This window comes from Dermacentor andersoni, chromosome 4 (genome assembly GCF_023375885.2).
Source record: "Dermacentor andersoni chromosome 4, qqDerAnde1_hic_scaffold, whole genome shotgun sequence".
NCBI classification, from domain to species: Eukaryota; Metazoa; Arthropoda; class Arachnida; order Ixodida; family Ixodidae; genus Dermacentor; species Dermacentor andersoni.
The window spans coordinates 92,298,046-92,370,134 of record NC_092817.1 but is presented as its reverse complement, the minus strand read 5'-3'; the positions used below and the strand labels follow the sequence as shown (position 1 = coordinate 92,370,134).

Below are 72,089 nucleotides of genomic sequence, written 5' to 3'. Positions count from 1 at the left end.
TTTAGAGTGTAGGTCAAATAATAATTAATGCCCGGGAACCACCGAAGCCTAATGGTGATGTGTCTCATCAGAAAATGTAACAAATCAAATTTAATGGCCGGACAGCTGAACCCTGCGAAATTGCAAAAAATATAATAACAATATTCCTGTTAATGGCTATGAGGCTTTTCAACACAGAATGCGGGAAAATTTGTGTCGACATGCTTGACATCGCCTTTCATCGTTTTTGCTAGGATGTACCATAAATGCAGAAGGAGATAGCTCTCGCATACCGGGTCATACGTACATTTGTCTAAGTATAACTACGGGTGCTTCTAGAAAACAAAAATGGGATGTATTTCAGCGCAGGCAGCATCCGTAGGTCTCCACAATTTTTCAACTACCGCGTAGGCACTGCACAATAATAACGGAGGGTGACTGACTGCAAATTAATATTAATAATCATACAGTTCAAATATTCCCGCCACACGTTCCTTTAAGTGATACTGCTTGGCGCAGCTCGTGGGATGCATTGTTCGCACCAACATTGAAAGTCGCATTAAACAAGCGCAAGTACTTCTCTGAGGAGCTGTTGTCTTAAAACTGGGGCAAGTCGTATCTCTCCATTTATCCTCTAACACAATCATCAAACCTATTTTGGAGTATTCTGCGCTGTGGACGTAGAAATATGTTCTAGTAGGTATACGTATAAACTGTCGAATTTTCTTCGTGACTCTTTATGGAATGAGGCAGACATAAGGCGATTGCGTGTTACAGGCACTCTTACAATATGTGTTACGCGGAACGGCTTTGTAATCAGCTTACTGCGACTTCCAAAACATCTCTAACAGACTCATGCCATCACTTGCACTTTTATGAATTAGTAACAACCCATACGAAGTGTTTAGGCGTCGTCAGATTTTGGTTGCCTGCCTTTACTGTTGCCTTTACTGTTGTCTGCGTTCGAATATCACGGAAGTTGCTGCTAACAGCTGGCCGTTTATCCTCGACTGCATAAATCATGTTCATTCCCGTATCAAGTATACCACTGGTTAATTTCATGCTTCGCCTGTTTCTTTATTAATAGTGAAAATTGCTGAAGTTATATTTAGCCTCCGGCGTTTTCGGCTCCTACCGGGAGAAATAAAAGCGACCGAACTAAGCCAATTTATCTCCAAAATTCGGCTTTACCCGACAATTGTCAGGGAATGCCCATTTACCACGTAATTAAGACAGATCTGTGCGCAGTGGCGACCTTGCATGCGCTCCGCAGCAAGAAGCCCGGCGAAGTCAAAGTCATGCGTGAGCGTGCCGCCTAAGCAACCTTGAATTTGTATTACAATCGCATGTCTGGAGACCCTCTAATCCTCCAAGGTCGAGGCACATTCTCTGCACGTGAGTGGCTCCAGCTTGGAAGGTTAGAGGGTCTCCAGACACACGGATAGCGTTTGGCTGTAAAAACGTTGAAGCAAAAGGGACGTACAGTCAACGGTTTGCTCAGTCGACTCGGTGGCAGAGTCAGGGGCCTAATAACGTAAAACTATTCCATTCTGACATTGTTTCAATCTTCTGCATCAAATTTACGTATCCGACTACGCAAGCATCAGGCGGTGATGCGCTGCCGTTGTCTGAACAGCCCCATCAAATGCTGTTCTCGTTTATAGGAGGCAATGGCTCTTTCGTTGCTTTGAAAGCGAATAGCATCGCTGCTTATGCTGACAGATTTTGTTATCTAATGGCTTCTTCGGCTAACCGTTTTGAAGCGCTCTATAATCCGTTTCAGACATCAGGTGCAACGCTGTGGAGGCTAGAGAGACTTCTTGCAGTGGCTTCGGCTGCCCTTAGAAATAGCTTGGTGTTCTTGATCGCAGTCGTGCGAAACTCTTCTTTATACAAGCTCAGTATTGAATAAAGAAATTTTTAAATTTTAGAAACGAGGAAACTGTCGTATACGGCTATCTAATGCGTTGTTTTAGATCAATTTGTTTGTCATTGCGTTTTTTTCTTCGTGTTTTTTTATTGGCAGCCCGTCGCACCAGGCTCACGTGCACGCTCGCGCGAGCGAACGCCATTGGCGCGCAGCGAAGCGTGGTTGGTACTCGCGGAGTGATACGTTTTCGCCGCCGAACTTTTTGCGTAGCTTCCACGGCGTTAAATGTCTGAACGGAGTACAGACCGGTCTCACGAGCGGCGTTGTCTTCGGCTGGTGGAAAGAGGGTGCGCGGCTTGCTTTCGGCTGGTTCTTTTCGATCGCCGAACGTAAGGCGCGCACCCACATTTTTTCGACCTATTCTATTAATGCAGCTTTAATGCGTTCCGTAAAGGCTACTCAACAATAGACCATATTCACACTATCAATCAGGTGATAGAGAAATGTGCGGAATATAACCAACCCTTATATATAGCTTTCATTGATTACGATAAAGCGTTTGATTCTGTCGAAACCTCAGCAGTCATGGAGGCATTACGGAATCAGGGTGTAGACGAGCGGTATGTAAAAACGTTGAAAGATATCTATAGCGGCTTCACAGCCACCGTAGTCCTCCATAAAGAAAGCAACAAAATCCCCATAAAGAAAGGCGTCAGACAGGGAGATACGATCTCTCCAATGCTATTCACAGCATGTTTACAGGAGTTATTCAGAGACCTGGATTGCGAAGAATGGGGGATAAAAGTTAATGGAGAATACCTTAGTAACTTGCGATTTGCTGATGATATTGCCTTGCTTAGTAACTAAGGGGACCAATTGCAATGCATGCTCACTGACCTGGAGAGGCAAAGCAGAAGAGTGGGTCTAAAAATTAATCTGCAGAATACTAAAGTAATGTTTAACAGTCTCGGAAGAGAACAGCAGTTTACGATAGGTAGTGAGGCACTGGAAGTGTTAAGAGAATACATCTACTTAGGGCAGGTAGTGACCGCGGATGCGAATCATGAGACTGAAATAATCAGAAGAATAAGAATTGGCTGGGGTGCGTTTGGCAGGCATTCTCACATCATGAACGGCAGGTTGCCATTATCCCTCAAGAGAAAAGTGTATAGCAGCTGTGTCTTACCAGTAATCACCTACGGGGCAGAAACCTGTAGGCTTACGAATAGGTTTCTACTTCAAATGAGGACGATGCAACGATCTAGGGAAAGAAGAATGATGGGTGTAACGTTAAGGGATAAGAAAAGAGCAGATTGGGTGAGGGAAAAAACGCGAGTTAATGACATCTTAGTTGAATTCAAGAAAAAGAAATGGGCATGGGCAGGACATGTAATGAGGAGGGAAGATAACCGATGGTGATCAAGGGTTACGGACTGGATTCCGAGCGAAGGGAAGCGTAGCAGGGGGCGGCAGAAAGTTAGGTGGGCAGATGAGATTAAGAAGTTTGCAGGGACGACATGGCCACAATTAGTACATGACCGGGGTAGTTAGAGAAGTATGGGAGAGGCCTTTGCCCTACAGTGGGCGTAACCAGCCTGATGATGATGATGAATGCGTACACATCACTTTGACGTGCCGAGTTTTTGCGGTTGCATGATGTTACGTCCCAGCTAGACAGATGAAGTGGGCGCCGCTCGAACTTATCTGCCCAATGCGGAGGGTTAATCGGGAAAGAGCCATAGGATCGGAAATAATTATGTTGTGATTTTTTGTTTGGTCTAATAATGCACAATCATTGCGTACACATCATACCAGATGGGGAGTTTTCGCGGTTCTTGTGACGTCGCGTGACGTCGCGTGACCGAGAGACGTGATGGACGTGACCCAAAATTTTCTTGCCTATCGCGGAGGGCTGATGGCGGAAATGGAATAGAAACGCTTTGGAGTAGCTTTAAGTTACGGCTTTGCGAGGGCGGCGGCCTGACTTCCACTGCTGGCATGAGCTTTGTGCACATGCACACTAGCATTCCTGCTGAGCTACTGTGCGTATAAATGCGTTGGCCTGAGCGGAAAGGTAGTAAAGGTCAAGCTAACATTATACTATAGTATTTAACTGGGCGCTGACCAAGGCCTGGTTCACACAGTGGCTATACGCACTGTCCCGTCACCGTCGTGGCAGCGGCGTCCGTCAGGAGAGTCCATATCCACGGCAGTTTCTGGTCAAAAAAAAATTACAGTGACGTTTCCCTTCGCCAACGCGGATGACGCGCAAGCGTGTGGGCGCTCTAGCGCGCACGACGCTATCGGCCCTCGGCGCGCCTAGACGTCTACGCTGTCCGCATTGCAGATGGTATTAAAGGCAGGGCTCGCGCTGCCGCGCTATACGCAACAGCCGCCGGAGTAGAAGGTCGCGTTCTAAGCATTCGCTTGCTATCTAAAATTACCTAGCATGGTGTCAGCGCGTGCAGGCAAACATGAAGACTTCACACTCAATGACCACGGACACTCGCTGTCGAAACGCTGGCGTAAGGAATCGCGGCAGCAGCAGCGAGCGAAGTGACCTTCGTGCTGTCTATCGCTTCATCGCATACTGATCGGCGAGAACACAGCGCACGCAAAGCTACGAGCAGTCGGCCCACCTAGCCTGTGCCCCCAAAGCAGATCGCTTTCATGGTAAAGCCCACGCGACCACTCGCAACTGCGCCGTGTGACAGTATACATGGTGGTATCGCTGGCAGGGTAGTACCATTCATTAACGCGTGTTAGCACGGTGGTAAGGGGAGCGTTCTCGCATTGTTCCCTCGTTACAGCTAGCGCTTTGAGATGCTGTTGTTGAGACGCTGTGCTTCTGGTCGCAGCGTCTGCGATCAGAAGCTGTGGCAGGCGCTACAGGGGTTCCAAACGCGTTGCTTGATGAAATGGGGCTCGAAGTACCGTTTGTTGGCTTCCCTGTAAGGGTCAGGCACGGTGGTAAAAGGGAGCTAGCTCCCTTCACAGGAATGCAATACACTGCCGCAAATAACCACATCCCAATGCATGCTCAACATATTCTTGAATAGTAAGCGGGGTTGGTTCTTCATATACTTTTTTTCGTTACCCATTTGTAGTAAAAATTTCAGGAGCGCAATTTCAAACATATGCGTGTCAGCCATTGTGTTCAAAGTGTTAGCTTAAAGGATATGAAGGACGCTTAAGAATGTTTATCCTCTAATTTCTGCATTGTCGTTTCGTGCAGTGCTAATTAAATGTGCAGACGAAATTTGCTGACAAACCGGAGCCAGCACGGATGCCCCAGGCGCCTTCCTTGTTCGCTTGCTTCGCGGCTTCACACAAACACCATATTTTTTTATTTCTCTATGCAAACACCACCGATTTCACAAGCTGGCCAGTTGGCGGATACTTTTAACCTTTCTTGAGGAGAAACTGGTGAGGAAAGGCTCTCTTAAGGTCTACGCCGGTGCCGTGGCGATGGCGATGCGGGGCGTTTGATGACTGTAATAATCATGCCACCTCGCGCACCATCGCTGTGCGACGCCGTTCATCACGCCAGCGTTGCGGGATACCTGGTAGCAGCTACACTGCTAGTTCAAGGGCAATGCTCAAGCTTGCTATTATTGGAAGCGCATCGTCCTTCAGGCACAGCTGCAAAAATATCACGTTCTTCTTGTGGAACGCAGAAAGTTTTTAAAACAACCGGCTGCACAACCTAGACTCTTCCCTACGCCTTTGCTTTCCAGCTGGACTCTGCCGTCGCAAAGCTACCCTGCTTTGTGAAATATGGCTAGGGGTGGCGTTCACCAAGTCTTTTGCTTTCCGAATCGGATGGGCCGACGATGCTTCGTGTGATGACTGTTGTAACGAGGAGACTCTTCAAAATTTTCTCTGTGACTGCCCTCGCTACAATTTACAGAGACGATCGCTCGTAATCGTGATAGCACGCTTTGACCGAAGACCTCTAATAGAGGAACTTGTTTTAAAATGCCGCCATCACAAGCCATCGCAGCGGAGGGGGACGAGAGAGAACTGTTGCAGTTCTTCAAGGCAACAGAATTGGACAAACGGCTGTATCCTGAACAGATGTATATAATGCTGCAAGTGCTAGTGTGCTGTGCGGTGACAGTATGCGGCGACAGTGACCGACTGTGATTGCATGTCTGTGCTCCCTTCTTTCTTTATCTCTACATTGTTATCACTTTATCTCCCCTCCCCTCTCTCCCCGGCGTAGGGTAGCAAACCGGATCTTCCCCTCTGGTTAACCTCCCTGCCTTTCCCCTTTCCTCTCTCTCTCTCTCTCTCTCTCTCTCTCTTTGTTTTATTTAAATTTTATTAAGTACGTCATTTTGCCTGACACTGCGAGAGAACACGAGAAGGGCGGGAGTGGGAAGAGAGGCTTGCTACTGAATTGCATGGGAAGTCCATCCACAGTACTGATGCATGCAGTCAGGCTAACGCTGGGTCTTACGCAGCTGGGTCGGATCTGGGTCGTAACGCTGGGTCGTAATTTCTTTTCTGTATTATTCGTCCAAGCATTGTACCCGCATAATGTTCCAAATATGTGTTCAAAGACCAAATGCACTCACTCGTAATTCTTACACACTCTCAATGTTATTTGCCATTGTGACTTTGGTAGACTTCTTTAAAACTTTTTTATTCTGTGCATTGGATGCAACCAATGTTGGAGAGCCGATTCTGCAGCGTCCATGTTTACGGGCATGCTTCATCGTGGTCACCGAATAAGAAGAAAAAACGGTGAGCTCGTGATTAAAGTTTTTCAGTAAAAATGCTTTGAATGTTCATCTTGACAAAGGTATTCACTTTAAAAAAGAAGAAACGTCCTTTCCAGTAGAAAGAAACAGCGAAAAATTGAAACCTGATATCGGAAAAATAAAAATCGAAATTGCTGAACCCTATGTTTATTTCAAATCCGACTTCTCTTCTACATATTAATCAATTCCAATGGTCGCTTCAAGTCAATTTGATGTATGGATTCACCTCTTAATATTTTTTTTTAATTTCTTGGTTAGGTTTCTTGAGAATGGCGTTTAGTGCGTCACCCCCGACTTCGATTCTGACCTCTGAAATTATTTGAGCCACGTTCGCATTCGTTTCGTACACGCTTTCCTCTACCTGTGCGGTTACTTTGGGCATGCATGTGTAACTCCCGCATGTTTCTGAAGAGAAGGAATACTGAGGTAAAAGCACAGGTACGTTAGCCGATAAAAAAAATATTCGGTTTGCTACCCTGCTCTACAGGCTGCGATTGGGTCGAGAAAGGTGGAAAGGAGAAAAGGAGAACACGCGCACTAAGGAGAATGCGGAAGTGTTACCCCAGAATTTTCACATAAAGTTCGACTCGAAGTAAGGCTTGTAGCGCGTGAAAAAGACAAGGACGAAAGGAAGACGTGACACACACAGGCGCTAACTTGTCCTTCTCTTTTCCACGCGATATAAGCCTTACGATGTCTTGCCAACCATGCCCAAATCACGGCATTACATCGACTCGAAGCTTTCCCGGCACTCCACCGAGTTGCGCGCACAGTGCCGCTCCTCGAATGAAGATGACGTTGCACTTCTCAAGGATTCCCGAGAATCATTATGAAGAGCAGGAATCACTTCTGTCGAGTGGGGGCACCAATGTCTACTTTCTAGTAGAGTTACTGTGTGTGCTACTTTCAGGGAGATAGGGATCATGTGCAGTAACTACACATTCTAGCATTAACTGGTCTGCCGTATAATTAAGCAAGATACGTTTCGAGTATTGGTGCAACAAAAGCAACAAATAGATTGATAAGACCGGATCCGTTGCAGGCATAGGTAACGGTACAAGGTATATTGAGGTTTTAGGAGAAGCATAATATATTAACGAGATGCAGGCAAAACGCTTGACTCTTAAGCATGCATGGCATGCCTGATTAGCTCAAGCAGGCTAGGTGGCTCTGTGGCATCGCCCCGTTTCATAGGGAATGCCTATAAATTATCACCATCGTCGTCTTAATTGGGTCAATGTGTACTGCTGAGTTTAGGAACGTTCGAGAACACGGAGGTTAGTGTGTTTAAATTGAGTCACTTGATCGGACGAATCTCAGTAGTTCCTTCATCACCTTCCGGCGTGAGAGTTTAGAGGTGGCAGACTCGACTCTTCCGCTCCGAAAGCGGCCGAATATATAAACGTGCTCTCACGGCCGTGAACAACCACCTCTGTGGGCTGCATTGAGGAGAATGACCAATAACATATTCAATGGTTTCCTCGTCGAAGCAGTTGTCACAGGCAGATCGGCCGGCCAACCTTATGCGGAAAGCACAGTACTTCCGAAGAGCCACGACAAGCTAGAGTCGGCAAAGAACAGTTGTCTCGGATAGTGATAGTTTATATGGAAGGTGTCAGAGACAAGGTTCTTCGCAATGCAGACGGTTGTAATCTAAACATGGCAGGTACCACATTGACCGTGGGCAATCATTCACGAGCTTTTGAAATTTTTATGTTTCATCGGTTCTTGACAGCGATGTGCGCTCCTGCCATTTCCATGACCAGAGCGAGAAGCTTCATCAGCATGTTCGTTTCTTATGGTGTCACAGTGTCTTGAAAGTCACTCTACTGCTACAACCTCGTTTGGCGAGGTGGTGACGGAGCTTTCGAATTTTAAGCACCACTTGGTCTTGTGCGCCATGCCGAAGGAAATGTTGCAATGTTAACTTGAAATCGCTGTATACATCCCAGATTTCTTTTTTTTTTTAAGAGAGTTGGGAGGAACGTAGTGGTGATTTATTGTGAGTCACACAAAGTGAGCTATGAAGCTCAGCTATCACAGCAGTTGTGGACGTTTTCTGGTGAGAGGTGCCTTAAGGTCTACGTAGATGGCTGTTGAAGAAAATATTACCCATCCTGCCGATCCACCAACTCCAAACCTCCAGTGTAAATGTGAAAGTTGTCCTTGTCCCGTAGAGCAAGAGTATACAGGGAATTGCTTGAGCACTGACAATTAGAATTCTGCTTTCGTTCTAATACGCCCGTATTGAAGTTTGAACCAATTACCAAGGACGAATGCCGAGTCCTTTCAGACATCCGTAGTAGGGAGGCAAGAACGATAAGCCAATATCAACTGACATAAACAGCTACATGAAAGTCTCCTAGTAGCTAGGCTAGGTGGTGATAATAGAAACAGAAACCTTCCGAATGACCCCTAGTTGAACTGTTGCTGGCTTAGCAGCCTTGATGCTGCGTCTGGAACCATTGTGCTGATTTACGCTGGCCACTGGCAGTTTCCACAGCGTAAGACGTGGCTTGCGCGGTGGAGTAGTCCCGCTCTCCCAGGTTTATGGAAGGGAAGATTGGGATATTTGAGCGAGTTAGAAAGTGTCAAGAAGAGCGTGCTCTAAGGAATTCCCAATAAATTCGGAATGCGTTGGGGTATTTGCTACATATTCTGCACACCGGTTTGCCTTATCTGTTCTCAATGTAGTGTTGGATGGAATCGTTGGGTAATGTAAGCGTTTGTGCCAGGAGAAATAGCACAGCGTGCTCTCTAGTCCGTGTTAGGGTTGGGCAGACAAGATACCTGAGCACTTACAAGCAATGTGAAATATGATCGGGTGGTCGTAATCAATCACTATAACGTGGAGTAGCAGGCTATAGCCACATCATTCAGGCTGAACTCTCAACCTTTCTCTCAAAAATGTTCCTCTCTCTCTCTCTCTCTGCTTTTCTTTGGACACTGTTGCAATCACAGACAAACCATAAGCGTCTGGCCTTCATCACTTTCCAGTGTACTTCTGCTAGTTGGTCTCGCATTTGAAACAATAGTAAGTTAGCCTAGAGTGGAGAACTTGTGCAAAGTTATCACAGTTAATGTCTTAAAAATGTAATGCTGTTGGCTAATTGTGTTCATTCAAACCGAAGTATTATTAAAGGTTTCTCAAAAAAAGGGACAGGTCACTGTTATGTGTCTCGGATTTTCTTGTTCTTTTTTAAGAAAGCTCTGGCGTTTGCGTTTCGTCCGAGAGAACAAACTCCGCTAATAATAAACAAACCTTTGCAGCAGCCCAGCCTGTAAATCACGAATGCATCTTCCTCTTCACTGATCTCGCACGATCCTTTCTCTTAGCGTCATGCAATCGACTTGCCCGGCCGACAAGGTTCTCGAATTGTATTCGAAGACGCTCCTAAACGCAGGCAGACCGATTCGTATGCAGATCTTCGAGTGGTGGATTAGAGACAAGATATTCAAATTTAGCGCAGTGGGATGTGGTTGGCTCACGCCACAGATTCCGTCGGGGATGGCGAACAAAGCACCTCGGTTGCGAAGAGATTACAAGTTTTGTGGTGAGCGCGTTCTAAAGAGTTTTAGAAAAAGGATGAAGGCGCCGTGAGAAGTTTTTCGTATTCAAACCCAGTCCTCCTCTATAATGCCTGGCACTTGAGGATTTGCTTTATTTGAATGGCGTCCTATGTTTTGTATGTCCAACTTTCACTCAGCTGTATTGATTGCACATTGAGAACGAGTGGCCAGAAAACATCCCAACTGGAAGCAATAGCAGGGTTGATGGAAACGTGATAGCAGCAAGATACCACAGTTTATGAAAACGGTTACATTGCCTCACAAATTCTTTTTCTTCTTGAAAAAGTTAATATTTAGACAGCCATACTAATCCTATCAGAATGCATTTCGTGACAATGATCATAATGTTGAAAAGCAAGTCGTAAAACTTACTAAAGCAAAGCGCGCGCAATTTGGTTTATTTCCTCCGAGTGTGTAAGTTCTGCGCTACATGACATATGCATAGGCAGCAGGCAGGCAACGGGAGTATTTCACTCTGAACTTCATTGCTGCGACAAAATTACTAATTTTCGTTACCATGCTGTTGTCAGTATCGCCTCAAGCAGATCACAATGGCCTTGAAAGGCTGCAGCATGTTCCATATGGACCGATTTTTGTTGAAGTGTTTCGTTACTACTGGACACCAGCTGAACATGTTGAAACACCATGAAACAAACGAGAGACGTGAGACGCCATGAAACACACGAGATACGTGTGACGCCTTATAGTAATGAGATACAGATTAATTTTGATCAGTTGAAGACAAAATCACGGTGTAGCAGCGCTTTTCGAATCTGCTGCCATAACAATCCGGCTGATGCAATGCGGTACGTGATGGTTCGATTCCTTACAATTTTAAAGTTGTCAAAGAGCACTCAAAAACTGATGCTATAGCGAAGCTGTTAGAGTGACAGGAGACTCTCGAAAAAGTTATATTCGCGTTTGCAATGTCCTGGGAGAACTCTACAATTGACAGAGTTATTTAGAAGAAATGTCGGGCGTTCTTGCGTTGAAGGGAACGAACATTTTACTATGCGTGGATAATTTTGGAGCTAAATGAAAATTGCTAAACGACCGTTTTTGGTCTATTTAAATGGGTTATATGACACGATTACAATGTTTCCCAGCTTCCCTGAAAGAACTCGAAGTGTCGTCAAATTTATGCTCAGAGAAACTGGAGGCCAGTTTTTGTGTGACCAGCACATACAGTTCGAACGCGTAGGTTAATTAGAATATCTTTTTTCAGAAAATTACTTACATAAGTCTTTCGGATTTTTTTACAATCGTACTTTACGGACGGCACAGGACGTTTTCCCGATGTCCTGAAAGAATTCAACGTACCTCACAAACATAATTTTTGACAAATAGGGGACATTATATGCGGGATGTGTGTTGAAAGCTTCAGAAGTGTCAGTTACTTACAGCGCTATAAAACAAAATGATAAGCAAGTGCTCGAAAGCGTTATGCAGCCATTGTCAACGTTGTTTCCCAGTGTCCGGAGAGAACTTTATTGCACACCGAGTTTAAATTTGGTCAACATGGGGTGCAATTTAAATTCAATGCATGGCCAAAATTCAACGTTTCTGGCTTTGTAAATTTGTTAACTATTCAAGCTTTGTGAATAACTGGCTAGCCCTCGTTTTCTGCGTATTTTCGTGCCCACGACGAGGCGCACAATTCGTTTTCGCAATGTCCTTGGTGAACTACACAAGCAACTCAATTTAGATTTGGAGAAATAAAAGAAGAGGGATGTATTTGGTAACGTTTAGCCAAAGTTCGAAGTTTGTCAATTCCAGCTTTCGCTGTAAATTACGTATTTGAGCGCTGCATAAGCCTTACCCACCACGTTGGCTCAGCGGCTATGGTGTTGCGTTGCTAAGAACGAGGTAGCGGGATCAAATCAGGGCCGCGGCGACCGCATTTCGATGGTGGCAAAATCCAAAAACTTCTGCGCCCCGTGCATTGACGGCACGTTAAACAAGCCCAGGTGGTCCAAATTAATCCGGAGTCCTCCACTACGGCGTGCCTCATAATCAGATCGGGGTTTTGACACACAAAACCTCAGAATTCAATTCAACTCCAAAGCCTTCTAAGTGTGTTTTTCGAACGGCTTCGAATTTAGGCCACCGTACTGGGAGCCATGTAACCGCCACAAAAATGTCATTTGCTGCACACACACAAGAGGCGTTCCAGTTAAAGACGTTCGCGAAGGCCGGTAGATCGCAGAAAGCGCAATAGCGCTTGCACGGCCTTCTTCTGTGACGTTAGGTTCCTTCGGTGGTGTAGAATTCTTTTTTCCGATAGCGGTAGGTCATCCAGTTGGCCAAGTTCGTGGCGAAGGCATTCCCTCTGTGGACTGTACTGCGGGCAAGCGCACAAAATATGTTCAATTGATTCTTCATGGGCGCGTGTTTTCTTTTCTGTTTTTTTTTGCGTTTTCCTCTCTGTCATTTTTCTAACCCCTATCTCCGATCCCCAGTGTAGGGTAGCAAACCGGAGACTGATATCTCGTCAACCTCCCTGCCTTACCTCTTCATTTCTCTCTCTCTCTCTCTCTCTCTCTCTCTCTCTCTCATTTGCTGCGATTGACGGAAACAGCCAACGTGCACGTGATAGTAAATGTGCATGAATTTCAGTCTTTGTAAAATATTCCTCCAGAAAATGCTAGAAACGAGTGTCTTCCTTTATGAAGGCACTTGAGTTGAATTTCACTGGCAAATAGGACATAATAGCGTCGGTCAAATTGATTTATGGTCACTTCATTCGGTCGTTTCGCTGTGGCTGTAGTGAGATTGTGTTCTCTCCTTGGGAGGTTATTTCTTCTCTCTATGGCTTATTACCTGGGGCAAATTTCCAACTACGACTGAGAAAGAGCCAGTTACCCCAAGATTCCTTGCTAGAAACAAAAACATACAGAAAATGAAATTCAACAAAATTTTCCAAAGTGACCTAAACATAAAAAAACGTAACAGAAAACTTTCCAACAGAGCACTGTGTTTAAGACAAAACATAAAGGCGCGAATACATACATAATATAGGCGACGCAGAACAGACGCCTGACCCGCTGGGAACCAAAGTAGCTTGCAGTCATGGATTAACTTTCACCGACTCGAAACCACTCGAATACGCACTCGAAGCCCATGCCACAAGAAAGCAATTAAAATTATGGGGTTTCACTGCGCCAAACCTGCGGCCTCATCTCTCGCGGGACTACGGATTAATTCTGATCACTTGTGCTTCTTGCGTACCATGCGCGGTACACGTGCATTTTTGCATTTCAGCCCATTGAAAAACGGCCGCCGCGGCCGGGATTTAATTCTGCGCCCCCGGGCTTAGCAGCGCAACGCCAAAACTGTTACGACACCACGGCGTGTAGAATGTAATCGCGGTATTTAAATTTTAAAGCTACTATGCTAACAGTATAGGTTTATCTACGGAAAACTGATCATGTCACTGTCTATCAGAACATACCACAGGGCTTATACGGCCTCATCTCTCGTTATACGGAGCGTCATAGAGTGCAAGCAGACACCGAGTGAAGCACATAAGGGACGAAGAAGCAAGTAATCAACGATCACGTGGCTCGAAGAGGATACGAAATTATCTCTTTTGCACAGTGAACCTTTTGTTAGGCGTCTCATCAAACCTCAAGATTAAGATGGCGCTAGATATTATTGCATAGTGTGCTTCCCGGTGTAGCCTAGCGCGCCAATTTTTACATTGTATACCGATAAGCTGTCTTCTGAATGAGTCCATTGTAAGAACCGAGACGCTTCTACACAGCACATCCTCATCGGATGCCCGCAGTTCAATCGACAGGAAGGCACACTTCGAGTCGTTTCAACATTTGAAAAAGATGCCTCTTGCATATAAAGAAAGTGCGATTTAATATCCTTTGAAAGAACGTTCGCGTTAGATTTACCTTTATACAGTAGAGGAAGAGAGAGAGAGACAACGAATATCTTGGGATGCTGTCACACTGGATTTGCTAGAAAACGCTATAAGATTGTTCGCACGATGAATTCACGTTTCAAGTTGCAGCCCTCTTTTCTCTGCAATTTTTCTACTGTTTTCCCCTATGTTCTCTACTACATCTACTAGTGTCCTTACACTACTCTGCGATGATTTCCCCGAAAGCTACGTGGCGCAGAGTATTATTGTATGCAAGAAGTCTTCTCCGCCGCCTACCGACGGCCGTGCGCAACAAGATCCACGCGCCGACATAGGCATTAACCTAAGCTTAGGTTGTCTCTGAAAACGCGGCTTTAAAAGCACTCGCGGCCACCAGTGCGCTTTTCGCAGTGGGGAGATTTAACTTCGGAGGTTGCGGAACCGCTTGGGGACCGCTGCTTGGGACTTAGATTCGCTCGTGTCAGCGGCCACATTCCAAGTGTTCTGTTCGGGAAGACGCTGCGAACGCTCTTGTATATTTACACATTGTGCAACCAAGGTTCAAGCTTGTGGGTAATTCTTTTTTTTTCTCTCTTTCTCTTATTTTTGCAAATCTCTCGTTTCCATCTTATTTCGGTCCCACTTACGCGCGGTGGAACTGTAATATCTCTCCCATTCGCTACCGCCCACCTTTCGTTAAGCACCTACTTGCCGAAGAACAGTTTTGCATCGGCGCTTTGCTACTGTTGTCGCGCGACTCGATGCCGTTTTTTTTCTTTCGTCTTTTTTCGGGGGAGGGGGGAGGGGGCGGTATTCTATCAAAGCAGGTAACCTTCGTCGACAAAATATTTTATTTCAGATCGCTCAACGGCGACCATTTCTATAGAAACTTAAACATGGCCTCACTGCAGTTCTTCTTTGCGGAACTCAGCAGGAATAGTGTGCAACTGCTCGATTTTGCTACAAACGTTTTCGGGCTTTCGTTTCGCTTCCGCAAACACCACATGGCTGACAAAGCTCAGACCTCTCTATCTTTCTCCAGAAGCACAGCGTTAGCTAGTGAAAATAAGTCTCCGAAGAAAATAAAAGCTGAGAGGTGGGGAGGGAGAGGGGGAGGGGCGTGCACAATGAACATCTGCAACGCAGTATGAATTTGTAGACAGAGTTTTCATACGGGACGAATGGTGGCAACATCTTCGATTTTCTAGAAATTGTAGAATTGTAGCGTCCCACATTGTAGCGTCCCACATTTGAGCAACGACTGCGCCAAACTAATATAACGCCAAAGTGGTATGTCGTTGGTATTATAAGGATATATAAAAAAGATTTCGGGGTTAATCATACTAAACAGTTCATTAAACAAATAGCAAATGATTAGACAGCTATACGATGCAAGGTAAGTAATTTTATCGGTTGTGAGTATTGCACCAATGGTTCGCTTACTAAGTAAATTGACAAGCATGGCGTCACGCGGCCACAGGCAAAAGGCAAACGCGAGCAGATGGCACTCAATTGCTGCAGACACTCGCTGTCAGAACGCTGGCGTGATGAAAAGCGGAAGCAGCGACAAGCGATTGCTTCGCTTTGCCTTTAGCTTCAACGCGTCTTCGAAACATGAGATTACGCGACCTCAACCACTAGGAACGTGTGAACATAGCGCACATGAAGCCACAGGTCATCTCAGCTCTTGTAGGCTTTGTACCCACCGCAGATAACCTCCAAGATAGGGTGTGCATGGCCGTGTTCAGCCGCGCCACGAGCAGCAATGGCCGGGCTAGTGCGATCTCGTAGCTGCCTTTCTCCTCCTTAGCGCGCATTCCTTCCGCGCAACAGCCTCCGGCGACTGTTCGGGCCACACACAGTGAGCCAGCAGTGACGTCACCCCCCCCCCCCCTCCGGTGGCTGGCGCTGCTCCGCAGTGCGAGAAGCAACGACCATCGACCTCCGGGCTGGTGGCCTCAAGGGCCTCATCTCTTGAGAAGAGGCCTTCTGGACAAACAAACCGCTCACAAGAGAGGGTGTCCAGCGCTTCGCAGGAGGCGGTGGACACAACACCTAGTCAAACAGCGCCACCAGTGCTTAAGGATCGGCGACAATCTCTCGACCACTCCAGAAACGAGAACTATCGGATTACGAGATGATCAAAGGGCCCTGCAACCTAACTTTTCTTGCTAGACACACAGCACTAAACTCGTTCTCAATATGAATAGCCAAACATTACAATGGAACACGAGAGGACTTCTCCACAATCTTGATGATGGTAACGAACTTCTCCGCAAATTCACTCCAAAGGTGCTGTGTGTCAAAGAAACACACCTAGCATTAACACATACCAACCATTCAAAGATCCCTGACTGCTTGTCACGCTTCCCGGCAACTGCAGCGTAGCTCACCGTAATGTTTACCGCGAAACGCTCGCGGCGAACGCCATGAACGAAGGCAGGCTTTCTGGTCGAAACGCTGCCTCTTGCATGGGCCGCGATGGATGGATAGATGGATGTTATGAGCGTCCCCTTTGGAACGGTGCAGTCGGTTGCGCCACCAAGCTCTTTCTATTATACTACCTAATGTCCTATCTAGGTTAAACAATAACAAATGTAAAACAACACTATGAACTCCCACAACCAAATTTTCTGATCCCCTATTGCGAACTGTGCTATTGTACGTCTCCGTTTTTTGACGTTTCTCTACTTTTCTTCCACCAATCCTCCAATCACCTCTTACTATTCCCCTATTGCGGACACGTTCACTTTCCCTCTGCTCTCGCTGAACCAGAGGGTTTCAAGGAGGCCAGTGATCCCTAAATCGACCGCTGGCCAGATATCTTCACATTCTAATAAAACATACTTCATCGTTTCCATAGCTTTGCCGCAGAAAGCACATGCTTCGTCTTCCTTGTTGTATCTCGCTATATTAGTGCGGGTTCTAAGACACCCTGATCTCGCTTTGAAAGGTGAAGAGTTTCCCTTTGTGTTATCATAAATTGTTTCTTTCCCGATTTCGTTTTTTCCTCTTAGGCAGTTACTCATGGCAGGTTTCTTTTCCATTGCCGCCACCCATGAGATTATTTCAGCCTCTCTGACTTTTCGCTTGACGTTCTTTGTTGCTGCGTTGCCCACCCTACAGGCCGCATAGTTGATGGTAAGCTTCCTAGTTCTTTTCCTCCAATGTGAATCGGGATGCGGCGGAGGCGAGCGCCATCTGGAAGTATTTCAATGAAGCGGCCGCGCCGCTCCAGGGACCCTCAGATATTTACGCGCCGGCGTGCGCAAATGGCGAACGCCGTCTCCGGTCTGCGCATTGTAGAAATGCTGGAAAAGGGGGTTGTTTGAGCTTACAATTTTTTTCTCGTATTTTACCTTAAGAAATTCAATTACTTCAGTGAAGTCCTTGTGTCACATGAACGGCCTTGGTACGTGCGGTGCGAAAATCGTTTTGTTGATGCGACGTCCGACTCTGGACGCTGTACTTCCTGCTACAGGAGCTCCTTAACGCTCTAGCGTTAATATGCCACTTTCCGCAAAGATTGCGATTATGCACTCGCCTCCTTTGGGAATGTAGCCGTAATATTCAATGAGCAAATAAAACTCCGAACTTCCCTCATGGCAGTTGCACTACGAGCTGTGCTGTTTGGTAAGCTAATCACAATTAGTTCGATCTACGTCCCCTATTGCTTTCTAAACTTTCTAAAACAGGCTTTCAAAGCTTCATCGAAGAACTTCTTCCGCCATACACAGTCGTTGGTGATCTAAACGTTCATAGCCCCTCTGGGGCGGCTCGCGTTGCAATGCGCGTGGACACCTGATAGAAAATTTTCTGTTTTCTTCAGGTGCATGTTTATTGAACAAAAAAAAAAACGAGCGTATTGCAGTGTTACACATAACACGTACTCGTCCATAGACTTGAGCATAGTTTCCACCCCACTTTTTCCGTACCTGGAGTGGGCTGTTCTCAAGAACCCTTATGGGAGCGACCACTTCCCAACTATGTTAAACCTAACAAAACAAGATGCATGCTCGCCCCATTTCCCTCGATGGAACCTCGAATCAGCGAACTGGGCACTGTTTCAAAAACTCACATATTTAGGCGAGGGCGACATTTCTGATTTTAATGTAGACGATGCTGTGGCGTACTCAAAAAGTTTTATTATTAACTCTGCAACAAAATGTAGTGAACAAACTACCGGACTAGCAAAGAATCGTTGCATCCCATGGGGAAATTACAAATGTTGGAAAGCCTGCAAAAATCAAAACAAAGCTTCAGGATTGCTTCGCAATTCTCCGACACTTGAAAACCTTATTAATTTCATCAGACAGGTCAAATGACAAGGCATGCAGGAGAACACGTCGACGTGCAAAGAGAGAGAGCTGAGAGTGGTACATATCTGGAAAAAATTCTTACACAGAAGAGGCAAAGGTGTGGAATAGGGTAAATAAATTAAAAGGCCGGGAGACGAACCCCCTGCCCTTAGCAAGTACCCAAGGAGGTGGCTTGAAAGACCAGGCAGATCAGGTAAGGACCCGTCCTTACCTTGTAGCTACAAGCCTGTCGCTTTGATAAGCTGTCTGTGCAAGCTCTTTGAAAAGATGATAAGCCGGTGCCTTGCCTATCTCCTTGAGAGCAACTGAATACTAGATCCTTACCACTGTGTTTTCAGAGAAGGTAGGTCGACTGCAAACCACCTTGTCGACATTGAGGCAAATATATGGAATGCCTTCATACACAAACAGTCATTTTCTCTCCGTATTTCTTGATTCGGAGAAAGCATATGATACTACTAGGCACTCCGGTATTATCCGAGACCTTTCCGCTAGGGGTGTCCGCGGTAGTATGTTGAGTATCATCGAAAGTTACCTTTCTAACCGTAACTTTCGTGTAAGGGTGGGTCATGCCTTGTCGAGGTCTTTCACTCAGGAAACTGGTGTTCCACAAGGTGATGTGTAAGGCTGCACAATGTTTATTGTGAAAACGAATTATTTGCGCATGGCAATCCCACGAACAATGTTCTACTCTGTATATGTAGATGACATGCAGATTGGATTTATATCATGCAACTTTGCTATCTGCGAACGACATGTCCAGCATGTCTTAAATAAAGTGGGAAAATGGACTGAAGAAAACGGCTTTAGGTTGAGCCCACAGAAAAGTGCATGCGTTCTTTTCACGAATAAGAGAGGAATAGTATACCCTGCTATTGAGCTCTCTGGTAGCAGATTATCTGTAAGTGCCGAGCACAAGTTTCTCGGCATCATATTGGACTTGAAACTCACATTCATCCCGCATATTAAATACTTGAAGGCTAAGTGCCTCAAAACATTCCACTTATTGAAGCTTCTACCAAGTACAAAATGGGGCAGTGACAGGAAATGTCTTTTGAACGTGTATAGGTGTCTTGTCGACTCACGTCTTGACTACGGCGCGATAGTATATCAGTCCGCTACACCAAGTGCTTTAAAGACGTTCGATCCTGTCTATCACTTAGGAATCCTCCTCGCGACCGGAGCCTTCAGGACAAGCCCCGTACAAAGCCTTTATGCAGAAGCAAATGTATGGTCACTCCATCTTCAGAGATCATATAGCAGTTTTACATATGTTCTGAAAATCAATTCAAACCCTGAACATCCGTGTCATTCATGCATAAACGATATAACCGCTGCCACAATCTCCTATAACCAACCTGCAGCGAGAAGGTCGTTCTCTTTGCTTGCGAGGAACATTAGTGGGGAAATGGGTGTTCCTGTGCTTGAGCATTGTCCTATGGCTCCAGCGAACCTGGTCGTCATGGCAGTGGCAGCTGATAGAGTTTGACACATCCTTTGTAGAGGTCACTAAACATGCGCCAGAGGCACATATTAAAATGAAGTACCTAGAACTCCAGTACAAGTACTCGTGCACAGAGTTTTACACAGAAAATTAATTAAATTATGGGGTTTTACGAGCCAAAACGACTTTCTGATTATGAGGCACGCCGTAGTGGAGGACTCCGGAAATTTCGACTACCTGGGGTTCTTTAACGTGCGCCTAAATCTAAGCACACGGCTGTTTTCGCATTTCACCCCCACCGAAATGCGGCCGCCGTGGCCGGGATTCGATCCCGCGACCTTGTGCTCAGCAGCCCAGCACCATGGCCACTGAGCAACCACGGCGGGTAGTTTTACACAGACGCTTCTGAGTCGCATGCCGGGTTTTCTTATGAAGCTCTTGGTCCATCCTTCTCGGAATCCGGTGTTATGATCGACCTGTCGAGTGTGAGAGACATTCAGGTGTAGGTTCCCATGACAAGATGATCTGCCTCGTCCCAGAAAAGGCCGCTACGCTAAGCCCGACATTGACCTGTCAAGTGTGAGGAGCCTTCAAGCGGGCGTTCCCATGCCGACATAATTTCCCTCTTCTCCGAAACAGCGCCATCCATTTTATTCCGCGAGCTGACACAAAGGGATGGAGGAAGGGAAGAAAATCCGAAGGTCAAGAGCTCGTCGATGGCTGAACCTGACGAAAGCACTAATACTTCCACGGGCTCCCCGAGAAGTCGTTGACGACCACAAGACCGCAAGGGGTAATTAAGGCCGTCTTAGCCCTCATGTTAATCAGAACCGCTCGAGACTCAGATGAGAGTCACAACCATGTACCAATGAAGGGAATACATCCTTTTCAACGTTTTCTTTTTCGTCATCACAATGCCTAGCTTCGTCGTCGTTTCCTGATTCTTGTGGTGAAGACCGACCTGACGCGTTGGAGATCGTATCACCGGTGTACTGCACCGGGAAACAAGTATATTTACGGCTGAGGCCCATGCACTATTGTCGGCTGTGAAGCATATAAGAAAATCATAACTTTAAAAACAATTATATCTACAGACTCCCTCAGCGTCATAAAAGCTTTGAAGTCACTCTGTAAACACAAAAACCCGGTACCTACTGAGCTCTATTCCGTTATCTATAGAGCGTATATACCTAACCAGCATGTCATTCTATGCTAGGTACCTGGCCATGGAGTCATCGAAGGTAATGTAGTAGCTTACGAAATGGCCACATCACTCACATTGCAAGCTATTATTCCTACGGGTGCTATCCTCGTCACAGATATGAAGCCTTTCTTATGAAAGAAACAGCGAATCCACTGGCAATGCTTGTGGGACGTGGAAAAAGAGAATAAGTTTCACTTGATTAAGCCACAGTTAGGTTTCTGGCCCCCGAAAATGAAAACACGTCGAATTGATATCCTATTCTGTCGACTCATGATAGGACACACCTATGGCACCCATATTGCTTTTTTTTTTTTTTGCTTACTGGAAGTGAGTCTCCAACCTGTGGTAGATGTGGTGAGAGGCTGACCATCCTCCACGTCCTCCTGGCGTGTCGGGAAGCCTAAGCTGAGAGAAAGAAACATTCTCATCTTCTATACCTCCAGCACACACCTCTCTATCCTGAAATGTTTCTTGGTGCAGAACCGTTCTTTGACACCAAGGCAGTTCTAGGATTTTTGAATGATGTCGACTTGCATGTTTTTTAGCCCCATGAATTCATAGCAATTCCTTTGAAGAGGGTTTGCTATGAATCCAACCGGAACTGCCTCTGGTTAACCTCCCTGCCTTTCTTTGCATCCTTTTCTCTCTCTCTCTCTGTCTTCACAGAGGATGCCGCTGTGATAGTAGTTTTGTAAAGCAAAATCCTCCAGGCCCTTGAAACTCAATGGCTCTGTTAAGGCAGTATTGCTTCCTGCAAATTTTTATCTATTACACATTTTACTCTGTCATCATTACTTCACAATCTATCTTTCGTGCCCATTGTGCAGCTCATTAACCATTGGCATAATTTTATCTCATATATGCTTTATGCACTTTACAGCGACTGCTTTTTAGGCCCCTTTACAGCCACGTAATATCTATATGTCTCGTTATTCATAGCTCCACTGCGAACTCATCAACACCGGCCTGGTGCTCTTTGGCCATATTTGGCCCTTGCGCCACAAAACACCACATTCATCACAACGACGGTGACGTCAGAACTTTGGCTGGAGTGCCCTTATAATTGCTGTCGTAATAAATAAAACATGGCTCGGGCACTATGACCGGCGTCACATGCACCGCGGTATTGGACCTGGCTGTGACCCTTGGCAGCGATAAAACTAAAGGAATAGAAATGGGGAGAATCTAAGAGAGGGGAAGAAGCTAAAAACTGGTTCGCGCATCAATCGATTGACGCTGCACTGAGTTTCTGCATTTCCCGCCCATACTGAGTTAAACATTCCCTCGTCACTACACTCAAGGAATGTAAGCTTGAAGCTTCTGACAGTGGGAAGCGCATTCTGCGGCACTGAAAACGCGGGAGCGAATGTGCTTCATGGCATACGCGCTCAACGCCTTGCATAACCCCCGTAAGTCAACGTTTCGACGCCTATGGCACAGAACAGTGTCTGGATGCGTTTCTTGTCTGTACAGAGAACGCAACGTGCAATTTTCATGCCACGTGAATATTATTATACTTGCGGACAATATTATGTGGCAACGAAATAAAAGCTATGGGAGGGCAGAGCTTCTGCACACGGGTTACCGCGCCAAGTTTAGTCAGGGAGTGTTTGACAGCGCTGAGCAGGTATACTGAATCAGCGTAGCTTCTATGTGCGTCGTTTTCGCGTTTTCCGAGAAGTGGGACAGAAAAGCAGGAAATTAAGTTCAATTTTGCACTCGGTGGTGTATTATTGCCTTGTTTCATTGTTGTAAATAAGTTTCTCTTATGTCATAGTACCATACTGGCGCCAATAAACAAAAAGAAAGGTGTTCAAGTATTTATTTTCTTTCCTAGACTAAGCTAACGCAGACGAAAATGTGGCCCTTTTTTTCAGGAACACTGTTACTTGTGCACGCTATGCCTACGTCGCTTTCGCTTCATTGTAAAAAAAGTTGTCAGGGCACATAGAATGCGTCGCATTAAGAGGATAACGTTCCCAGATCGCCTGAATGACTGCGTAAACCTGTGTATGTATATATGCCATCTTCACGAACGCCTTCTATGAGTGATCAAGGTGCTAGGACGGTGGTTTTGCCCTGATAAGCAGATGCATGCTATGCCGGCGGTGCAGCTCGTGACTTCTTAAGGGACAGAGATATCGCGGACGTCCTCAGAGTTCCAGTGCCGTGTCATTTCACGTGTATTTAACCGCTCTGCTCTCCACTTACGTGCTAATGTGCAAGTTTCAATGTGGGATTCTCCAAGCGTGGTGTCATAAGTTCACCAAATAACTACATCGTGCTTCCGGTGATGATGACACTTTACATGCTTGTGACTTGTGTTAAAGTGTGTAGTAATTGGTTGCTTATTTTTTAAGTAAAGAAAGCGGCAGTATTACCCGAAAGGTGAAGCATCGATTGCGACAGCAAATTATTAGACAGCTACAAGAAGTAACGTTAGTAGTTTTATTAGCTGCATAAACTGATTTAAATATTAGCTAACTAAATTAATAAGCAAGGTGTCACGCGCACACAAGCAAGGATGAACACATCTCACTCGATGACCGCGTACACTCGCTGTCAGAACACCGCATGACAAAGATCTGCAGCAGCGGCGAGCGAATTCCCCTTCGTGGCTACCTCTCGTTCCAACGCGAATTAGGAACGCGAGAACACAATGGACACGAAGCTGTCAGGTAGCCTTCAAACCCACCGCAGATTACCTCCGAGAATCGATGCGCGGGGCCTCGTCCAGCCACGCCATGCGCTTGCGCGTTAGGAGTAGAAGTGGAGAGGCGCTACTCTGCCCCCCTTCATGCCCCTGTTCTAGCAGGCGCACATCTCCCCACATCCCCCCTCTTGCGCGTGCGAAAAGGGGGCGGGCACCCTCCCCGCCTTCCTCGCTTGCAAGTTCGAAATGACAACATAGCGCGAAGCAACCGTCCTTCTTTGTTCACCCTCGCACGCTGTCCTTTGTACCTACAGCATACAGCGCGCGGCCGCGATCTTATCGCGCTTGGACTTCATGCGGAACCTCGCGACGACCGCGCGGACGCCAGCGCCGCCGACGAAGGCGGACATCATCCTGTTTCAATATAACTGTTTTCACAATAGCAAATAAATAAATAAATAAATAAATAAATAAATAAATAGGAAAGGAAGCAAGTTACTGCTGACCACAGTAACTACCTAGCGCAGGCTGCTGACACCTTGACCACGGTCAGCATTGGGGAGTGGGATTAAAGAGGCAAGGAGGGAGCATAGCAGACAGGATAGCGTAAAAGAGTCATAGGATGGTTACAACTGCGACACGCGAATGTTTAGGCGCTACCTGCGGTGTGGGCCAGGCGTTTTCACTCCCAATCTCGAGCCCGCCGAATTGGTGGTCTGGAGGAATATATGACGTCCACAGCGGGACGACGATCCCGTGATGACGAGAAATGACTACAATGCAACGATCACTACGGCATGAAGACGACCGTACGCTGACGATAGCATAACGACGACGGCATGACAACCACTGGTGATGACACTGCAAAGACTATGAGAGAATGACAATGATTGAGGGACCATGACGGTATGAAAATGTCGAAGAACCTAAGACCATGTAACTATCAAGTTTACAAGTCTAAAACAGCGATGAAAGGTGATATCACAAATATTTAAAATGCACCTGATAACACCTCTGAAAACAAAGAAAACAGTCTACACAACTCGGAATATGCTAAGAATTTATTAATAAAGCCACCGAAAAACCCTCGTAAACATTGTAACACTTTCACATAAGCAATAAATTCATATATTAAATTCGCCCCCTTTAGATGCTCTAACAAATGCAGTTTACAGAACTGCGATACCTATCTGTGATGCAGAGTTGGGCTTCAATTGTTTTGAAGCCTACCAATATCCGAGAAAAATCCTAAAACATTACACGCCCTAATTCAAAATAAAAACAGTTCTGCATTTACATGTGTTTCAAAAGGGAAAATAGAGTTGGTCCCGAGCTAAAGCTTCCTCTTATTAATAAATAATATATAGGAAGGGAACTTCTAGCACGTGATCTGGGCTTTGCAGCTTTTCCGAAAGCAGCTGGTAGTGCGGTTCAATCGCGGGGACGGATGAAATCTCCCCTGTTTTCACACTTCTGCTTGTGCATGTGTTTCATAAGGAAAAACAGAGTTGGTCCCGAGCTAAAGCTTGCTCTTATTAATAAATAATAGATAGGAAGGGAACTTCTAGTGCGTGCTCTGGGTATTGCAGCTTTTCCGAAAGCAGCTGGTAGTGCGGGTCAACCGCGGGGACCGAAGCAGAGGACAAAAAATTTTGCGACGACGCCTAAACACTTCTGAGTTGTGAATGCGAAAGCGCTAATGTCCTGTTGAAAGTCGCAGAGTGGTCTTTCGAGTTTTGCGCTGCGAGTAATACTTTCGTGTTTCGCTGCGGGATATGTTATCAAGCGTTAGGATTAATTTGGCGCAAGTAATTTTTTTGTGCTACAGCTTCTGCGCTAGCATTTCGACTGCCGACCGGAATCCTATGGACGATATTGTTGAGAAATGAAGTGCATTTATCTTCACGCTGTGCGTTCGCTAATGTCCATGGGGAGAGTCAAGCTGACGATGTCTTTACGGTGACTACGCTGTCTTCATTCCCGTTCAGCTGGTCCACTGCCTACATGTTCGCTCCCTGTGATGCGTTCTTCTGTTCCCTTACTTATTCTGCGGTGTAGTAGTGCAGACGGCCAAGTTTCGCTACTGCCGAGGTTGCGGCCGCCGACGATGTAGATGCTGCAGACTCCATAGCGGTACATGCCGCTCGAGCCAGCAAGCAGCAGCAGCCTGCGGTGCCAACGATGCATGTCACCGACGCACTGCGCGACGAGATACCGAGGAAGCAGCAGCGGCCACCAAGGCCCGCAGGCGCGCGCAGCAGCTAAGCCCATTGGGGTGAAAGAAGCCGACAGGGACCGCGCGCGAGTGCGAGGATGACGTAGCGTCGCGGCGATCCCATCTACCCTCACGCAACACCTGGCAGGCTATGGCAGCAGCAGGTGTTCCCTTTCGCCCACTCTGCTCCGCAGAAGCGCGCTCGTGACGCGTGCTTGTGATGTGGCGTCGCAGCCGATGGGAATTTGGGTGCTGTTTCGTGGCTACAGACACCGGCTTTTTCAGTCAAAGGGCCATTCGATGCGTCCGCATTAATAAGTCAAAGAGAGCGGAGGAGCACCGCGCCAGAGAGAGCGCGATCGACGAAGACAGTCACGACATTGAAGTGGTGCGTCGCGCCAGGTGCGCCGTTCGAATCATCCTCTTCCCGAGTTCCACCGATCGTGGCGTCGATTGCGTGTTGCGCTTGACGTGTCCGGCCGAGTGCATCACCCTGACTGCTTTCTTAAGGGGGCATCCTCGGTACCCTCTATGTGAACTGCGGCAGTTGCCACTATTCCTCGCAATAAGGCAATCATGTCTGAAGAGGAATCAGCTCTGAGAAGCGGCATCGGCGTGCCTGAAAGTGGCGAAGCCTTGGGCTGAAGAACCACCCGAGTAGCCGACGCTTTTTAAGACAGATGATCGGGCACCGAAGATGCGTTATTTGCGAATAATGCAGCTTTAGAAGAAGGCCAAGCTCTTCGTCCTGTTAAGGCAGTGGCTTCATTCAATGCGAATGTCCGTGGGAAGATTATCTAAAGATAGAATTCCCCAAGCATTATCGTAATATGTCTACCTCAGGAGATAACAGGACAAAACACACCAAAACAGCCTGTCTGTTTTGTTTATTTGAGCAAGCTTAAACCTGACAATAGAAGACCAATTTTTTAAACAGTCAGTTTGTTTTAAATCCTTAGAATAATTTATTCAGCATATATAAAGTATGCTATCGATGTCGAACCTCTCCCGGCCACGATTCTACTCACCTTTCAAATCCTCAACTGCGTAAGCAACACTAGAAAGAGCCTTGCACAGAGTCATCCTTTGTAAGCATTATGACTTTCACGTAGTTATGAGGCAAACGAGAAACGAGGGTTGGGTTGCAGTCTGCGCGACCAGTGTTATGAGCAAGAAGAGGGAGATATGAAAGTATTTGCTGCACGTTAAATAATTTCACATACTATCACTTTAGTAGGCAAATGGCTGTGGGATCTTCTTTTGAATTTCATATCTGTCAAAACTTGTAAACACTTTGTGAAGCAAATAAACTCGCAAAAAAAAACATCTTATTCACTGCGACGACGCGCAGATTGACGAACACGGAAACACACATGCCCACTTTCCCCTATTGTAGCCTTTCCGGATTTCCACTTATTCGAGGACATCGTGCAGCTTGTTTAGCTATCGCCGAAGATTTCAGCTAGTATTGCATACATCAAAATTCTTGTAGCATACTCCGTCGCCTTTGCTTGAGTGCCCGTTTTCTACGCGCCTGTCCGGTTGGATCACTCGGTGACGTGGGCAATATTTTGGTGCGAAATCACCATGTTCTCTTGGTCAATCAATTAAATTTCGAAAACGGTTTATTCAGCCATTTTGAGCGAATACTGCCACGGGGAAATTTGGAAACCACGTGGTGATGAGGCCCATGCGCACTTACATATATTCTAACATTAGCGCTGACGGACTATGCAACTTGCTGAAAAGTACACGGAGGGTATTTATGAGGGCCCGAAGCATCACAACCACTGGCCGGTCTTCTTCGGACAATTTATCGGGAGTCGGCGCTGGGCTGGAGGCTCCTAATTCAGTGCTTGCAAGTCTCGAGTAAGCCCCGTAGCTCACCATGCAGCCTCCTATTCGCACACAGACCACTGGCCTATTGGTCGTCCCAGATGCCATCTACGCAGATCACCAGCTATGGAACTTGACTTTGGTGTTACGGCTCTTCACTGCACACACACTGCTCACTTCCTTCCTCTTTTCTTCCTTCTGTTCCCCTTCCTCTTACCCCCAGTGTAGGGTAGCAAACCGGACGCTCGTCTGGTTGGCCTCCCTGCCTTTGCTCTCTTTGCTATCTCTCTCTTTTTCTCTTCTAACATTAGCCGCTCTTACGAGCTACCCGTCGCGATGGTGCGCTATAGTACAATAAAACATATTGCCGTTCCAATCAATCTCACTCTGTGCAGTGCATCAAGGGTGCACTTTCGAGAAATCATAACACAAAAGATGATAATCGGCACGTTTTTGCGATGCAGGTGCGTACACAGTTCTTACCATACACTAAAAAAACTGATGAACTCTGCCTGATTGTCTTCCCGTGTCCACGGGTGTTGTGCGAGTCGTTGCTCGAGTGCTACGCAATGGCGATTTTATTGTTATGCGCTGGAGACATTGAATCTAACCCTGGACCTAACACACGTACTGTCGCCTTATCTGAACTGGATGATTTACCTGATGATCCCGCAGACCAAATGAAGATCATGTTTAAACTGCTTAAGGACGTACACTCTCGTTCACTACAGTCTTCGAAGTGTCAAACCGAACTTGTTTCAGATGTCAAAGCCATTAAAAACGGACAGAAAAACATACAAACTGAGCTAGCAGGTATAAAGAAAAGGCTTGACGATTTAGAAGAAAAATCAAAATCCCTAGACCGTTTCGACACTAACCTAACACGCATGCAATACAACGTAGATAGCCTCGCTGCTCAGAACAGCTCCTTATTATCGCGTCTGGATGATCTGGAGGACAGGTCTCGTCGCGATAATTTAATATTTCATGGCCTACCCGACTCGAAAGAAACCTGGCAACAGACAGAAGAAAAACTAACCTCAGTACTTAACGCTGCTCTTGGATCTTTTCCCAGCAGTTCGATTCAGCGAGACCACCGGCTCGGCACTTACCAAGCTAACAAATGTCGCCCGATAATTGCTAAAATTACTAACTACAAAGCGAAAGAATCGGTACTTTCATCACGCGCGCAGTTAAGATCGAGTAACATTGCAGTTAATGAGGACTTTTCACCCGCAATTCGACTTGCCCGTAAAAAACTAATTGAGTTTGCGAAATCGCAACCAGACTCGCCACATTTTAAACTCAGCCACAAGAAACTGCTACTAAACAACAAATGCTACATGTACCATTCTAACTCGAATAGTATTCAGGAGATGCCAAGACGCAACGTCGGCCTAAACCATGTTTCAGCTGCCTCGCAACACGTTCCTACTTAGGGAAACGTGAGGGGCAGTGGGCATGCGCAAAATAATCAAGTCAGCATCCTTTATACTAACATCAGAAGTGTTCTGAAAAACCGTGACTCATTATCATCCGCAATTGGCACGTGTTCAGCCCATATAATAGCTTTAACTGAAACGTGGCTCTCGAATGACATTCAAGACTCAGAACTTTTTCATGATAGCAAACAATTCACGATATACCGCTGTGACCGAACAGAGCACCGTGGTGGCGGCGTAGTTCTTGCCCTTTCGAAACGCATCCCATCGTCACCCATTCACATCAGCACCAATCTAGAATCAGTGTGGGCTACAGCAACTCTGAACCATCAAAAGGAAATTTTAGGCGTTTGCTATCGTCCACCTTCCTCGTCACCCGCATTTACCAATGAATTGCATGATATAATTAGTACCATTACGACAAAGCTTCCTTCTACACCTCTTTTCTTATTTGGTGACTTTAATTTTCCTAATATAGTTTGGAACAGTGATATACCTAACTTGTTATCTTCTTCTTCTGATTCAAAAGATTTCTTGGGTATTTGTACTACATTTTCATTAACTCAATTAGTCACACAAGCCACGAGATCAACATCCACTTCCGGAAACATTCTCGATTTGATCCTAACCAATCGTCCCGATTATGCCTCTACCATCCATTACTTACCGGGTATCAGTGACCACTTATTACTAAATATTCACTTTAATACTGCGTTTGTGAAACTTCCGAAGACTAAAAAAATAATTAGAGACTATAAGAGAGCTAACTTCGAAGCAATAAATAATGAACTCAGTCTATTTCTTAACATATTCATGAGTGATTTTGAAAATCGTAGTGTGCAGTCAAACTGGAACATGTTTTCGGCAGAGGTAAATCGCTTAATCAATAAACACATCCCAACCCGTACTATAACATGCAACCAGCGCGCGCCTTGGTACAATAATCATTTAAAACGACTATCCAACAAAAAAAGACGACTGTATCGTTCCGCGAAGCAATCACCCACTGACTCACGTTGGAAAGCCTACACATAAGCACCTAACACCTATGTAGCCGCACTCAAATGCGCTAAAGAAACATTCTTATCAACCACATTACCATCTATGCTGATAACTAACGCAAAAAAATTTTGGCGCGTCATACATCCACTTTGCGATGATTCTATCACGCTTAACACTTGCTCTGGTAACCGTGTTCCGAAAAACCTATGCGCAACTCTCCTGAATAATAACTTTGTTAAACATTTCTCGTGCACAGTTGATATTGAACTACCTATCTTGAATGACTATAACTTCTTAACTATGCCTCTAGTGACTGTTGAAGTTCCCGGAGTTATTCGACTAATAGATTCATTGAAGATGGATTCGTCACCCGGCTTTGATAACATCAGTGCTAAATTTCTGAAAAACACCTGCACTTATAGTTCCATTATACTAACCAAAATATTTCAACAATCACTCAACACATCTACTGTTCCATCAGAATGGAAAATAGGAAAAATAATTGCTTTGCACAAATCTGGCAGCAAAACATCACCTACAAATTATCGCCCGATATCATTAACCAGTACCTGCTGCAAACTGCTAGAACACATTATTTTTACTAAAATTGCGGATTTTCTTGAATCTAATTCATTTTTTTCGTCATCACAACATGGTTTCCGAAAATCATTCTCATGTGAATCACAATTATTAACATTTACTCACAAACTACACCAAATACTTGACTGTTCTTCTCTTGCCGATTGCATCTTTTTAGATTTTTCGAAAGCCTTTGACAAAGTGTGTCATAAACTTTTACTTTATAATATAAGCAAATTAAACCTCGATCATAACGTTCTCAAATGGACTGAGTCATTTCTCGCTAACCGTTCTCAGTTCGTAACAGCTAATGGCCATGACTCACCTCATAGCGACGTTCAGTCCGGTGTGCCCCAAGGTTCCATCCTGGGACCTCTATTATTCCTTATCTACATTAATGACTTACCTTCAGCAATAACCTCTGACGTACATTTATTTGCAGACGACTGTGTAATCCTCAGAGAAATAACTAACGAACACGACATCTCCCTGCTTCAGGCCGATCTCAATAACGTCAGCAAATGGTGCCGATTGTGGCGAATGGAACTCAACATTAACAAATGCAAATTTCTGAGAGTATCCCGATCTAACGATAATCTGCCTGTGTACTACTTGAATAACGTTGCTTTAGAATCTACTAACTCATATAAGTACTTAGGCCTACATATAACATCTAAATTAACATGGGATCATCACGTCGAATACATAATTAATCAAGCTAACCGCTTGATGGGATACTTACGCCGCAACTTTTCTCATGCTCCCTCTCCTTTAAAATTACTACTTTATAAAACACTGTTACGGCCAAAATTAGAATACGCTGCAGCTATATGGGACCCTTACCACGAAAACCTAATACATTCCCTTGAACTCATCCAAAACAACGCCACTCGTTTTATTCTTTGGAATTACTACCGTGGTGCGAGCGTTTCTTCAATGAAATCGAATCTGGGTCTTCAACCGCTAGCAACACGTCGAAAAATTTCCCGCCTTTCATTTTTTCATAAGCTGTATCACCACCCTACACTTCATCCAAAATTCATGTCGCTACCATATTACTTATCTCACCGTACTGATCATCATCATAAAGTTAGAATTGGTGCATGTAACACGACACACTTTTTACATTCATTTTTGCCACGTACGTCGAAAGATTGGAATGAACTTCCTTCTGACATTGTTTTCATTAATAACAATGATCATTTTCGAAAAGCACTAGCTAACAATGTACAATAGCAAACATTTGTACGAACTGCTCCTGGTGTTTTCCTTTTTCCTGTTTAATGTTACTTTTATATGTCATGTTCTATTACTGCATTCATCATACTTTCAGCTAACATTGTATAATTAGCAAATATTGTGTATAAGCTCATGATTTATTTCCTTCTTATTTGTTGTATAACCCACTCCCCTCTCTAATGCCGAGAGGCCCTGAGGGTAAATAAATAAAATAAATAAATAAATATGACACTGCACATTTTGGGAACGAATACCTCGAAACTGTCGATGGTAGCTAAGTTATTGCGGAAGAGACGTGACCGGACGCTACGGCGTGCTAATTCTGCATTTTCACATGATCTTGTAGCTGAATAATTATAGGCACAACTTCTTCACTAACTTGCAGTTTCTCGACAAAGCAGTACACACCTCTTACCTGCGCTACCTGGAAAGAAGAAATTCTGCTATCTGCCGAAAGTCCTTCACCAAAAATTTTGTTCTATGTAAATAAATAATAAACAGGCGGGTAATATGTAGAATCTTCCTAGCAAAATAAATTGCAACATGAACTGGAGTCGCTTCGCTTTCTTCGTTTTTATTGTAATCCATCTTTGAACAAAAGTGAACAACATAAGTATGCTGAAACAGAAACAACGAAGCATGCCTTCAATCTTTAACACCACAAAGATGGGCAGCTCGGAACATTCAAAGAAATAATAAGGAAAAAAAAACAAAGAAAACGTCAGCGTGGTGTAGATTTCTCTAAAAACAAGCGGAGAAATATTGGCTGCCAGTCCACTGAGAGCATTTGTTCAACAGGCTCGGTGCGGGACATTTGACCGGGTACAAATGTTTTAGAATACAAATGTGTGGTAAGTTTATTGCTTCGAGATAAAGTGTTCAGAATGCCGCCATGGCGTCGTCTTCATGTTTCCATGGCTGGACGCAACGGTCCACATTTTTATTCTGTATTTTTGTAAAAGCTTCAGCTTTGCCGCTTGTCTTCAGTGCGAGTTCTCGTCGATGGTTGTGGCGATGTCTCGGGAAAGGTAGGAGCTAATGATAGAAAAAGAAAAGAAAGCCAGAAAACGTGATTTCAAGCAGCGAAGACGTCATCCACTAAACGAATAACATCTTTCAACCCGACGAAATGCAAGCGCATTATGTACACATGGTGCATTAAATGAAGTCAAGGGTTTCATGAACACTCCAGTGCTATAGGTCCATTTTACAAACAAGAACTGATCGACGTAGCAATCAGTCATTCGATTATTCAGTTTTCCAGTGCTCCATAGACTGCGCAAGGTAGTTAGACAGCTAGCATATTGGAAGTACGTACGAGTTCTCTTACTATACAATGAAATAACTGAATAATAAATCAAGGCCCGTGTACAAGATGCTTTTTTTAGACAATATATTTTTTTTTTATAAACAAGCTATAAGTGCAGGCAACGCGGCGTTTTTCTTAGACGATTTCCTAGGCGAAGCGCACATACTTTGCCTCTAGTAGCGGGAGCTCCAGAATACTGATTAATAAAAAATTGTTAACTATTTCATTACTGTCTTGGGGGCCGTTGTTTACACGGAGAACTTGAAGGCAGGCACATATTAAGGCACCCTCATTTTTTTTTATCTATGAACTCACACCTAAAGAAACACCCTGTACAGACACAAAAAACAGATATGCTAGAGGTGTTCGTCAGAGATTATGTCAGCCATACACCATGTCGGGCATATTCGGCTGGCCAATGACAAACAGTATTTACGTACCCATTATGCCAGTAAGATTGAAGAGCTCTGGCTTTGCGGCAAAAAAATAAACAGCTATTTATACGTTTTCTGATGTCCTGCACCACATCTCCTTCTAGAAATGATTTACTGAAGGCTTAAGCTCCGGTGAATTGTGAGAGTCAGCAGCTGCTGTCCCATAATTTTGATGAGCAGTGCCATCAAGCACTGCTCAAGATAGGCTCACTTGCAGCACATCTTTATCAGCGATAGTAAGTGGAGCACATCTCTCAAATGTGGTCGAATTATTTATGGTGCCGCTGTTGCCAAGGTATAACAGAAACCGCACACGCACCACGTGTATTTCTACCTCGAACAACCACGGCTTTAGTGGGGAATTTATATGGCCCACATTTTATATGCTCACAGTCTAACGAACAACGTAACAAAAGTTTCAATAATAAGACGGGCTTATGGTATGTGTCCCGACATTTATAAGCTCTACATGTTCTTGCTACGCATATGAAAGCTGTAGTTAAATATAACGGTGTTCTCGGCCCGTGCATACTACATTTCTGCAGGGAAGCTGGCGAGCCTGCATTCCGTCACAGCTTTGATTTCCCTTCGTGAATTTTATCTCTTTCTGAGAAAATATGAAGCAAACAACGGCCATTCTTCGTTACGAAACCCAACCCAATAAGGCGTTCATTTACTTTCTAGATCTTTAGGCAACCCTTCCAATATTGGTTTTATGAGTAGCTTTCGACAGCTTCATGTTTCTTTGCCGCTTTAGTTTTGCCATGCCTACTTTCCTTGCACATGCGAAATAGAAGCAAAAAAAAAAAAAGGCCGACGTGCGACATGCTATGCGCAGAAGTCTCAATATGACCGGCCGAAATTAGGTCATGTGCAGGGACTTTCCTGAAGCAGTTTTACACTATCACAACATAATTTTGGGCCAATGAAGTCACTACTGAAAGGTGACCAGAAACTTTAGTTGAATAAAAAATCAAGGAGAGGCTAAGCAAACATGTGCGAAAAGTTCAAGGTAATCAGAAAACTCTCGAGAAGAGTGAGTCTGTAGAGGCCACTTTTGCGGTTCCTGTTACCTCAATGTTTTTTTTTTCTTTATTGTTTTTATTTTGTTTTTTTTTAGTAAGCCTTGTTCTCCTTGTACGTCTCCTATGTCGAGCGAAGGTTGTTCAATTAGCTTCAACTGGCCGCTATCGCTCCCTTTCCGGGGTGTGCTCAAGTAGGCGCGTTTAAAGTTTTGACAGGATCTGTTCAGCGTTCATTAGGCTTTATGGCCGTGCCAGACCGCTCCCACGATATATACCCCGTGGGCCGGTAGGCATCAAGTAGTCCGGGACGTGGGGTATAATTAAATCCTCTGGTTCGAGGCCCTGAAGAGGAGCTAATTTTCTTGCCTTTGCAGGGTCTAAGTGTGCGTTTTTAAGGGGTAATAAAAATCCTGGCCTTCCTTCGAAATCAACAAAAACATAGATATACGACTAGAAACGCGAGACTTTTGAGCAGTTACTTCCTCCCAGCGAGCGGGAATAGACTGCTTCGTAATGACTGATGAATATTGTATTATATTGTGTTCTTTTCCTTTCTTTTTCGTTTAGAAAAGGCTTTCAGAACTATGACATTCTTCTTATATTGTTTTCTTTTTGCATAACTTCTACACCGAGGTTATTGAACATGCAACAGCGCCACTTATCACGCTGTGTCGATGATTAAGCTTAGCTTGTCTGCTTGAAAGCTAAGCGCTCATCTAAAGCACGTTTTTCTATAATACGCGCCAAAAACGTTTGTGCTAGCTGCGGCCTAAGCTGTTTACATATATAGCAAATAGGTCTACTTCGTTAGGATTTGGTGCCTTGTATGTTTGTATGTTTGATTCAGCTACATGAATGGTACGTATTACGGGCAAATAATAAACCATTTCGTCTTTGCATAATAAGCGCTTAATAAGCGTAATATGCATAATAAGGCTGTGGCCTTTCTTTATTTATTATCAGAAAGTTTGTGAGTGCCGCTGCTAACACGTGTCTGAAGGTTGCAGGCAAGCGAGATACGGTTGCAAGCAGACGAGAAAACGAGCTTAACAACGAGATACTTCATCCCAAAGAGATTAGCCTTACTGCGTCATAGCCTTCTCCCTGTTGATTAAGCTTGAATTTTTCAAACCTGGATGTTGGCTAAGACCACCAGGGCTCTTCGTTAAGTAACTTAGTAGACACGCAAGACATGACGCCGAAACACCAAATCTTTTTCGTTGCCCCGTTGTTTTTTCTGCATTAAACGTTTTTGTAGCCCCATCGGCAGTCGCTGAATGCATGAAACTAGTTAAAAACTACCTTTTGCTTAGGCAGATCTAGACTCTACTTTTGCAGATCAGAGTAAAGCTTGGAAGCTTATGCGTTCTCTTCTCATTAAGTTTCGTAATGCGCTAAAGCATGGGTATAAAACGACGTTGATAGTTGGGACGCCTAATCATCTATGACATTTCGCGCTAAAAAAACTTTTTGTGGCTGGAAAAGCTGATCTTTTGCTCAAGTTTAGTGTCAGCTGAAATACGGAACAGTGTCTAACTTACGACGCAGCAGACTATTTTATAGCTTGCCTCCCAAGACTCCCGAATTTTCCGTAAAGCTTACGAATTGACGCTCATTTTACAATTTCACAAACGCTAGGCCAACGTTTTACGAAAAGCAAGTTATGTCCGTGAAAACGCTGCGCTCGCCGGTCCCCGAACTTTCCGTTGGGAAACGTCCGATGGTGAAAAGATGTTAAAGGCGTATTTGCTTCGAGCACGTTTATATAAACAAGATCCTGAAGCAGTCGCTGAAGAAGGCACGGTGATCATAAAGCAGTGTGTTGCACGCCACTGTTTGCTGGACCAGGTTGTTGCTGCTTGCGTGCTGCGTCTAATATTACGTCATCCATATTATCAAATATGTTTGTATACCTGAAAAGACGTGTACTCATGGGCAGCAAGTGCACCTGTCCCCCCCCCCCCCCCCATTTTGTTGCAGCTGTCATGTTGGCAGTTACGCTTATAATGTCTTATCGGCCTTGTTATTTGCTGTTGTCCGTGGTACAGCGAACAGCGGTAACCACTTGCGACCGCGTTGACCCTTCTCGACGACTGACCGTCACATGAGAAGTCGGTCAGGGTACTATTGAAACTTTTACGTTCGAGTGAATTGTTCATGCGACTTTGGTACTCCGAGGCATTCACCACCCTCTCAATTTATTTTTCGCACGTTTGCTTTTTTTTTTTTCTCCGCTGCTTTTTCGCTTTTTTTGTCTCCCTTCCTCGTTACCCTGTGTAGAATAGCAAACCAGAAGTTTCTCTTCTGGTTAACCTCCCTGCCTTTTCTATCTCATTCATCTCGGTCACTCTCTCCTTGCTCAAAAAGAGCAATGAATATTACAGCAGCCAGGCTGTATAATTGCACTTCGCGCAGTTTTGCTGTATCCGTTCAGCGGGCCCCACAATGAATTAATAAGTAATATGTGAGGCGAAGATCTCGCCGGTCAATTTTGAATAGGCATATATTCACGAAAGGCCCCTTCGTTATCATTGGAACATCTGGTATGGTCCACAGACAGGGTGTTTCAGCGAACATGTTCAACATTTTTAAAGGTTGCCAGTGGCAGATATCACAATTCTAGTTCATGAGCTTGTCTACTCGAAGCGGCTGACACCACTTGCAAATAAAAAATTGAAATGAAAAATTCAGCAATTAACAAACATTCACTCATTATTTTTTAAAACTGATTACGTTATGGCCATATTGCAATTTACAAATTCTAGCCGTGGAGTTCGCAAGGCAGATGTACTTCGAACGAATTCTCAGGACGGCACCAGTTTCGGGATATTAATTCCCAAACTTTGCGGAGAAATGCATTGCCATTCGAGTTACTTGTGTGCTTCAATGCATAAAACGACGTTTTATTCACAAATAAACTGGAGCGCCAATGCCTTTCTCCGCAAAGTTTCTCCACAAGTTCAAAATAAAATAAAAAATGCAATAGCATTAAAGCAAACGTTGAGAAAAGATAGATTAGAATTAAAACGGATAGGCGACTACGAATATGCGAGAATTAAGGAATGAATAAAAAACGTAAAATAAAACAAATTTAACTAAATTTCGAAGGCCAAAAGGAAGCACTAAAGTGAGAATCCAGAGTTTAAATCATATTAGCGAGTTTTAGCGAGTCCATCCTTCCGGTAGACTCAAGCGCGTCTGTATCATACCGGGTTATCGCACGCTAGTAGCGACATCCTAAAGACGCTTCATCTAACCTCATTGCCTTATCCTCCTGAGACCCCGCTATGGGGATTTGTCCAATGTATTGGACATTCAGAAGTGAGACAGTACTCCTGTGACAAGGCTTTCATCCTCCTAAAACCGCGCTGTCCACTTAATTGGACGCCTGCTTGCGCCATCTATGCAGCATTTATGAAAATACATCGTTCAAATTCCCACCGAAACAGTTCCACAATGGCGGCATTCAGCAGCGCGGCGTTTTACTGCAGCTGCCGGAGAAGTAAGCACTATTTCTCGTATTTCTACCCGCTTTCAGGGCATATTTTTGATTTTATTATAAAGTTAATACAACAGCGTACGCGCAGAATACGATATTTAAACTGTTTGCGCGCTTACTTTTTTTTACGCTTCCTTTGATTTCGCGTGTCCATTACGTTGGACGCTAGGACTCAACCCGGTTATTTTGACCGCGTTTTGGCGATGGCCTTGTTATGAACAGCAGGCGAGTACTGTTGGTATTTAGCGGCTTTTCCATGAAATCGCGTCTCTTTTTTTCTTTGGGGGACCGGCCTCGCGTGTTTGATGAATTAAGCTGATAACTTTTCTTTTTTCAGTCTACCGCTAGGACCCGCAAGGCAGCTGTGGCAGGCGGTCTCGTAAGAGAAAAAAAAAACATAACGATATCCCTCAATCAAATATTGTGCACATGTACAACGTCAAGATGGGTGGTGTCGACAAGGCAGACCGAATGATAAGTTACTACACGATAAAGCGCGCGTTAACAAGTGGACAATCAGAGCCATCTTTCACCTCTTCGACATTGCCCTCAGCAACTCCTGGGTGCAGTACACGCGGGACATACGCTCCCTAAAGAAATAGCGGAAAGAAATACTCTGTTCTCAGTTCCGCCAATCTGTTACTGAGACTCTCGTGGCTCAAGGGAAGCAGGATGAAACGGAGAGTGAGAACGAAGCCGAGTGGCATCCGCCATCAAAGCAGGCTCGACTGTCTCCTCGAGTACCCCAAGAAAAGAGCACTACCCACTGCTCAATGCAGGCAGACACTGCAAACGCTGCCCGTTGCAGACTACAGGGCTGCGACATGAAAACAAAGTTCTTTTGCACCAAATGTCGGCTCTTCTTCTGCATCACCAAGGAAAAAAAGGTGTTTCGAAATTACCCACAGGAAGTGAACAGAAGAGAAACATTTTTGTTGAGCAGAGGAATGCTCTTTTTTATGTACTTCATTCACTACTTTCTCTTTCGAGTTATAAAAATATTTTTGCACGCGACTTTGAGCGCAATATCTGCGGTACGTCATTACGTGCGCGCTGGGTGAAAAAAGACCGGGTAGCATCCCAGTGTCCAATATATTGGACACCGCGCTATGCTGAAACTATCAGGGCTATTGAAAAAACATTTAACACTTTTCACCTTCATAACCCTGCTGACTTATTCTGAAAGTTTGGGAAAAATCTGTGCACCTAAATACATCCCGGGTCTCAGGAGGTTATAGAGACGCTTTCGCGTTCCATGAGTGTTCTTGTCAAAGAAAACATTTAAAAAGGCAGCGTACTGACGATTGCGCCGCTGCCGGAAATTTGCACCAGCAACGAAGTTAGAACAGACTTGGTTACTGCAATATTAGCTTTGTGTTTGTCTGTTCGAGCCCTGACCACCTCACGTTCGCGTCTCCGCTGACCGGGTAATTCGCTTGCGTATACCAGAATACCGGACACGCTAAAACTTTTTATTGACTCTGCGAGACAATCCAGGATCGCAGTGCATGCCTTCCTGTTCCTGCACCCAAGTGTCGAGGCACCCAAATTAGTATCAGTGTGTCACTCACACGCGTACCTTCCGAGGAAGGCCTATTCTTCCTCCTCCTCTTCCTCTTCCTCCTCCTCCTCCTCTTCCTCTTCCTCCTCGTCTTCCTCTTCCTCTTCTTCTTCTTCCTCTTCCTCCTCTTCCTCTTCCTGCTGCTGCACGGGGGCGGGCTTGGGTGCCGGGGGCGCGGGCTTGGGTGGCTCGATGGGCTTGGGTGGCTCGAACACGGGCTCGAGCTCATCGTCTTCGTCCTCTTCCACCTCACGGCGGCTGCGCATCACCTGAGGATAGCAGAACGGTGACTCTCTTTATGGCGTGATTAAACAGCGCAACAAGAAAAAAAAACAAGAGACACAGGCCGCTGAGCTGCTTGTCACGCAGCGTTACTAATAATGAATTTGTTAGCGTCTTCAACCAAAACCTTGGGCGTTATGAAACCCTACGTTTGTGGGCCAAACTGAGCCCCTTCGCCAGTGGTTAGAAGACAGAAAATACCATAACCAGTCGCAGCTCGCTGTGCACTTTGATGGCGCTGTTTGCCTTGCTTTTCCCTCCCCCCCCCCCTCTTAATTGACAAACATACTTAGCTGTCCACTATGCCTATCATCAACACTCTTCACTCTCTCTCTCTCTTTTAATCCCATTTCCTTTCCCTAATGCTGAGTAGCAGGTCAGATCTTTGATTCAGGCTGGCCTCTCGGCTTTTCTAACATAATAAATGCATGTCTCTCTCTAGTTGTAATCGACATGAAGTGTTATGCCACACGGGGACAGACACAAAAACAAAGACACAAAGTGCTTCCTTCCTTTTTAGTGTTCATGTCACCCTGTTGCGACACACTTAATCCCGGCTTAATATGACTGGCAAACGAGCCCACATTGCCTCTCTAGTGTACAAAGTTGTAAATTATTGCTTCGTGCGTTTAGTTTTTTCATTGTGCCCTATCTTTCTTTCCTTTTGCGCTTTCACTAACTACTACATATATTATCTATATGCTGCTGCCACCGTGATCGCTAGTATCTGGCAAGCATGTTACACGTAGCAGGCGCAAAGGGGGGAAATGTCTAGCAATGTTATGCAACCTTGCCATAACAAATGTTACCATCTATAGACTAACACGCCACTGTAGCGGCCGTTTCATAGACTCACGGCTATTTTGCGAGAACTGCCTAAAATGACGGTAAAGAAAACGAACAATTCAGAATTGCTTGGGGCTTCGTATACTATACTGAAGTAACGAATGGGTGGTCTCTAACTAAAAGAATAGATTTCTCGAGCGAGAACGACACAACTGAAGAAAAAGATTGATGCCTCTTTTAATATGCTGGTGTATTTGCTCTGCGATGTAGCGAATCATCAAACAAACAGGCGAGGGCCAGTTCACTATTAACAGTTCTTAAAATATAACAAGATAGGTTCTTCTAAATACAGCGATGTCCGCCTAGGCAAAGTCAAGCTTTTCCCGGGTGAGCAGCGCCCACATTTATGAAGTCATCAGGACATCACACAATTAGTGTGATGTCCTGGTGACTTTGTCCTAGTTACTTTGTCCTGGTGACTTTGTCCTGGTGACCTTGTCCTGGTGAACAGCCGTCATTTGTGCCAAAGTTTGATCAAGACATAAAGTAAAAGAAAATGATATCCTGAATTTTAGATTTCTACTGAACTAAAAGAAAGACCTGTTTCCCGCCCTAAAATTCCAAGCAGTGCGAATAACGTTATGTTTCAGCAAAGTGTCAGTTTGCTGTCGATAGTACCAAAGCCTGCAGCGCTTGACAAAATACCTGAGTTGAGCGTACGTTCAAGAAACTTTGGTCTATCCTTAGCGCCATTTTCTTTTCCATGTGTTTATCGGTAGCCAGAAGAGTTTAATCATCGTAATGAAAAACGTTCTTCGACTCGACACACCGGAAGGACTCAAGAAAGGATAGGGTAGCGCCTTCTATAGATTAGAGAGCCCACTGCACTTCAATAATGTTTGTCGCTGATCCCTGCGCTGCACTATCGCAATCAAGAACTGTGGACATCTACCTGAAGGCAACGGAATGAAAACGTGTCGCTCTGCTAAGTGCTCAAAACACCAACCAGCAGTAAGGGGCGTTACTGAAACCTAGTGTTTACTTTCTTCAAGGGCTAACACTGAGCCACACTTGAAGAGTTCTTCTTTTTGCTTGCCTTGTTTCATTAACTTTAAGCTCATAACTGTCGTTGTCAAAAATCTGCGGACAACGGTATTCGAGCAAACGTTGAATTTCGGAGCACTTTGTGAGTATAACGAGCATAACCGTACAACCTTGCATTCACATGTCTTTGTACCTTCTCGACGAGTGTAAAATAGAAGACCCAAATTGCTTTTAAGAGGCCGTATAGTGATTATAAACACTCATGACTAGGGCAAAAGTTTTTAATAAGACTAAATGTTAAGCGGGGAACCTACCATTGGATGCCAACACATTATAGATTCGAATCCACACATCGCTACTCTAGTAATTGCTTGAAATGTCAGGCCGGTGTTCTCTGTCGTATGGTTCACGACTGTACGGGCTGGATATCAGGGCCAGTGTTCATAAATAGCACTTACGCTAGAATTTTTTGTAAGAGCATTTTCCGGCCAATACTAGCGCCGGACACAGTAGTAGCGAAGGCGTCCAACCAATGACCAAGAGCACTTACAAGCGAAAAAAAGCTTTGTGAATCCCGCCTCTGAATACCACGCTGCGTTTTTTCTCCAGTAGCGTGGTCCGTAGGGCATTGTCGCAGACCGTAAGTTCTGGGCTTCATAACTGCATTACTACTTGACAGTCAGCACTGGCAGACAATTGCTGACATTACATTGCTGCCTTCAAACTAACGGATTACTACTGCTTCCACACTGTTCTGTCCCCTAGCGTCGACAGAAATCGCCAAACGACGGCGCGAGAGAGCACTGACAAAGACACAACCAGCGCTGGCTGGTGAGAGCTAATGCTGTTCTATCTCTGTCCTGTTTTGTTTAGTCGTATTGCCCTGCTCTAACCGCTTATAAGGAATTAATTATCCCAACTGGAGAATAGTATTGGTCTTTCTTACCCTAATGTAGCTCATTCTTTCTCTAAAAGTGACGAGGCTCTTTTTTTTTCTGTGCATTCTTTTGTTAATTACGAAAATGATTTGAGGGAATGTTTCTTTTTTTACTGCCGTGTTCTAACTGTTTCTTGTTTCTTTTTTTTACTTTTGTCTTTGTGATCTGCCCCCCCCCCCCATCTTATTCCTTCTTTCCTTTTTACTTACCTTCTGCCTATCCTCAATTTCTGTTTTTATTTCCTCCTTCCTAAAGAGTAGGCAGGCGTCGTGAACCTCTTGGCGGCAGTTGCAAGCCTGCTTTTTGACTTGTGTACCTCTTTGCCCATCGTGTAGATGCCTTAAATACTACTACTACTACTACTACTACTACTACTACTACTACTAATAATAATAATAATAATAATAATAATAATAATAATAATAATAATAATAATAATAATATGGCTCCTAAGCAAGGTCTGTTTTTGAATACAATGTAAGTCCTCAAGATAAATAGCGCTGCATCAAAGCAGAAATATGTGAAGGGGCACACCTTTTGCCCAAACATACCTGCTTGTTCTTGGGGTTCTCGGGGTCCCACTTGGGCAGACCACCACGAGCAGACTCCTTGAAGCTCATCATCTTCTCCTCCCATTGCTTCTCCGACTCGGCGTCCAGCATTGCTTCGAGCCCCTACGATGCGGTGTGCAAGAGCGCCAAACATTTCATCAAGCGAGACGAGCGTGCATCAATTATCATGTGCCTGTCATTTGCTTTCCTTACTTTCGCACGAGAAGGAAACTAGTATCGAATGACACGCAAACCGTCCAATCTGGTGTCTCTTTCTTCTGACCGCACTGGCAAGCAGAGTTTCTTGCTGGAATGCGCTTCAGTAGCTTTCAGGAGCGGTCAGTTCCTGCAATACTGGCTACCAGTTATGAAATAGCTTTTGGCCACATGTATTAGGCAGACTCCTGAGGGTTTCGGCAGGGTTAGTCCCATGATGCTGCCATCGTGAGAATAGCACAGGGCGTTGCATCTCTGAATTTTATCGTACAGGCAATTTGTAGCTGGGCGTGTCATATGGCGGTACCTGCCTCTACGTGCGATTTCAACGCTGTCTACGATGCCAATCTGCTAAAGTCAAGTTGACATAATTGCAGTTGTAGTATGTTCCTTTTAGCGGCCATGCACCTTTACGCTCTTTCGAAAAGCTAATGTCGGAGGACGAACGTAACACTATGCCTAATCACGTGGCACTCGAGTCATTCGATAATGTAATAAGCTACTGCAGCGGTAATAATTCGGAATATATTGAGGAGATGCGGTTCCCACTTCATAAACTCCCTAAAAACAAGCTCGTAAAAGTAGTTCTCTTCGTCAATGCAAACCGAACTTATGCATAAAGTTAACCACACAAGTAATGTAATGTGGCTTTTTTTTTATTTTACTCATATGTAGGTTAGCACGTTTCTAGAGCTAAACGCTTTAGAAAAACACGTTTCGCGTCGCATAGTCAGAGTAGCATCGACATTCATGTAAGTAGAAAAAAGGAAGAATTGGTGGTTTCACATAAAACACTTAATGAAATCGTGCAGCGGAGGGGAAACATTCAAGTACACGTAGTGTGTACCCGTTTCCACACAAGCTGTACAGCCCGCAAAACATGCAATGTGGTTAGGAGTTCACAGTAAACGGAGCAATCCATAGCCATGCTTGCATCCTTCCATGCATAACATTAAAAAATATCATGTCTATTCAAAAATGGCAGTTGTGGGCTGTTATCGATGTGGTGTCGCGTACATCGTCGATTACGTCGTCGATGACTTTTATGCCCTCAAAATTTCTAGCCACAAGGTCCAAATTGATATACACCGGTTCCAACTGAACGTTATGTAACACGATTAGTAAGTTTAACAACAACAGTCTTTCGGTTCGTTTTGGTCAAAGCGTGTCCGTTCTTTTCAGTGAAACGTCCCTTCACCGTCAATTAGGAACATGCGGAGACCAAATTTTAGCAGTGATTGGCAATCAATGAAGGGACAGAAAACTGTTTTGTGGTGATATCTTATTTCTAGGATCTGCATACAGTTATGGTCTTAGCGTGGTCATGTGTCAAGTATGGGTATTGTTTAGTAAGATATAAAAATCATTCCATAAGTTAAAGCACTACAAGTTGTTACTCTTTAAGAAATGTCTCGCAAGCTTTTACGGTGGTTAGCCTTGAATTGTTTATGTACTATGGTTTAGAAGGTCCTAGATGAGTTATAATTTATGGCAACGAGAAGCTGCTCTTTTCCGTGGTAATAATGTTCTTCGATAACTAATACTAATTTTCCTGCTCAATAGCATTACCTTCATGATAAGTACTTTGAATTTTTTACAGTGGTTATGATAAATATTGCACTCCACCCCTGCCCGTTTCGCGTTTGAATAAGTCTCCATTTTCGTTCGATAGACTCCCTTCATTTTATTGTAACTATCGGAAGCCGTATTGACACTACGTTTTCTTGGCCCAGGGCTCACAGCAAAAACGTTACTTATAATTCCTCCACCAGATGGCAGATCTCACTATCCTTAAGTTGTGCAGCATGGAAGGAGGTTTTCTTCGATGAGGCAATTGAATAACGGTGGCCGTGAGAAGTACGACATTATGACATTTTCCCCTAATATTATCTGCCTGTGCTTCCTAGTATTGCCGTTTATTCTCTCGAAAAGTTAAGAACGTCACTACCAGTATTGTTATCTACGATCACTTGGTGCAGGTAACTTTCTCTTTGGGGCCTTGATGACTCGACTTGCTAGTGCAGCTTCTCGGTTTTAGGTGTTAATTTTCGAGGGGAAGAAAATCAAAACTCGTCGTTGCAATAGGGACAAGGTGAACATATGTGAAGCGAGGGCAAGCCTGCGTTCCTCCTAGAACGAAACGTACGCCAGAGAAGAGTTCACGCTTGTCGACGAAGGTGCGGCGATCCGTCCTTCGCTCGTACTTGCTGGCCACCTGAATCTTGGGCTGTTGCCACACGACGGGGCAGAGAGCACGGAGACGGGCACAGGCGACAGCACACACCGCAACATTTTGCGAGTGGACACGGGTGTTCACGAGGGATCGTCAAGGACAGAGAGAAAGAGAGAGAAGGGGAAAAAGAGAGAGAGAGAAAGAAGAGAGACAACATCGTGAGCGAGGCAGCAGTTTGCGCTACGCTACTCACACCGTCGTAAAGCTCCCTCTTGTCCTCGAAGGACCGCCTGTCCAGCCGCCGCTCGTACTTGCTCGACACCTGGATCTTGGGCTACCGACCGCGCATTTCAGTAAACGCTCCCACCTACTGCACGTTTGGTCATTTATAATTCGCTCCTTATATCTACTCAATCAATGGAGCATCAGTCACGGATAACGGCGGCGCTTCCTCTCGTCGGTGCCTTTCGGCGAAGCCCGTCTTTGCCTGCTGTTGCTGATAGTTATGAGTTGTGGTCTCGCAATCGTAGTGAGCAAGTGCTAGTGAAGCCCCACAACATTTAAACATGTGATGTAACGTCCGAAGGCCTACCAGCCTTTTCAGATTTACCGATTACTGCTCATTGAACCTCTCCTTGTATGTTTCCGGTCACCTTTCTGGCTGTGCTGCATATTGAGATCTTCACAGGTCTCAACTTTCTGTTAACGCCTTGTGGCAGAAAATATTTACGTCAAAATTTCTCACACCTGTTCTAAATGCTATGCAGTATATATAAATATATATATATATATATATATATATATATATATATATATATATATATATACAACGAATCATAGTTTGCATCTGTAAGGAACAGCAACTTGGCGGGCTTCAGTGACGCAAGCTTTTGCCAGATTTCTTTTGGTTCAAGCTCAAAATTATCAGCAGGGTTACTCTAGCTGACACAACTGTGTCCTGTAGAAACTGACTAAATAAAGTCAGCTTCTGCTAGGCATACAACAAACATCTTTAACTGACACAGGTTCGCTGTGTGCTGGATGGGCGTTCTGCCAACTTATTCGCTAGAACGTAATATTGCTCACAAGTCACATCTCCAGTGCACATCTGATATTGGTATATAAAGCACTGAATGAAAAGAATACGCAACCCTAACACTCGAGGGTTGTCATTTATTCACACCAGGGGCCCCATAACGTAAAAATATTCTAATCAGTTTTTGTTCCGCTCTCATGACATCAAATTTACATAACCACCTACGTAAGCATTGTACAGTGAACCGCAGCGTTGTTGGAACAACACAATCTAACGCTCACCTTGTTTACAGGACGACATTCTTTTTTTTTTCACAGGAAATAGCATGGTCGAAATTCACAGGATTTCCTTATCTAATTGGTTGTCAAGGGGCAAGGAGCACGCAGAAATTGAGAGGATTTCTGTGGGGCCGCGCTAGCGCACAGAAGGTACATAACCGGATGTCGATAGTGGTGCCGGCTGCCGGGATTGGTCCGCTTCCCCTTGCTTACCTTACGGTGGGTGGTCTAAAATCATGGCGGCGTGCAATGGAAGGTTAAAAATGCCGCTAAAACGGATCGTCAACGAAGTATAGTCGGCAGAGCGATGTCGCATACGTGCCGAAAGTGCTCGTCTACGTTATACCGCTACGTAAAAACATTTATTCTAGGCAAAAAAAAATCCGTTCGCTTTGGCAACTTCGAGTACCCAGTGCCAGAGTGATCAGTAGGCAGTCGTCTTATAGTCCTTTCAGAACGGGCAAGTCTCCGGGTATTCCGAAAGAAGTTAAATTTTCTTCGGCATTTTATTGCATGTTTCATGCGTTCATGTTAAATTCTTGTGGTGAGTGTTCGCGGTATTGTGACGTCGCATGACAGAAAGGCTAAGTAAGCTTTTGACCAACAGCGGAGGGCTGATGGCGAAAAAGGCGTGGAATCAGAAATAATTATTTTTCTTTTGTTCGGTCTAATCCTGCAAATCGGTGAGCACACGTAATATCAAATGGGGAGCTTTGGTTTTCGTGACATCGTGTGACAAACAGGCAAAAAAACTTATGACCAATAATGATTGCAGAAATAGAATGGAAACAGTTTGGAATAGCTTTACGCTACAGTGCCCGAAGTATGCGACGTGCACGGTAAAGCTATGTCTAATATCATTTCATGACTGTCCGTGCGTTTTTGTACGTTCTAGTGCTCTCGACAATGTTCATGCAAAGACAACTTACCGGGTGCTTTCCCTGCAGAGCCCTGAAATGTAATAAAAAGGAGTGTAAGTTATTGAAATTTGCTCTGGGATTCCGTATACAATATACCTCTACATTACAACAATATACATATAAATAACTATGTATAGCGCATATGTAGCTGCCCATAAACGTGGCTTAGTGAGTGCTGAGCTTTACAAGCATATTATGAGCGTCACGAATGGGCTGATGTAGGGTCATATTGAAGGCTTTAGGAGTCTGAAGCCAGGTGAACTTTCTTCGGTCTACTTCATATCCTGATTCTTCCTTTGTGGAAATCACTGAGCAAGACCTCACCATGCAACTCTCGATTTTTACGGATTTTAATTGCATCTCTGTCTGCTAGTTGTCTCGCATGGCGCTTTGCTCTCACTCACGGCCCCGTTGGGGCCTACATGCCAGGCTTCTAGTGAACGTGGGTCTGGCGTATCTCCCCTGTAGAATTGATCGATCGAAGCATTGATATTGCCAAACCACCTGCAGGAATTCACATTTTTTCATCGTGGTGGTGCGCAGGGAACCGAGTTGTACGGCTGTCACTTACTCGGGGTCGAGACCCTTCTTGAGCGCCCTGCTCCTGTTGATTTGCCGCTGACGCTCTGCCAGTTCCTTCAGCTGCAGGAGAGAAACATGCACACCCAATATTGTTAACAATGATTGTAGCGCTGTATCGTGGGTTCCTGTAAGACACCGCAGTACACCTGAGGCTGCAACAAACGTGCGAATTATATTACTTTTGGTCAATAAGGCGGTAGAAATGCGCATTCGTGCGTAGAAGCACTTGATGTTATTCTTTTTTGTGGGGACAGCCCCAGTCATGGCAGACGTAACTTAGATACTCGGATGATCGAATAGCAAGCGGCATTTTACATCACCTGTAATTTTTGTGCCGGCATTCGCAGAAATCCTCGTTCGAATGGGGTGCTTCCCGTTGGACGGCCGCCTTCGCTAAACGCGTAAATTCGTAATCACAATTGGCTGTAATCCGCTCTTACGAGCAGTTCCGGCCTGAGTGCTATTTGTGATCGTGGGCACAGATCCGTGGAGTGCACTATAATTCGTTCAACTGGCAAAGTAATGGTAAATATTGGCAAACACCAGCTCAACCTTTAATATAATGCGAACGTTTAACGGTCACTTTATTGGAGCCAAGCAGCCTCCTGTTTAACCGGGACGTCTGACAGAACATTTGAGCTCCGAAATGTTGTGCAGAGTCCCAGGGGAACACTTCCATGAGTTTTAGGTGTTTTTCCAATGCATTCTTTGCTGTGGTCAGCAGCTACGCCAACTCAATGACTTATTTTACTTTTGTAACATCAGCAAGTCACGTAAAGATTTCACAAATTTTTCCAACTACAGAGAGGTGCGTACTATGTTGATCAGTTCATTGGCATCCGTAAACTGAATCCTACGGGTAATTGGCTGGTTTGAACATAAGAACTGTGGTATAACGAGACAAGTCCCTTTGTTCGCTGGGGCAACATTGGTTGCCTTGATTAAGATAAGGTCGAAACGTTGGCTCCTGCGGCATTACTTATTCGACCACTAATGGTCATTTGAAATCCCCATGTTGGTGCGAGCATCTGTCTGCTTTAGTTTGAAAACAGTTATTTTCAATGGCTCAGGCAGCAAGCCATACTTTGTCCGTCGATTTTGCGGATTTGTATTTGCTTCTTTGGGAGCTATGATGCGGTAACGAGGCCGCGTAGGGTCTAAAAAAGTGCACGGTACTCACATCGTAGTCCTGCCTCTTCTGGCGCTCCTCAAGATCGTACTTCTCGGACTCTAGGTTGACGACCTTCTCCCAAAGCTCCTTGGCCTTCTCACGCAGTTGCTCGACGGTCAGGCCTTCGATCTCCAAGGGCTTGATACGGAAAGACAGGATGGCCTTCTTGTCCTCTTCCATCTGCTCCTTGGTCTTACCCATCTCACCTCGAGCGTACATGATGTTGGCAAACTGCAAAAGCAATCGCATACGAATAAATAAAGCAGCGAATGACAATTTGTTTTTTATTGAGCTCGCGGAACAGCATCGATGCGACGGCGTGAAGATTCTTTGAAGTGGTGTTGCGCACGTAGGTACTCCTACCAACAATTCCTGCAAAAGCGCCTCTTGAGACGTTTCACTGTGCCCTCGAAACTTTCCGTATGCTTACGTACTCTTTGCGTATAACTCCTGTGCTGTTGTTCTGAATTCAATGTGTTATGTCACGTCCAGAAAATGTCACGGAGAACATGAAAATGATGTACCAAAACTTATGCAGTTTCATTAAAAAGTTCTAAAACCAGCTGCCATCGGCAGCCAAATACTTCATCATGTCTTTTTAAATCAACACCGAAAGTTTCATTAAAGTTATTTCGGTTTGCGCTCCGACAACAACTCTCCTTGTATTTTAGAGCGACGTGGGACACCTGAATTTCCTTGCGTCCGGCAAATCTTCTTCTTTTTTTTTTTTACCTTGATCACGCAATTCATATCACGCTCGTTCTGCATCCGCATGTGCATATTGCAAAACAGAACCAGCGCGCCTCATGCATTCTAAAGAAGCCGACTATCGCGCGTGAGCTCCCAGCGAGCCTATGACGCATGCAGCCCCTCTTCGCTGCAGGTATAAGAAGCAGTTGATTGCTTGTGTCCTACACGGTTCCTATCGTGCTCCCACCTGATGCTGCAGTTCGGTGACCACGTATACCACGCGAACTCCGCGTGGGTTGCAAGAGGCAAGGCTAGCTTTGCCTGCCCTCCCCCCCCCCCCCCCCCCCCCCATGAGTCAAGGGCTCAAGCACGCGCGGCTAACCTTGTCAAAGCCGGAGCTTCCTAGTGCCGAGCCGGCCATGTCTTCACCCTCGCGTTTGGTGATGACGAAGTTTGGCTTGACGGGCTCCTGCTCACGCTTCTCCTTGGCTGCCAGCATGGCCTGGCGCTTGCGCTCTGCCTCTTCCAACCGCTTGCGCTTCGCCTCGGCTTCCCGCGCTTTCTTCTCCTCCTGCAAGAGACGTGCCGCGCACGTGAGTAAAGTAAGAGACCGAGTGAAAACCCTCAAGCGAAATAATTGGGTGCAAGGATTAGGGAAGCGCACACGTCATCATCATCATCGTCGTCAATGCAGCCACACGCTTGATGTTGGCTCGGGGTTCGAGGTGAAGTAAACAAACGGTCAGAGTAAGAGTGGGATCCTACACCGTGTCGCCAGTCAGTCAAAACCTCGTGCGCAGTAATGGAGTGGCAGTGCGGATGGGATGAAGGGGAATGCCATCATCATTACAGCAGCGTGCTCGAACTCGTTCGCTGAGCGTCTAGTTGGTAGCCTGGGACTCGAAAGACAAGATAGAAGCATCGTCTCGTAGTAAAAAAAGATAAATAAATAAATGAACAGGAAACGAACGCTGGCGGGAAATGGGAATTAGTTTTGCCTTGTCTAACTTTGTCTGCCGAAGGAAACACGATCACTTCGTTTGACTTGTTCTTTTCCTTTCATTTTCACTTTTTGTTCCAGCGTCCCCCTTTTGTTTGTGTGTGTGCTCCGATTCCATAAATTAGTTTGAAGGATTACGCGTTGGGAACATCTCCGGGTACGCGACACCTGGGTTCCCCCTGGTCGCTGAAACGGAGTCACCGCTATCACGTGTAAGAGAGAAAAAGAAAAGAATTAGGTACCCAGAATAATTGAAACCCTTGCCACGGAAAGAAGAACAAAGGCAGAAATAAAAACACAGCTGCCTGGAGGAATCGTCGGTTCCAATTATTGAGTCCCTTTCTTTTGTTTCAAACAAAGGAACCTCTTCCCACGTGGCATGCTGTATAACATCGGTTCCTTCCTTAAATATGTGGACGGAAGGCTTTCTCTTCCTTCGGCAATGCCTCATCTAAGCTGTCACCTTTTTCTAGTGCGAGTTTATGTTTCGCAATTTTTCTTGCTCGCGTAGCGTGTACACGGTGTTTCGACTCGATGTTTCGATGTACTGAACAAGTTATTCTGAAACATTTTGAACGGAAATGTAGTTTGAAACTTCGCGATAAGAGTACTAAATAATCATAGGAGTCGTAGCTCTCCTTCGGCAAGATATATATGAATACAAAGATGATAATGACGTTGATGACGATGTGCAGCATCAAAACGTTGCAACCTCTCGTTTAGCATGCGACACATTGTTTACTTTGCGTTGCCAATGTTCACATGAAAATAACTACTATGTACTACAAGTAAGTTCCAACGCATTTACAGCGCCTCAAGTTTGCGGAAGAGGCACTGCAGCTACTTCAAGTACTCCCCAACTAATTGCATCGATGTTTGCTCGGCGGTATTTCTTTTCTTTGGAGACACTGGCATACAGATGTTTCTCTGCTTAATGCTTTTCCCTCCCGTTTCTATACCTCACACTTCGAAATTCTTTTACGTCGTAAATCGATACATGCATATGTATCTGTTCATATGGAGGCCTCATACAACGCGCCTGAAAGGGGACTTCCTGTTAGAAATTGAGTGGCCGTAAATGCAATCAATCACATCAAAACAGCGAAACGTAATTTGCAAATGATGATTATTAGCACACACCTTAAAAATACAGGCGTACTTAACATTGCAATAATACAAAAAAAAAAGCAGGAACATATAGCTTTACAGATTACTGAGTAAAGACAGTAGCACATCGCTAATATTACGCCACTTATGACAGCACGAATTGTTCCTGGTTTAGGGTTAGCTTCCTGGGCAGGGCCTTCTTGTGCGTAGCTGAAACGCTTCTTCTTGAACGATTATAGATGTAAAGCAAACAACAACTCTTCACATAGCTCTTTCTCATAATTTCATTACATTTCCTTACGTTGTTAACCTACGCGGATATATCGTGCGAAATAGATGACATTCGAAGGAGTTTCCTAGCGCCTAAGTTCGTTGCAAATCAGCGGCACCTTCAAATCGACAAAAGTGCAATGCCCGCTAGCGGCTCCGCCGATTATTCCCACTCTTGCGTACCATTTCCTTGATTCTCTGCTCTTCTTGTTTCTTCTTGAATTCCATCAACTTGGCCTCTTGCTCGGCTCGCTGGGCTTTTCTTTTCGCCTGCGAAGAAGAACGCAGTGTCGGTAAAAGTGATTGGCATCGACTGCGCGTGCGGTAATGGATTCTCCTGCTTCCAACTTCAAACAACGCACCGGAAGTAGTGGCATAGCCGAGAATTTTTTTTCCCGAACGTGAGAATTCAACCGATAACGCGCCTACTTTAAGACCAATGAGATGCCTCAAATCTAAAATGCATTCTAGTGATTATCACTTCACTTTTTCTTTTGTGTGCAAAGCTGTTCTCAGAAACTGGGTCAGTAAGTGGAATACCAGCAAAGGCCAGCTGGAGCAGTCATTCTGCGTCACGAAATCTTTAATTTTCCTTGAATAAAGTTCGTATTCATAATCTACTTCCGTAAGTGCGCCTACTGCTAGCGAAAACTAGTTAGCAATTAATAGAGATCGTACTACTTTTGCTTCTTTTACAGCAGTTTGGTTTTGGCGAATGTCATGTACAACCGAACACTATTTATTCGCTCGTACCAGCAAATAAGAGGAGATTTTAGGAGAATAACGTCAATTTCACTTTTTTACATAAAGTCATTAGGGCATTCGGAGTGCAGTGAGCCTTAACAAAATGGAACCCAGTTCTTTTTTGGTGTTGACGGCCGCTCTTGGCCAATATTTCTAATCATACTTCCATGTTCTCGCAGATTGAAAGTAGCAAGGCTCAAGACAGGCTTAGAGCCTCAACAGCATCGATACAGCAACCTTATAAGACGACAGGAGTCAATTATTTCGTCATCTTATTAACTATATTTTTTTTCGCTTTTCATGATCTACGTAACAATTCATTTTGGCTTCTCACTCTTCTGTTCTTGCGAAGTTGCAAAACTGTATCGAAAGCAAAATGAAATATCTATCTCTCATAACTGAGAGATCTATCTCTCAGACCATATTCTGAGCATATACCAACACTGGTGAGAGGCAACCTTTATGAAAAACAGCCTGGTTATAAAAAAGCATACAATGCAGTTAATATGACCTCTCAGTATGCATCCTGTCTGTCCCTAGTCCTGACGTAAGCTGGCTATCAAGCGGACCAGTCATTCTCCTAAATCTTGCGTAGCATTTTTTTTTCCTCGATTATCTCATGTAGGCATTCGTGCAGGCATATAGGTCACAATTATCTTATACAGGCATTCCGAATGTCTTGTCTTTCCTGCGCGCATTTAACAATACTTCCCGCAAGGAACCAGTGCTTGGTGCCCTGATCAACTTCTTTTGTGTAACATTGTTCAAAACATTGCAATTGGGCCTCTAGTGCAGCACTGGGTATGCTGTAAACTTGCTGGAGACACATACCGCCATAGGCTTGGATAGAAGATGCGAGAATACTGGACAAAATCTGTCCGCTGTTCGCCAACTCCTCATGTATACCGCTACGTTGTACCTCGTAGCATTAACAGTGGTAGCGGATGTGACGTTACAATTTTTGGGTTGATACACTTCTTTTTTTAACCCTCATTATGGAGCGCATTGATTTGACATATAGCTGGCACTTCTTTCAGGATAACTTTTTTTTTCTATAATCACTATCGCTCGCTGCAGTTGGAGCCAGATATTAGAAGAATATACGCAATTTTGTTTGTTTCTCTCGGTATTTCTTCAACTTCTCGTACTATATTTACTGTTATGTCAATTTTTTAAAATCCTGATCGCACGTTATTTGTGAATAGTTGCTTATATCGGTTCACGCTGATGTTTTGTTGCCATTTGAAATCCTCTGAATGGTAATTACATTCATAATGTCATAACATGCATGCAAATCGCCTCATGACAAGTTACTGAAACATTTTTTTCCACGGTGCTTGATCGGTTATACATGGTATCCTTGCGAACACTTTCAAATATTTTTTTTTTTAATTGCCTGTGCTAGATAGCACATTTCTAGTCCATGAGCTGGTCTACTCGTAGAGGCGGACATTACTTGCACAAAAAAATAACATGCAGAATTGACTAACCAACAGAAATTCACTCATTCAGTTTTTAACTAACGACCTTGTGGTACATATTGCAACTTACAAATTCTAGCGGGTGAGACTGCAAGGCACCTGCATTTGAAAAGAATTGTGTTGATAGCACCATTTACGAGATATGCGCCATCAAACTTGGGGTAAAAATGCACTGCCAGTCCACTTACTTTCTTAACAAAACGTCGTTTTATGCATTGAAGCACAAACGTAACTGGAACGCCATTGCATTTCTCGGCAAAGTTCGGGAAATATCTCTAAATTGGTGTCATCCTGTGAAGCTGTCCCAAGTGGATCCGCCTTGCGAACTCCTCGGCTAGAATTTGTAAACTGCAATGTGCCATAAAGCAATTAGTAATTTTTGTTAATTAGTCAAGTATGGACTTCCATGTCAGCCTCATCGAGTAGCCTAGCTCACGGACTACAATCGTGCGATTTCCATCAGGCAATATATATATTTATTTAATTGAATGGGTTCGCTGAAACACCTGGTATACTGCTTACCACAAACGAGGCGGTTTAAAATTTAATAATGCTGCGAGGTCGGAGGCATCACTGCACGACGTCGCTTGCATATTAAAGCATTGGCGGATGTGATGAACAAAGAACGCTGCCGCCCGTTCTCAGTTGGCAACATTCTAGCTCGATTGTTTGTATGAATCATCACAGTATCTTTGATCGTTCGAGAAAGCTCAGAGTGGTTATACGGCCTACCTGTCGTTCTTTTAGTTTCCGCAGTTCCTCTTCTTCCTTGGCGCGCTGTTTCTTCCGTTGCTCCAGGTACTCAGCCCACATCTCCTCCTCCTCCTCTTTCTTCTTGCGGAGCTTCTCCTGCGAACACGAGACGACAATGCTCAGAACGAGGCGGATATACAGCGTGTGTGTACCTGTGACACAGATTGCTTAGCTACCCGAGACAAGTGTAATCAGGGAGTGTCTGGTAACTGAACGCAACGTATATGACAAGAAAAAAAAAATGGCAGCAGGAGTTCAACTTGCTCATAAGCAATAGCTCGTGTCCGTGAAGCGTAGTCTAGGTACACGAGATAGTCTGGTTAGTAGTCTAACTTTTATCCAATAAAGCACAACGGAGATCTTGGTGAGAACACACAAGCACAAACATTGTAATACTACCGCACATGGGTGTATTTTTACTTGGTGCTTTAGATTTTTGCCAGTCATAACAGATATACGGGCGTCCACATTAAACTGCAAGGTGAAAGGGGAGCGAATTTCGCGGGTTCTGCCGTTGTTACTTGAACCTTTGTAGGACGGCCGTATATTTTTTTAAGTACCCTTGAAATCTGTTTGCGTTCCATGAGTAAATGAGGTCCTTAGAAATAGTTGACGGTGAGTTCTCTACACCAAGTCGTTTATTTAAAATAAGTGAGTCGTATTTGTCCTGCCGAGACTAAATGGTTTTTCATAAACTGAGAAGCCCAAGTCCGACGGGCCCTCTGGTTTCTTAATGTCAAGTTGTTTCCGACTACTTCCCTCATGAAACAAAACCCCTGAAATCTTTTGAGCGACATGAGTAAATGGTGTGCTTAGAAATAGTTTGCAACTAATTACACTTCTCTACAACAAGCTGTTTATGTGTTAAGAAGTGAGACGTATTTTTCGGACTGATCTTCTAGGGTGTCAATGCAAAATTACATGCAGCCACTTCTCTCTTAATGTGAACCGAAGCACGCCAGACCAAGTGGCAAAGCGAAGGAGATACAGAAAGATATCAGTGCCAATCCACTCATGTGAAGATGGTTGGTCAGCGAAGCTGTATATATGTTGCGCTTAATTTAGGGCAACCTTGTTAAACAACTATCCCACAATTTGCGCCCACTTGAAGACATTTCTCTTCACACGTCATCTATAAATGATATATGACACAAACAAGTGTGAACGCAGTTTACAAGAACCTTCATTTTACATTGAAATGACTGCTATAACTGCTTTGTGACCGCTGTGATGCACACTAGTACTTTGCATTCTTATTTCAGAAACGTTTTGGCCCAAAGTTAAATCGACGCATGACCTTTGTACAATAGTTGGTTCACTGGGATAACCAAGGTCAAACTCTTCCACAAAATGCGTGAACCACTGCTTTGCTTCCGGTTTTGAGATGTCAAAGGTAAGGTATCCGACAACGACCACCAACGCCCTGTTATCACACGTGACCCAGGAGAAAGGTGTACGAATGCAAAGCTTAATCTCTGCTTTCGATTTGCCGGGTGATACATACACCGTTAAAATTAGGATTCCGTCTTCGGTCTTCATGCCAAACGCGTCTCCGCAGTTGTTGGTTTCCGATTGCAGTATTTCTGATTGAAGCACGTGCGGTTGAACACGTGTTTCATCCTTTGCGTATATGGCAACGCCTGCGGCACGAGACTGCGTTAGCTTTTCACGCACTATACAGGGGTATCATTTGATCTCTTGAAACGTATCGCAGCATGTCTGGGAGAGACACAGCACGAGTATTTCGTTGAGAGCGAAGTCGTGGGACAGATATCTCGAGCGCAATCCTAGGGATCGAACGTTTATGGCGGCGAATGCAATTGCATGCGGTCGTGCAAGCATTGCCATCCGCGTCTTGGTAATGCTTGGGAGATGGTGATTTCAACTTTACCGGATAGCCTCTGCCTTGCGGGGGTATGAGGCATGGCTCCGCCCTGCACCGCCGCCGGGACCGGCTCGCCATCTTTTTCTGTCGATGTTACGCCACGAAGAAATCCAGTGATTCTAGCCATAAACGGCTTCGCTCTGAAAAGTCTGTGCGCACTTCTTGCACGAGCGTCCAACACCACCGGCATTAGCTCCTTTTTACACGTGCGCGTTTTCGCACGTGCATTCACTAGGGCGAGTACTGCGGATTCGCTGTCGCCTCAGGATACAAAAGTCGGCCTTTATACCGACATGACATATATGTCTAAATGCTGGAATGAGGAATAACTTATCGGGATTCTTGAGAAGTTCTTTCTCGCCAGCAACTATGGACCACATTCGGGAATAGTGCCAATAATGAAAGCAATATTTCTAGCTCATGCACGCTTGTCTCCAGTTAGTGCCTACTCTCAATAATATTCTCGCACAATCTGTTGGAACCTTGAGGCGAAAGGCATCACCAAGCAAATCCGAAAAATGAGTCTCATTGCCACTGAGAAGCATTCTCGAGCCCATTACAAGGTGGGATGCATGCTTGGCATTGTCGTACAAAGGATTCATATAACTCGCTTTAAAATATAAGGGAAGAGAACATTTCACAGTTACTTACCTGCACTCACTCCTGCTTGATCACTGGGCTACAATCCAACGAAGCACAATAATTACAGCAAAATAAGCGTAGCGAGCTTGTTGTGATACTGTTTCGGCGTTCGACGCTATCGAATACATTGTAATGCACAGCACCGCGATGTCGTACGACGACTTCCTAAGTAACCCTAAGACTCACACCGCGGTTACCTAGTCGATGACGAGAAGAGATAAGGCGTGCGCAGTACTTTGGACGCAGCAGGAGAAAATCAGCAGTGGGATGTATCCTTTCCTCTTAAAGGGGCGTAATCATCACCATATCGTCGGCTATCACTTTGTGACCGCCGCTATTTACCTGCTTTCATTCTGGCTGTTGATCTCTTGCCATTCTTAGGGTTTGAGCAGCGTAATACCGAAAATTTCCATCGTTTTGCTGACAACCTGTGCCAACTGATCACTGTGAAAGCTTTCTGAATTATTATTGCCCTCATATTCCTCAAAGTCCACGTGATTTAAACACAAGTTCAAATATGGGACGGAGCTTTTCACACCAATGCGTGCCGTCATCCTGTCTACAAGTAAACGATGTGATGAAATCTTTGTTTCATTCCCAATTATTATTTTTCAAGTACTCGCTACAAAATACACGTAACTTACCTCCATCAGCATCTCTGCCTCCGTCATCTTGGTGCTTTAGTGGTGGTTCCTGAAAGCAAAGGAGCACAGAATTAAGGCAATGTTTTGCGCAGACAAAACAGGTTCAGTTTCAACAGTAACGAAGAGAAGTAAAAGCGATTTTATATCTGTTCGCGTTTCCTTACTGCGCGAATGCAATAGATGAACACTGTCGTCGTGAAGCCTAAACACCACGTTCTGCCTCCATTGATCAAGCTCATCAAGTATGCGTAGCAGTGTAATATAAGATTGGTGGCTGACAAGACTGGGGTAGAAAAAAATGGTACGGGATATGTGGGTCAGGGGGGAGGGGAGGAGGAAGGCGGAGGAATAGCGGAATGTGAGGAGTGGGCTGACAAGAAAAACTTGAGACGCTGAGATTTGTGATCTAGTAAAAAGCACATCCCTTTTGAACGCAACTGTGACAACGCCTTCTTGTCGTCCTGTACTGAAAGCAAGTGCACTCATTAGCCATAGATCCTACAAATTAAACAGTTCCAAGAAACATTTTACCTTAGTTAAAGTTGCTGCTGGCCTAGTTGGCACATGATAATCGGTGTGAAATAGACGCACAACAATCACAGACGGAAGACGAGACAAAAAAGGACAATAACTTTTAATGCAGACCCCATGTAATGGACTCCGTGCACTAATTTTAAATTAATGTCTGGCAAGCTTATGACTGTGCAAAAAATGTATGCTATACAGCATATTAGATGATACAATGTCAGGGTGTCTTGCTCGGTGGGACCTATAGTTGTTCTTAACATATACACGTTTCTTTTTCTTGTGTTCCTGCATAGGTTGCACAGAAACTGAGACTCTGGATTTACTTTCCTCCTCTCATTTCAACTTTTTGACATTTGGGCATAAATAATGCAGAAAGAGTGGCATTCCTTTTCGTAAACATACAAAGCTCTAGTGGAAGTGCTAAATGAAACGAGGAAATTCAAATATAGTGTGTTATACAAAAAATATGCTACCATGTCCTTCATTTGTCCGCATGGCTAATCAAATATTTTGCTAAAATTCTTTTGTACGAATTTATCATTTACCTACGGCTAAAGTTATTTTCATGTTTTTTAGATATGAAGTGCAGCTCTATGCAGCGGCTTTAGAGTTGATGTGAATGGAGGTCACCATAGAATGTAAACAAGTTTCTATTAGGGTCTCATGCCTATGTATTAACTGTATTTAGCTCCTATTAGAACAAATGCCTATTGCAGTTCGCAGTTCGCAGTTCGTACCCTGAACTTTTAAGGAATTTCTTTCAAGGACCACAAAGTAATGTAACTGAGCAAATTGTTACGTAAGGAGTATGAAGCAAACACGTGTTGCTTCAAAATATGTTGTGCGCTTTTAGATTCAGGTTTGGACTCGGTGTCACGTGCTATAACATAGCGTCCCGTGTCTCTTGTTAAACTCAAAATATATGCACACGTGGTGTTTTGTCAGAAGCCGGCCTCCATTCATTCCAATGCTAATAAAGAGCGGAACGTTTTTAATCACTGCTCTTTCTTGCGATTACAATTTTACATAGTTTGAATACTTGCGGTGTATAGAAGAAAAGATTCACACAGGGCACGCAAGTTTTCACATCTACGCGAAAATACGAGCTGCGAAGTGTGTAGAGGAGCCTAGTTGTGTAGAAGACATTTGCCGGGGCAGAGAATGGCTCTAAATTTATGCTGCATAGGCTTGTTTATGTTTTCCTCAGTAATCTGTTCTGTATGCAGGCCAGCATGTCATGGAGTGCTAGTAATACACATCGCGAGAGGGCAGGTACAGCATACACAATGAAATTTAAGGCTACATTCACAATACCTGCAACCATTATAACGAAAACCATACATAATTATCACACATTCCACTAACTCCTAACTACATTCATCATTACACGGTGAGGACGCGAAAAAAAAAATGAATTGCGCACCACATTTTTCCGCCAGTGCATGAAAACTCCGACCAATTACAGTCCTAACTAAAGTATCGTCCCATGTCCAACCTCCGATCACATTTTGGTTATTCGATCACACTAATTGAAGCACCTTAAAACTCGCAGAATAATGCCACGAACGTTCACCAAGATCTACGTTTTCAAGCTTTTGTCGGTGATTTAGGCTTGCGTTTGTTTTTTTCGTTGTTATCCTTAAAGGAGAAATAGGTCAAAATTTCCACGTTATGAGTGTTTGGACGTGAGTGACATGGCTGCGGCCACGATTCGGTTACCGCTTTGTCATAATCTCGTCCCCCAGCCTCCCTTCCCCACCTCCGCCTTTGAGACAATATAAATGAATTGCTGCGCGAAGAACAACGCACTGAACAAGCGCGTAGTTGCGAGCGTAGTTGTCTCGTCGGCCCTGCTAGAACGGAGCTCCGGCGACTGCCGGCGAGGAACGAGACACCGCGTCCATAAAGGGTGTTCCGACCCGGGACGTCCCACTAGCGGGCCAGCGGTGCTGCGCCGGGGCTATTCTGGGCCCGCGGTGCCCTCGAGCACGGGATTGCTTCGACGGCGCCACCCATCCCACCACAACCTGGCTCGCACCTCGCTCGCCCCCCTTTCGTGTAGCCCGGTTTTCGGAGCGGGCTACGTGTTTCCTACGAGCGTGGGTCGATGATGACAAACACCGAGCCAAGAACTCGGCGCTCATGAGCGAAGCCGTTGGCCCCTCTGATCCCCTCCATGTCCGGCTTTATGTGTGCCATGGTGGGCGAGCTTCGCCACCATTTATATTATGTTTCCGTTGGTTGTGCAACTCTCTGGTCATCTCTATACTAAACTGCCTGCTGTAAAGAGGTTGACAGCCTGTGTTCCCAACTGCATTCATGAGATTCATAAGGGGATTGCTAAAAGAAACTGCCAAAATGAAACTAGGCACAAGTATTGAAACTGTCTCTTTGTAAATAGATGTCCTATAACATTATCCAATGAATCCACTTGCTTTTGGATACTAGAAAGTGCTAACTGAAAATGACCTTGCTAAAATTACTAAAGGTACTGACTCTGCTGAAGGTACGCATTTCTTAAAAGTTTATAAACTAATTTTTAGAATTCATAAAGTTTTCCATCAACAATATAATAGATAGCTATAATTTATTGACAGGAATGACAGAGGGGTCGAATTGGGCTAGTGCGCTCTAGTCTGCTACTCTGCACTGGGGAAGAGGGCAGGGGAGTGAAAGTGATGATGGCAAGAGAGGTGGTGAGGGCTCATGTATATTAGGCAGTGGCCCCACTAAAGCCATTCGTCTAGCTTGGTGTCCTGCAGAAACTTCAACAGCACTTTAGTTGGCCAGCATTTAGTTCAACAGCATTGAAGTTGCAGTGTCAGGCCATGGGCCGAGGATAGCATACCCCGACAATGGTTGCCTGCCAACGCTGGCTAGGGAACTTTCTAACGTCATTCGCTGCAGCATATATGCTGGGCGATCGCACAATATGTGTTCCAGCGTTTCAGGCATCTGGCAGTGTTCACAATCAGGGCTGTTCGACTGGCCGATGAGGTCTGCGAAGCTTCCCATCAACAAAAAATGTTTTAACCCCACGCGCAAGAAAATTTGCTAAAACCACGTTTTGTTTATTGTTTTCTTTTCGTTTTTTTTTTTACATTAGACGTCCAGCCTTGCATCCTGTGCTATAATATGTAAGTATCGTTGCACGCTTTTTTTCAAGCCGGGCCTTTGACTGTTCCTTTTGTTTATTTTAGTCATTTAAGTCTTTTTTTGCTTTCATTCGGATTTTATCGTCTTCATTTGTGATTCCTTATGTGCTTACTCGACTTGACCATTATTTCTGAATAAATTCCCCCAAGACATGCTGGATGTCCTAGATGATGTAGTGTATGTACGTCAGTGCGTTGTAATGCCAGCTATACTTCTTAAGCTGGTCAGCCAGTAGTTCTATGTTGTCTAACTATTAGTTGCGTCGTTGATTATGTAACGGTAAATTGAGGAGAGATCACCAAAAGCATGTCTTTTTAGTCATGCCCGGAAAACTTTCAGACATGTTTTGATTGCGAAAACAGGCAAGGCATTTTGTGTGTTATAATTGCATTTTCTTCACAATAGGTGCGTAATACGCGGTTTTTAAGTTTAAGTAAGTAAAGACACCTATAACAGACTTAGTTTACACCCACAATAACGCTTCCCCTCAGCTATAGAGTTACTCGCATTGGTCATAACTTTTGGTATGTTTGACATTTTAGCATAGCTCATTGTAACCACGAATCAGACAGCATATAAACCTGTTGCGAATATCGATCATTCATTATAATATTTATTACTGTGTCCCCGTACAAGATGAGCGGGAATTTCCCCAGTGCCACTACTAAAACATAATCTTACACTAGAGTCTACCAGCACATAAAGCGAACAATACTGAATGCCGTCTTTCATTAATGTTGTATACTATAAGAATGCGCACATATTTTCTTCCGAGTAAATTTGACACTTTCTGCATTGTTTCTTTTTTTTTTTTTTTTGTAAACGAACGTCCACAAACTGCTGGCGCAACTTGTCAGCTTCTCGTGATTCTGCTTAATTTATAGTTATTCGTCAATAAGCAAATTATATTGCGTAAGGTGAACGCACGCGCTGAAAGAATGCCGAATTAGCACGTTAAAACTGAAATTAATATGTAATAATGGGGGTATTGCTCTTGAAATCTAGAACTCTAAACAAGTGTCACTGATAAGGTGGCGTGGTGACAGGTTTGACATATGAACACCATAAATGGGAGGCATTACTAGGCCCTCGTTATTTCGTTGGTCACAACAATACGCCGTAACAAACAATGAGGCCAGTGAAAGCGTAGAGGAACGTAATTGTTATTCTTAATTAAAATGTTGAAAAAATAAGGAAAATATAAATGAAAGCGTACGAAGCTGCAATTTGCTGCAGATGGAAGCCAAACCCGCATATTCATGCGTTATATATGCGGTGACCAACTAACATGATTGCCAGTCTCGTAAACAGTGTCTTTCAGTTGGTTATTGTACCTTGTATAGTGGTGTATACTACCGCTCAACAAAATCACTTCTAAACACGTTTGTTTCCTTGTATAGCTTCCTTTTTTTTCGTGAGAGCGACCGTTCGGGTTATGACTGGAACCTTCGTTCATTAAAAAAAAGAGTCATTATAGCAACTGTCATCGCTTTGCTTCTTGCGTTTAACTCCGCCGTAAGCGTGAAATAAAGTTAATCAGTTCCTCTTTGCATTTAACCGTTTTTGGGATTATGAGTAGGAAGATGATATCGACAAACGGCGTCAGTCATTTATAGCGAGAATCTTCGTTCCTCTAATATTGCACTTAACAAATAGCTACCATGAAGATAAGCCTAGTTATGGTACGTGTCATGGCCTTCGATGAGGTTTTAAGAATTACGCACTATGGACCAAAAACTTATAGGACGTTATTGATAGGAACATAAGAGAACTCGGGCAACTAAGGCAGCACACCATTTAATTTGTTGGCATTCTATATTCAAATACCTGTAAACATGTGCTATGTTGAACCTTTCGTAGGATTTTTACCAAATACTCAAACCCAACCATGAAACAAAGAGTTATAAATTTCCAGAGCGATGTCGTTAGCAATAACAGAGGAATTACACGCTATAGTGGAGTTTTCTACTTTTGAAACAAACATCTTGTAATATAACGCATAAGTTTGCGGTGCCTCACATGGCAATGACAATTATATACATACTTTAGCAATATATTAGAGTTCGGTGGCTAAAACGCGAAGTTGCCATTCAGGAGTAAATTTATATGCCCTGCTATATTACCTATTTGTTAATAGTCAAAGATATAACACTCCTGGCACATTAAACATCTGTGCACTGCGTCATTGAAAACTTATATGGAAAAATTTGTGTCACGACATTTTCATTGCATTAAATAGCGTAAACATGTCAACGGTCATGAATCTAAATAGCATTTGAGTACAGTTAACTCTGAGCAAGCTAGAAACTCAAAAGAGGCAGTTTACTGCAGCGGCATTTTAATGTGTAAAACGTGCTCTGTGCAATGTAGAACCTTTTGTCACCACTATAGCCGTGGCTCCAGTCATGAAAGAACCTCTTCGATATTTGTAGCCGTTGGCACGCTCGTCATCTTGTGTTTACATAACTCTTCACTAAGCCTAAAGTGCCTAACGTGTACTATATTTAAGGTGCAGTCTTTCCGTACACTTTTAGACAAAGTATGAAGAAAGTTTGAATTTATCTAAACTAAGAAAATTGTGTCCGATAAAGTTAAGCCCACTTAATTTATTCACTAACTTTTTTTATCTTCATTGAAGAAAGATCTCAAAATCAATTAAACCACGGATGGCACTTATGTGATTTGCATCTTTTGCTCCGAAAAAGCATGGATTTATTAAATAAGCACAACTTTAAACCGGCAAGAAGACTTTGTCTTTCTAGAACCTGACGAAAAGTTCACGTAGGCACAATGCAGGTCTGCAACAAACCACTAACATAAGCGACGGACTGTTAAACAGCTTCGCCCGTCTGTATTCCCTTCGTATTTGTTTACCTTACGTTATCCTTCAAGTTTTTTTCTCTCGCTTCAAACAGATCACCTTTCGTTTAATAACGGCAGCTGATAGAAATGTTACCGTACTAGACCAGTAAAATATGCTTCACCGCAATGAGTAAAACCAAGTGCAGCTTCACATTCACATACAACCGATTCCTAACGGAGCTAATTTCTTTTGTCTTCAACTCAACCACCGAGCAAGCGTCGTTTCCCTCGAGCAGAGCACACTCAGCAAATCAGAGGAGACGAGACCCACGAGTCGATACCGAAACAGTCCGGCGCGTCTCGGACTCGCGCGATCGCAACCGCGCGAGTGTGAGCACAAGTCGTCGGCGACGGCAAGCAAATCCAGCACTGTCGGCGTCGCAGTCTCACCTGGCCTCGGTGGTAAGGAAGAGGAACGGTGGTCGAGGCGTCCCGTTGGTCGAGTGGCGTCGAGCTGTTAGCAACCCGCAGCCCAGGCGAGCACACACCACCGTAAGATCCTTGCGCGCCCACAACCGCTCCCGAGACTGCGCCGACCCTTCGCTATCACCCGCTCTCTCCCCTGGAGCATCCGAGAAACATGCTCAGGACAAAAAAGAAAAGAGAGAAAGCGAATACCGCTGCCTAAGGATGCAACAAACGAAAGTCATGCTCCTCCTCGTCCCTCTTTCCGCCGCCGACGTCGCCGACGGGGGAGAGAGTGAGTCTTCGTGATGTGTGTATACCTACACCCTTCTCCCTTCTTGGAGTGAACAGCGAAGGAAGCAAGACATACACAAAAGCAAGCAAACATGGCAGTTCGCTCAGAAATAGGAACCAGCGCCCGTCTGAGGACGAGACTGCCGCAAGCCGCAGCGCGGGCATAACGTGTGCCAGCGGTCGGAGCCCAGTGAGACTTCTGGAGTCGAGGATGCGTGCAGACGACGACGGTGCCTGTTCTCTGATTGACCTCCATGCTTCGTTGGCTGCGTCTCTAGTTTCGTTTGGTTACTTTTCTCTCGCCGCTGGACATTGCCTGGAATTTGTTTACAGTACGAAGCGGGTGCTCCAAATCCAGGTTTCGAACTCGGGTGTAAAAGTGACATAGGACAGGCGAAAACACGCCCATAGCTTTTGAAAGCGGTTTTGATGTCACCGGTGTGCCAATTCGGCAAAATAAAATGAGTAAATAAACGCGCTTTATAAAACAAAACCAGCACTGTCCTTGAATGCAAGCCAAGGTTAGTAGCTCGCCAGCCCTACATCATTACCAGCCCGTCTGCGCACGGTCTGGCACATTTGTCATTCTGACGCGATCAGATAATCGGAAATCGTGAAGATGTCGACGCACTTAAGAAAACACCAAAAGCGCTTTTTTTTTTCTTTCTTGTTTCTACGATACATCTGTCTGAACTTGTGTTGCGAGTTCCCGCAGGCAAATTACGAGCTGTGTGCTTTTTTCACAGCTAGTTGTAATTGTAGCCGCAAAAGAATCTGCCACCTATTGATGTTAACAAAGACAAAACACTTTTACAAAATTTAAAAAAAAAACATTTATATACAGCACCAATACCCTCGTATCAATGCTGCTGTCAGAGTGTTCGACTGGTGTATTCATATGGTCTGCATTTCACAGGTCACCAATGTTACACAAGTTGAAGAATGTGCTTGTGCCTTTATTCGTCTTTTTTCTTTCTTTTTTTCTCTGTAATAAAGGAAGCGGGATTCCTTTCATACCGTCAATTATCTTGAACTTAAATGCCCCTAACAACCACTAAACGCGGTTGACTTTCTCATTTGCTCTCGTCATTGAGCCTGATATAATGTTTTCGCCCCAGGCCTAGTGCAAAGTTTACATTTGGGTTCAAATCCTGCATATGTGTTTAATAGTAACGCATGCAATTTATACCGTATTTTTCATGACATACAAGAAATTTCTAAAAATGAGTGCGAGAAGGATTATTCTATGGCCTTATATTTATTGTGTTTCAACAGTCCTGAATGTTATTGTGAAAGGCATGGTAACAGTAACATAGCGCATTAAGAAAGCTTGCAATTTTTCCTCAGTGTTATAATGTTTCGATTTCATGCAGCATATGTCTGTCATTGTCTGCGGCGTTTTGTACTGAGTTATTTCTCGATATCGATCGGGAGCGCAAGCGAGCGGATTCCATTCTTGATGCCCATGTTTCGTCTGAAGATCCTCCCGTTGGTTTGGTATTTTACGCCTTCCAATTTTCCGTGATCGTCATAACCATGAGCCTCGTTGAGTGTAGTACCAGAACACAGCTGACAAAAATGCCTTCCACTAAAACCAGAGGCAACACACCGGCCTCTTACGTATGCGAAGCCCTTCTTGGCTTCTCGGCCCTCCACTTGACGCTTTTGCCCAACCGACTACACTGAACCACGTGCTTGTAGCTGACTCGGTAAATGTAGTTTGATCATGATGATTACTTCGTTACTTTTCATTAGCATCGACTTTATGTATGGAAAATTAGAAGCTATCGTCCGTCCAGTCAGTTTCTGGCCTGTTATGACGGACATGTTCGTCGAATTCTCCCGCCACCTTCAGCTGGACCCATACCAGCTCCAGCCAGCTGATTCATGCTGCCCCGTGTTTATTACTATTATTTCACCCTCAGGACCTGACATCGCTTGACATGCAAAATTGAGGATTACTTCGTATGGCCTTCGTAAAAGCGCAAGCCGAAGCCAGCTGACGTTAAAGCGGCCGACTTGCGTCAACCGCGAGCCTCAAGCTGCCGCGAGGCGGGGGCGGCGGCTGAGCGGAGCTCGTCGTGACGTCATCATAAACGCCCCGGACGGAGCAAAAAGTTGGTGCAGTAAAAGTAAACCCACGCCGCCGGCGCCCGTCGTCCAGCGCCGTACTGGAACCGTCCGAAATAACCAAGCTCGCGGCAGCTCTTGCCCCCCTTGCGTTCTTACACGGTTTCCCACCAGGCGCAGTTGTCGGGTCGGAGCGCGCCGAGCGGGAGGATGCCTCGCGCGGTCACCCAGAATAGACGCCGGCCGAGGAGGGAGAGAGAACCGCCGGAGGAGGCACAGGGAGAGGAGATGCTGAGAGGATGAAAGGGCGGCTCAACGGCTTTCCCCATAGGAGCAGAAAGCACGCAGGGGAGGAGGGTACTCCAACCCTAATATGGCGTTGGTGCCCAGGGAAGCTTTGTGGATCGCTGGCCGTAGCTGACGCCCGAGATTGAGGAGGTTCTTTTCTTTGGTCCTTTCGAATTTATTTCTCTATGCTGGCTTTATCTTTCCTTGCTTGTTTCACTCCTTTTCTCTATTCGTTTGTTCCGACATTCATGTATTGTTTCGCTTATTCATCAATTCATTCATTTCGTTTTCTTTTTCTCTTTTCTCTTTATCTATTAAATTCTTCTGGTTTTCTTCTTTGCTTCTGTTGTAGTGTTTGTTAGCTCATTTCCCGTATTTATCGTTCTCATAATCGGCATTTTCTTTTTATTCCCATCTTTCCATATTTCTTTCATCAATCCATTTCCTTTCACATCCTAATAATATTGTCCTCTAAATGACTCGAGGCATAGTTTCTACCTTTTCTCGTCTTTGCTACAAAATTTTCTTGATTTCCATATTTCTTCATTTTTCTTTTTGAACGCTAACTGAATCCGCTGAATCCGCCCACTTTAATGGAACGATCACGTGAAAAATAAGTCCCTGCTGAGATTTTGCTTTGTACAAATGAAGTTGGCGATAGCAAAATAAAAAAAAGATGTAGCGTAAGCTTTTTCGCAAACTGTAGCTTCAAACATTGAAGAGCTGTGTCAATAGAGACAGATTACAATCTCTCAAGGGTGCGTTCTATTGTTCGTGTGCCTTTGACGAAAGCGGATATAAATTATAGCAGCTCCGATGTTTTTCTAATGACATATCCTTCGACGTTCGAGCCCCGTGTGCACTAGTTGCTTGTAAGCGTGTTTTCGCAAAAGGAAAGACAAATAATTAAACCCCTGTCATTAGGTTACTGCGGAAATGTTTACGCAGACATCTATTGTACTAGCAACTAGAAACACGTTAAATGCCCAATTTCTGTAGCCGTATTACAGCAATATCTGCCTAAAGCATTGTTTTCGGTAAAACAATACTAAATGCCGTACCATCAACACGTAAAAATGGCGGCGTCCCTTGGCGTCCTCGTAACCGAGCGAACGAGCACAGCAAAATAATGACAGAGCGAACGCGGAGTGTGAAAGAAACACGGCGATAACGAAGAGAACGCGAGGGGGGAGGGGGGAGGAGGAGGGCATGGAGAAAGCGTGAGGAGAAAGGCATAGTGCCGCGCATGACTGCGGTGACGACGGCTACGAGATGGCGCCAGAGTAGCGCGCGTCGTCTGTATGAGAACAAAGCGCTGCATGACCAGAGGTCTGTCTGCAGCGGCTGCTGTGAATCGCGCCCACGTGTCACGATTAGCGATGCAGTCGCGCCACACTTCACTCCGTTTGCAACGTGCCGGACGAGACAGGTTGTCCGCGTCGGCCAATATATAGCGAAATGAAAACACGTATACAGCTGCGCTCAACTTTCGCGGTGACAAGAATCGCAATCGTCGGTGAATTATTCTCACAACGTTTACCCTTTTCTTGCTACAATTCATAATGCAGAGTTAGCTTTACATCCGCAAGCTGTTTTTCTTACGATTCGCATACAATAATTTGCATTTGTAGTATACCTTATATAGTGCCAGACAATGAATGTTTTGAGTTCCTGAAATGAAATAAATAAATAAACAAAATAAGATCACCGACCATTCTATTATTTGGGAGGCTTGGGATTGTGGACATACCCAAATCTTGAAGTTTTTATATAGGAGAGAAACTACCGAGTTGAAGCCGTCTTTCATTGCTATACCTACATAAATTCAGGAGGAATTTCGGGCGTGCAGTGCGGCGCACTCAGATGAATATTATGTAAATCAATATCTCTAACAATATAGGTATGTTTCAGGCTTTTCTTGAATAATAATAACACAAATAACTCATTCGTTCTCCAGGCGCCTTGTAGAGGCGTTTGTAATATCATCCTCCTTCACCGGCCTATTACAGTCCCATCATTATTGCTACGCGGTGAAAAGCGCTATAAAAAGGCGTGTTGTTTTTAATATAGAAATATATTTTACAGAGAATATTCCAGAAGCTGAAACCACGTCTTCCTTTATTTCGCGTTCAACCTCATTCCATTCATTTACTCAGTATCGTTAATGTCTCAGATGAAGTAATTGGTACATAATGATAAAAAACATTTCAATATGGACTCCGATTACTAAAGTCAAGTCATCTGCAAAAAACATCTTTGGAATATCATAGCCGATTGGGGCTATTCAACATGCGTTCCGTTTCCTGTTCTCTCTTTTGCAAGTGGGATTGTATCCTCATCAACATTATTATTATTATTATTATTATTATTATTATTATTATTATTATTATTAATCTTATTAATATTATTATTATATTCGTCGTTTTCTATTTCATGTTTCTTCCATGTATATGTTTAACTTTTACTATCTCCCATTCCCAGTGTAGGGTAGCAAACCGAAGACTGATATCTGATTAACCTCCCTGCCTTTCCTCTTTATCTCTCTCTCTTCCTTTATCTTGCGCCAGAACTCTGACCTTAGGGTTGTTCCTGGGTACTTTAAGCAAACATGATTGATTGATTGATTGATTGATTGATTGATTGATTGATTGATTGATTGATTGATTGATTGATTGATTGATTGATTGATTGATTGATTGGTTGATTGATTGATTGAAAATGGTGATTGTGGTTCATAGCTGCGAGAGCTGACGTTGAAGTGCAGGTTAATTTGTTTACGGAAGTCCTTGAAGGTGGCCATGCAAATATTCATGCCTACAACAACACTCAAAAAATCCAAATTTCTGCGCCGCTTTTCTAAAGAGCTAGAAACGGCTATAAAACTGAACGACCACGCACACAGGAAAGCGGGGCAAACAAGCCTATATATAGAGTGTTCAAAATTAAGCTTTATGGTTTTTTAAAGTTAGGCACTGGGGGGCACGCGAAGACCACCTGTGCAAATAAGTTATGTGGCCAGGGGGACAACAAAGTTAGGTGATAATTATCGCTGTCAGCGGCCCAACTAACTAATATTGAATAATTAACTTTTCTTGACTGCAGCAAGTGGGTATGTTTGTACTGAAAATGTACTTGTACTGTCTCTACACAGTATCAGTTGGAAGAATTCTTCCAGTGTGTACTGATATGTTTCAAAACGTGTCGTCTTCTTTGTATTCCAAGCTTAGCGCTTTCTCATGAGCCCTGCTTCTAGCTGAACTCCTCTCCCATCTTATAGTTTCTCTCTTGGTCAGTATATGTACTCCGTCTTTCAACTGGGCATTGCTCTATTGCTGTGTTGTTGATTACATTATGTCTCATTTTTTTCTCATTATTATTATTTCGTGGAAGATTTATGGTTATATTTGTCTCACATATTTACTTTTTTGTTTTGTTTCACTGTGCACCGACACTCAGGCCGCAGTGTTGATGATGGG

At 44.4% G+C, this 72,089-nt stretch overlaps 1 protein-coding gene across 3 annotated transcripts; it reads right to left on the bottom strand.

Annotated features, from left to right (window-relative positions):
* Positions 1 to 32,543: 32,543 nt before the first annotated feature.
* On the bottom strand, positions 32,544 to 66,098 carry up (Troponin T, skeletal muscle). Of its 3 annotated transcripts, none has more exons than XM_050183468.3 (12): positions 65,947 to 66,098; positions 59,011 to 59,059; positions 55,819 to 55,935; positions 53,045 to 53,131; positions 50,867 to 51,055; positions 49,804 to 50,025; positions 48,613 to 48,683; positions 48,051 to 48,072; positions 46,061 to 46,141; positions 43,419 to 43,541; positions 39,836 to 40,086; positions 32,544 to 33,024 (listed from the first exon to the last, which is right to left on the bottom strand). In XM_050183468.3, the coding sequence occupies exons 2-11, from the start codon at positions 59,035 to 59,037 to the stop codon at positions 39,850 to 39,852; spliced, it is 1,176 nt and encodes a 391-aa protein (XP_050039425.1). In that variant the 5' UTR covers positions 59,038 to 59,059; positions 65,947 to 66,098; the 3' UTR covers positions 32,544 to 33,024; positions 39,836 to 39,849. The 3 variants fall into 3 exon arrangements, with proteins under 3 accessions (XP_050039425.1, XP_054930011.1, XP_050039424.1); XM_055074036.2 differs by lacking the exon at positions 46,061 to 46,141 and adding an exon at positions 45,781 to 45,861 and having other exon boundaries at positions 39,828 to 40,086; XM_050183467.3 differs by lacking the exon at positions 46,061 to 46,141 and adding an exon at positions 45,781 to 45,861 and having other exon boundaries at positions 65,947 to 66,097.
* Between the last annotated feature and the right edge of the window lie 5,991 nt (positions 66,099 to 72,089).

Bases quoted from the DNA above. Each gene is read 5' to 3' on its own strand.
- up (XM_050183468.3), bottom strand. From the start codon at position 59,037: ATGACGGAGGCAGAGATGCTGATGGAG. The intron at 48,684-49,803 runs GTGAGTACCGTG...TCTCTCCTGCAG, and splicing joins AGAAGAGGCAGGACTACGAT to CTGAAGGAACTGGCAGAGCG. The intron at 46,142-48,050 runs GTAAGTTGTCTT...CGCGGTCGGTAG, and splicing joins CTCTGCAGGGAAAGCACCCG to CCCAAGATCCAGGTGTCGAG.